The following is a 70,866-nucleotide window of genomic DNA, read 5'->3' as shown; positions in this document are numbered from 1 at the left end:
TTTCTCCCCAGGTAGGTAGATGTCCAGCTGCAGGCTTAAGAGTGTACTTGGCATACAGAAAGAAAGGCTGCAGGAATCAATACCCATTACCTCCCTCACCCAGAGGTGGGTAAAGGAGAGGAGCAAGCTAGATGATTTTCATTAGGCAATGGAGGGGCTGGGGAAAGGACTCAATGACCTCTCAAGGTCTTTTATAACCTGATTTTTTAACAGTTTTATGAACCTATTTCATCAAGACATGGCTGTGGGGAGATTTGGGGAGATTTATGCTAGATTTCCTGTATGAGCCCAGGCAAGATGTCTAACCTCTCCCCACCTTTACAAAGGCAGGGTAATGCACATTGACAGACCCATTCATGTTACTGATACACTCGGATAACTGTGCTGGAGACTGAAGTATCTGGCTGGCCAGCAAGCACTGACAATTTGCAGGAGTAACCCAAGATGACATTAATGTCTTAAACACACCTCATCATTGTCCCTAATCAGCAAGGTCCTTTCCAGCAGCTCCTTGTGCTTTCTCTGCTCGGTGCCAGCACCACCCTTTCACAACCACTTTCAGGGGTGGCTGGCAGTGCAAGTCTCTTTCTCACCTACTTGGTAGGAGGGAAGAAGTCAAATATACAACATAAAAACACATCCTGTGCAGCAGCCTGGTTTAAGCATGTTGTCGCTGGGGTCTGTCTATTTATTCTTTATCAATTCTTTCTACTTGCTCCATCTTTCTTCACATATTTTAAATCTGCATCTAATCCAAGTACTGAATCCATTTATTTTCTTAATACTTTTATTCCCTGAACCGTGTTTTTATGGTGGATAGCCGTCGCTGCAAGCACAGTGCTGAAATGAGGCACTTATTGGCTGCAGCTCCAGGGATTTTAACCGGATATCTGCCTTTGTTTAAATTAAGTAAATCAGGATGTTTCCCAAACACCATAAGGACAGAAGTTCAGACTTCTACTGAAATCAAGTTTTTGACCTCAAGCCAGCAATGTTTCTGTCAAGGACATTCCTGGAAGTATCCATGGAGTCTGAAAATCCCCCTCAGCAGGTCCCTGGGCTCTGCGGCTCACCCTGTGGGAGACACCAGTTCTGCTCCCCTTGGTGGGGTTGCCTACCCCCATCAAGCACAAAGTGACCACTGGAAGATGAACTTGTAGTTACTCAAGATTGAATGAGATACATCCCACACTTCAAATGCATTTTTTGGGGGTACATGTCTGTAGTACTTAGAGCCAAATTCGTCCGTTTCACCCCCAGATGAAAACAAACCTGCAGCCATGATGGGGTACGGCTTGTTGTTATAAACACATCTTCGATATGGGGTTTGACAAAGCCGTGAACTGATGGATACTGAGTTCCCAAGTACCTTTTCCTATGGGAATGTTTTACCTTCACTTTTTACTCAGTGAGGAGTTTCTAAAGTACTGGAAGCTGGACATAACACTTAACTCAAAGTAAAATAGAGATTGGAAGCCCAGAAACTAGGCATATAACTTCTAAAAGGAAGAAAAAATGGCAGATGGACAAATCTTCTAAGCAAATCCATGGCCTTTGGAGACTAGAGAGTCCCAAAAGCTTTTAAATGGATCTGTTCATCCTGGGATGTGCAATCTGATTTCCTTATGAGGAGCAAACCACGGTGGCCCCGCCATAGTCCACAGGCACCCAAATGAACCAGAGAGTTCCAGCACACCCAAAGGAAACAGAGGCTGCTTTGAATATCAGGGGGAGAATGAGAATGAATAATTTCTTTCAGAAATTGACCAAATTATTGGAAATGCTGACAAAAGCTAAATGCAAAATAAACTACATGTGTGCCCAGCACTGGGACACTTTGAACCAGCGGGAGCTTTGCTGTCTTTCAGCCACAGGCCACTGACAAAGAAAATAGAAACTGCTGATGAAATTAATCATTAATTGTCTTAATTAAACAACTGAGAAAAAGCTTTGTCATCAAATGTCCACCTTCCACTTGTTAAGGAAAGCTAACATGTCTGCATCACAGGGCCAGCTTTAGACAGATTGCTTAAAGCGATTCCCATTTGCGACTTTGAGGTGCTCAGCTCAGTTGTTTCGGTGGGAGGGAGCTTCACCCTCAAACCATTACCTGGGCTTTGCTCTTCCAATTGCTCTCCTCAAAGTCATCTGGTCTATTTAAGGCAAGAGGTGCTTCTCCTAATGAACGATGTTAGTAAAACATGACCAGCAGTGCTTACTTTAGTGTACCTACAGAGGTCACTTGGCTTTGAAGACCTTGTTAAATATGCTTTATTTATCTCAGCTAATGTCAGTGTGGTGATTCACCCTGGAACGTCTCACAGTGTTTCTTCATGCCAGCAAAATGAATGTGCATCATTAATGTTTTAAATGAAGGTGCAGAGTGCTTAGTTAAATGTGAAGTTGGGTGAACGCTTTCATACAGGCACTGACGTCATGCAAGGATGTTTTTCTTCACCTCTCCTCCTTGGCATTGCCCAGGACTTCACTTGGAGAAAAACTGTACAAAGATGCAACACAGGCCTTGCGTGGCTCACCAGCAGTACCCTCCATCACTTAGTTTTTACTAGCAGTGCAGTTTTTTAGATGAAAGCAGTACTGACATATAAGTAGAGCTCAAAATCTTGTCCAGATCAGCAAGGAAGGGGGTTAAGTAATTAGCTGTATAAAAAAAAGCAAACCTAATGAGAAGCCAGGTAATGCCTAACTCAATGTGATATTAGAAAGCAAAGGAATCTCAGTGAGGCAATTTACATATCTTGGCAGCAATGTGCAGCTCAGTAGGAATGTCTGGAAGGAAATCACATCTGTAGTCAGCACAGCAGTGTTAACCAAAATTTGAGCCTTGATGATCCACAGCTTAAAGTCACATCATTCAGGCTCCACTTTGGATGTTATTCCCTTATTAACAAATATGTAGAAAACCAGAAAAACCTTCCAAGGGTCCGGACAGACAGACGACTTCAGATGCAAATGCCTTGGGAAGAACGATGTACCTGATTAAATGAATTTATTGCAGAAAGTGCAGAACTTGATCAAAGGCTCCTCTGCAGTGGAGATAACCTACAGACATACCTTGAAGCATCTTTAAACCTGCTAATCACTTCACCAACAGCAGACTAACCCAGCAGCACAGTGGAGTGACTACCCACATACTTATAATGTTCTTTGGGTGGGTTTTGCTACTATTTTGCTCTGCACCTGCTGCTACAGATACCTGGTTTGAATCCACGGTAGAAGTGTCTGCTCGGCATTACGGCCACAACTGTGATGGCAGAGTGAGCCCAAAGACCTCATCAGATCTGAGTGCCCAGCATCACCCAGTAAGGGAAAAATGCACGGCCAGTATGAGCTAAAAATGAAATCAAAGCAACTGCAGAGGCCGTCCTGCCACCAGACAACTGGAAGGAAACCCAGATGGAGACAGCTACATGCCACTCATCAAAGAAAGCTGGAAGGGAACATTTCTGGGACTTAACTCAGAGGACATGCAAAAAGCTGCTCAAGCCAGACAGGGATGACTGAGAAGTTGCCTTAAGCCTCTGATGGTGAGGGAAACATTCAAATTCAGATTCTTCAAAGTCTTGTAAGTGGGTAAGCAGAAGCACTGAAGACAAAAGGAAATAATTCATTTTTCAGCTTGTTTCCACTACCATCCTTCAGTGCCTTCAGAGCTAAAACTAAGTGACTGAAGCTCAGCTGTGTAAACACAAACCAAACCAAAAACCAGTCTGCTATTTGAAAATATCTCCACTAGCTGCTCATTTGCAACTATTTCGATGCTTCAGCCTACGCTGTGAGAATTTAAAACCTGCCGGACACCCAAGGACACGTCTGTGTGGATGGAGCCATGCTGAGCTGGGAGCAAAGGGCTTCCCCAGCAGCTGCAGCTCAGAGGGCCAGGGGGGACAGCACTACTCTGCGTGATGGCCCTTGAGCAAACGTGCTTTCAAGGGCAAATGCTGTATCTTTTCTTTCACTTCTTTAATCTTATCAGTGCTGCCTAAACCTGGTCTAACAGGCCATCCAGGGGACAGCGATTGCCTCAGGGGTGGACATGCAACTGGAGAGCGCCTGCCAAGTATGCAGATGGTTGTTATCTGCAACAGCATTGCTGTGCAACAGGCTGAGCCGGGACTCTCTAGCTATCTCCTCAGGAAGAGCACACCCTAAGAGTATGGTGCGTCCGTCCTCAGCCTTTTGAATTTGGCCTCTGAAGAGGCTGCCTTTGATCAGAGCATCCCCGAAGCCTTGCCAGATTAAACTCCACCAGGCAGATCTTCAGATGCGGTAGATCAGTGCGGCTCTTTTGGGTCGATGGAGTTATGGTGTAACCCCCCTGTGGAGGATCCAGCGCTGTCTTTCATCCAGCTTGAGCATTAGTGATAAATGCAGCCCATTTAAAATGCCTTTGTCCATTGCGCTGGAAGAAAGCTGATTGTGAAATGGGAATTTGCAATGCTAACAAAATCCTGAGGATGGGCAGTGGAGAAAACTAACTGCAAACACAGGAGGCCAAACCCTCTCCTCACTTAGAAAATTCACAGCATCCCAAGGAAGTCACAGCGGAGAGGCAGAGACAGCATTTGAATCCATCTCATTGCTTTAGAAGGAAGGTCTGTAGGCACGGGGCACCTGGTGCCACAGGGGTGATCGCTAGCTGCTTTGTCAGCCCCCAACCTGCCAAACGCCCACACTGGCTCCAGCCCAAGGTGAAGGTGTTGTGCTGTGACATTTTGATGCCAGTGCTGTTTTCCCCTCAGCTTCGTGCAATCCTGGCCTTTCCACTAAGCGCTGGTGCCCCCTCGGCACATTGCAGCACCGGAGCATAGCATCGTGTTGGTGGGTGGCAATGAGCCCTCATAAGGAATTTGTTTCTGCTCCCCCTCTCCCTCTGCCCACTCAGCTTCTCTCTGCTTTCTTGCATCTTCTCCCATTTCTGAGAAACCTGCCCCAGGCCCAGTCCCTCCATCCATGATGTTTTTCATCTGGAAGTAAAAATGGGGTTGGTGCCGGCAATTCCTAAACTCAGTGTGAATATGAAGAGGTGAGAAGTGAAATCTAGTTTTCCACCAATTCTGGCCCAGATTGCAAGGATCCCACTTCTTGTATTTTCTGCCTGAGTGAAAAGGCTGTGCAAATATATTTGGTGAAGAGAAGGGTTAGCTTCATTGCTTAGCCACAGAGGCACAGTCCTCGGGTTCTGCCCTTTCAGGTTTTGGCATCCTGGGGAAGCAAAAAATAACATCACAGACCAAGGTGGAAAACACAGAAAATGGCAAGCACCCAAAAAGTAACAACAGGTGATTTTGGCAAGACAAGACATCACTTTTTTAGAGTTCACCAACTTCTTCTGCAGACCTCAGCATGGACCTCCTATCCCTCTTACCCCAGGTCTTCTCTCATAACAGCCCTCAGGACACCCTCGTGCTCCCCGTAATACCCTCCAGCATTTTTTTCACCCACACAACACCGTGTCTTCTGACTTGGATTTACCAACGGTGACTCATGATGCCAGAGCACAGCCAGCTCCCATAATACAGGGGCTTTATAGAAATAGAGATAGGTCTGCAGGCATGACGCTGGTACAGCCTTTGATTCCTTTTCATGTGGGTCATTGCAAAGGCAACGTGAGTAGGAGACATTTCAAACACAGGCTGTGAAAAAGATCTCCATCTTTGTACATTTGTTACATCCATGTAACAGAATAAAAGGCACTGGAATAAGGACAAGTGATTATTGCACACACCACCCAAGGGAGCAGTAGTATTTTTTAGTCTCCCTCCATCAGGCACCTTTGACAGGGCAACAGTTAAAGCCCAAACCTTTCTCTTTTTTTGCCCTAATAACTGTCACCCTGAAAATTTCACCGACCCTGTTCAGTTAAATTCACAGATCTTTTAAAGTTTTCCAACATCACCAAGTGAAAAAATAAACACTCGCAATGTTAAAAGCGCTGCAAGAGGCTGTTTGATTTGGGGAATTTTCCTCATTCGCTCTCTGGCCCAACCATATGGTTAGCATTTCGACGTCCACCTGCAGCTGGAGGTGGGATTGTCCTGGCTGTGCTCAGCGGGCACCAGCTGAGGTTGCAAACAATGGGGCAGCCATGTCTCAACACTTCCACCTGCAAAATACATGGCAAAATGAAAGGCCCTCCTCAATTTGGCATTGTCGGAAAGGAAAGCCAGAGAACTGAAAAAAAAGAAGATGAAAGGGGAAGGAATCCAATGGCAAGCAATTATGTTCTCTTTTAGACCCCCGCTGGCCTGAGGTCATGGATGATCTACACCTTGGCTTCCAACTGACTGAGCTGTTGATGACATGGAGAAGCTGTTTCCTTCAAGTAATTCAGGTAGTTATTTTCTGTGGTCACCCACACAGCTTCCCAGGGCAGGGTAGGCTTAGGACAGCATCCACGCAGCTTTCCTCCTGGATGCCCTGAGCAGGTACACCCAGCTCCATTATGATAAGCCACAGCATCTTATTTTAAATTGTGTTTATTACCAGTTTGACACATTACACTAATATTTAATTTCAAATTGTTCCATGAAACCTTTCACTGATACACTGATACACACTGAAACAATATTAATTTCACGTTCGGCCTTAACAGGACCAATATTCACCAGGTTTCTGAAATCTGCCCAAGCATATTTACCTAAGAAAAACATATTTTTTCAAGGCTGCAGTGAGGTAGGAACAAATATGATATATTTCACACATTGTAAGAGAACCAGAATTTAAAGTTAGAATATGACTCCATTTCCTAACACAAAACTCACATATTCCCTGATCCTTTCTCTGAACACAATATTCCTCTCACAAAGTAATCCACCACCAGCCATTGGTCTGACTTCAAACCTTTTGGTAATGCTTACAGTTTCCTGAAAAGTCAACATTTATTTTCAACCGGTTGAGTCAGGCTACAGGTAATTTATTGGCTGAAATCAAAATATGAAATCAGGTATTTTGAAAGCTAATGTATAAATCTGGATGAAATCCATAGTGACACGATGTGTTCTTAGATAGTAGTAATACTTCTCACCAACAATTGTCATCTTTTGCTGTGCTTATCCCTCAATTACATTGTTATGTCATATACTCCTGCATAGTCAAAACCTGTGTTTTAATTTTAGAGCTGTCTCACAGAGTGCCATGAAAGAAATGTATGAAGTAGAAGTAGCATACTTTAGTCATCTAGCATGTCTCTCCATCGACCTTATCTTTAAAGAAAACTATAATTGGATAATCTTTACTTAATGTAAACTTCAGAAAGCTGGAAGCCATTTCAAGATTGCTCAGATTAACTGCGGCTACCTGTGAGAACACGCTTCGACATTTCTACGAATTCAGGGTGGATAAAATCAAGCATCTCCAGTATTTATGGAACTATTTTGGCAAAGAAGGGACTGGAAATTTGTCACACAGCCTTCAAGAAAAAATGGTAACTTCTCTGTAGTGTCCTTGTCTTCCTTATTACCCTGCGAGCTGCTCAATTTGCTGGAAGCACAGAACCATTCTCATTCTGGTGGTTTGCAGACAGGGCGCTCCCAGGTTAACTCCAGCACTCTCAGCTGCAGGGAGGAAGATATTTTCAAAGTTCAGATTGTTTGATTTGGGTAAACATTTTACATTTGCAGATATCCCTTGTAGCCTGGCTGCACGACTGCCCCCAGAGAAATCAAGCTGACGGTGGATTATCCCCCTCGCACTGCATAGTCAGATACAAACTATTGCAAATATTTTCATATTTCTATGGTTTGAGGCATCAACAGCCACAGAGAAAATATGCCCTTTTCAACCAAGTTCTTACTTGTGTTCTCAATTGAAAGAGGAGCTAATATATTCCTGGCAATACGCAGCCCTTTTGTTTTACCATGGCATATTATTAATACTATGCCTGAATTTCGGAAAACAACACAAATTTGCTGTCCCAGTCGAGTGACTTGGATGAACCACAGTGGATACTGCAGCTGCCCACTCGTTGTTTCTCAAGTGCCCAGCTTCATACACTTTTCCTTCTTCCTCCCAAAAAAACAAGGCTTGCACTCCAGTGCACGGCTGGAGACATTTGTATGATCTGCAGTGTTTGCATCCTGCCTCCCATGAGCCCATCAAGAGCAATTAAGAAGCAATTAAGAAGCCATTTCTCTGTAAACTACATTAAGCCTTTTGGCAATTATTGCTATTTTCCTGATTCATTTGAACTCTTTTCTCCACTCTTTGCATCAAGTTTGGCAACTAATGATTAAGAGGAGTAACTTGATTTATCCATTAATGTTCCCAGCTAATGTCGTAGTCACTGTCCACATAGGGATATCACTAAAACAATTGAAAATACCTAAATAATATTTAGATTCATCCTTGGAGCAAACCTTTGTCCTCCCTCACCACCAGACCCACAGATTCCAGACGCTATAGAGGCCGAAGTAGACAGTCTGTATAAATATATGGCCAAAAAAAATCATATTTAGTTACAGAAGAATAAATATATAGCAGTTTTCAGTCGTTTTCACTGTAGTCTGTGGGTCTCTGGGGTACTCTGACTTCTTCTGAATGGTCTACAAAACTTAACAAGAAAAATGAGCCTATTGTCAATAGTCTTCAATTTAAGTATACAAGGGTCTGAACCTCTGCTGGAAAAAATGTGGATGTCTGCAAATGAAAAAGATGGAAAACCACTGACTGAAAACCACTGGTTATTCTGGCTGCTTTTTTTTTTTTTTTTTTTTTCCTTTTAAGGAAGACTAGGGTTATGCTGTAAAAATGCCTTCAGAAGTACCTATGTGCCTTTCGGTAGAAATTGAGATCTTTCAGATTTAAAGCTGTTGCAGTGATGTGAAACAGCGGCGGGTGCTGACCCTGACCTCAGGCACGGTGGTGGTTTGGAGAAATGAAGCCTTCAGTGATGACAGCTCAGAATCGGAGGGAACAAAGGTGAAATCTGCCTCTGCTGTTCCCAGTTCTTCCCCTCACTCATGGCCAGATCCTGCAGTGCTCAGCTTGGCAGGGACACAGCTCTCCACCACGGGTCTCCCTTCAGCTGCTGCCCATGGACTCAGAGGGATGCTGCTTCTCTTGCCAGCCCCACAGTGAAACCTTGAAGCCCACCTCCACCCAGAGAGCCACACCTGCTAAAATGGGGTGAAAACTCTCTCTTTTTGGCTGCTGAACACTCGGGACCCCTCCATTATCTGCATAGACAAGCACCATGAGAAGTAGGTCAAGTTCAAAACCCCGTATTTTGGAAGCATCTGTCTCTCTCTATTGGCCACAGGGACAGACCAGGTCCATCACATTTCTAACTCAGGTGCTTTGCTACTTGAATTTATGTGGGTTTTTCAACTTATGCAGACAAGGGTGGCAAACTGTTGCAAAGGCAGGAGATGCTCAAGGAGGGTGGGAAGTTTCCGGAGTCATGCAGTTAATGGCAAATCTGGGAGTAAACCGTGGGTCTTCTCTGTAAAAAAGTAAAAAACAAAACCCACACACCTTTGACCAGCTGGTCAATCGTTTACAAGGTTCTTGAGATGAGCGGTACCTGGCATCCAGTGTTTCTAAACGCTCATAAATGATTCATCTGATCTATTGACCTAAAACAAAATCAGTGAGAAAAGCATGGCAAACCATGCCGGCCTTGCAGGGCTGATCTCTACAATACATCTGTCCCCTAGCACTTCCCTGGTCACATTTTAAATGACTCAGGGATTACTTTCAGAACAGATAGAGCTCAGATGTGTCAGCAATACACATGAAAAATGGGGCAAAATCCAACTAGTAAGGGGGCCTGGCCACCAAATTCTCGATGAATGAAAGATGAGCAATTTTGTACGACGAAAGCGTAATCCAGAAGAGAATTTCTTTCTTGGGAAGAGCTCCCAGCGTTGACCTCACCTCTCTTAAGAAGCCTGCTGGCTATTTTGCAGGGAAGAAAGCCCTCTTATTTATTAAACGCAGCCACTTGCCCATCACCAGCAGCGCTAACAGGACGCCCACCACAGCCTCACGGCTTGGCACACGCCGGCAAGGCTGCTCGCACATTGCAAACCCTGCTATAACTCGAGCAATCAATTACCTCCCCGGGAAAGCCGCTGCTAGAGCATCGCAGTGTTCCTGGAATGTTTGGAAATACTTGTCAAAACACGACTCCGATTTCATTGTTAGTTCTATTAACATTCAAACATTTCCCTTGTTGATTAAAGGCATTGGCTCCACGCAACATCTTAAAGTCAATACTTACCTGCCTCCTATCCAATTTCTTATGTAACTGCCATTTTCTACACCGCAAATGTTTTTCTCCTAATGATGAATGAAACGATTTATGCCACAATTACTATGCAGAGGCCTTTCGGGGCTGACGGAGGCCAAACTTCCCCGACCACTGGTTGCATTCTTCGTCGCATTTGATCTGGACATCCAGCGTGCTGCGCGAGGGGAATCGCATTTCTGTAGCAGCACAGCTATCACTTTGCTCGGATGGAGCTGGATGTGGTTCCACGACTGAAAGCTGCAGACAGGGGGGTGGCATTTGGGAAGGCTGTTCGCTTTCTTGGGCTCTGCAGTGATCGTGCGTGATGTGGGAGTAACACCACTCAACTCCTGCGGGAGTTATCTCTGTTTATAAAGTATCCTGTGCTGCTTTTCCACCCCAAAGCTGATGGCTGTGCATGTAGGATCCAGAATGTGTGTGCATGTTGCTTCTTATATCAAAGGGCAGTGAAAGTTAGGGAGCTGCTCAGTTCTGCAGCACAGCCCATTTATTTTGTACAGCAATACACACCCAGTACACACTATCTCTGCAGTTGAATACACCCAGAGCAGACCTTGCACCGCGCTCCCTGGAAAAACAAAGCCACCACAGGGATTGCAAGGAGATGGATGTACAGGTCACCTCTCGATGTGGCGAGGCAGGAGGCAGGCAGGGCACTGTGTCAGGACTGCTTGCGGAGCACACAGGCAGTATTAACGCAGGGCAAAGAATGCCTGATTTGTCCCTGTACTCCAGCCTCTGCCTGCAGCAGGACAACGTGCCACTGGAGAGAGCTCGCCTGAAAGCTGGGGTGGTAATGCCCTAATATTGCCCCACAGGCGTCGTTCTGTGGGTGGCAGAGGAATAAAGAGGTTGTGGCTTCATTTCAAATGCTCCCCAAAAGAAGGGTGTCCTGCTAGCCTGTAAGTGCATTGCTCCAGCCCCACACTTGCTTGAAACGTCCTGTGCGGTGACGGCACGAGCAGATCTGGCAGGCAGAAGTGATTGTTGCCTCCTCCTCTCCAGGCTCCAGAGCTTTGGCATTATTCACTCCAAGGACTGGGAAAACCCAGCCTGCACTGGCGGCGAATGGCACCTCGGAGAGATGTTTGTCAAGGGGACCCCGCAGCAGCCCCACGCTGCACGCGCAGCGGTTCTGCTGAGTCAGCAGTATTTCAAGATCGGCATGAAATCTGTGCTTCTCACACCCTCCACAGGCTCTCTCCAGTTTTTTTCCCTCTCCGCTTCCTCCAATCGCTCGCTCACCAGGCTGCCAAATGATCTTACCTCCGCCAGCACCTCCCCGCACGCAGCTCCTGCAGAAGAGGCATGGTGCGTCTCTCCGGATCACTCGTTCCTTTTTCACTTCAAATTGCTCGGCCCCTGCGGGGACCATCTATTTCTCATCTCTGCATGCTGCTCCGTGGGACACAACTTGTACGGGGTGAGGTTGTGCTGCAGCCACCTTGTAGGGGGACTGTGTGCAGGTGCAGAGAAAGCCTTCATGGGGTGGCTTAACCCCGTGCTGCGTTTTCCCTGACAATCGTTTGGACCCTTAATCTTAGCAACAAGGACAGTCAGCTGGAAATTCAATAAACCCGCTCAGAAACGCAGTCCTTTGGGCTGGCTAGCTAATAAAAACCGGTTTAGCCATTCCAATGCACCTTACTGATATAAATGGATAGTGACGTGAGCTCTGGAAACATATCCTCCGCTGCTGCTCTTAACCCTTTGGTGCTAAGGGGTGGGCAATTTGGGCTTCTACCCACGCACACTTTAACCAATATTTCAATCCAGTCTCATGTAACCTCATAGCAGTCCATCAGGCTGAAGGAGCAGCTTGTTAAAGAGCTGCTAAAGCAGGGCTGCAGCTCTCGGTCTGGCTCACGGGTCCTAGCTTTGATAAGAAATATTTGGTGATGTTTATTCTGTGTACCTAACCCAATATGATTCAGACTCGTGTGACCACATTTTGCTGTAATTCTGGTCAGTCTTGCTCAGCATATTAAAACTTGTAGTAAAGCTCAACCTCCTTCATTGCTCTGCTCTCAGTATTAATGCAGGAACTGTTTCCTGCAGCATGCCCTCAGCACGCTCATGCCATCCCAACCCACATCATCCCGTGCTCTCATCCAGCAATGTCACCAAAGGTGACTCACGAGGAGCCCTGGCGCCAAGGGCTTTTGGACAGGCATCTCGCAGCCTGTCCCGTCCCCTTCTTCTGGACAGAAAGGCAGAAGGAACTGCTCAAAGCACTCACACCTGCTGTCAATTTTGCTGACAGCAGCCTGCATTTAACTTGTTTTGAGACCATCAACAGGTCACACTTTCAGGGAGATTAGCAGCCTCCTTCTGGGCAGGGCTCTGGAAAGGCACAAAGAGGGGTTTTAGCCATGCCAGTGCCCCCAGAGCCTGCAAAGCTCCCAAAGCCCCTTCCCAAGAGAGCCACCTTGGTGGGATCTGGGCAGGCGGAGACGATGGTGATCAGCTCAGACACTGAGAGCATCGCTGATCACATCGTATTTCAGTTGCTCGCTTGGAAGAGAGCAGCCGCTCGCCATCCCTGAGCTGCTGAAAGGGGGTTGATTTTCATCACTGACAGCTCTGGATATTAAGAGGCTAAACAAATATAAAGTTCTGGGCAGGGAAAGCTTATAAAGGGTAAAAGGAGAACAAACATCAGCAGCGAGAGTACCCCAGCATGCAGGGGAGTGCACGCTCCTAGCTTGAGGTGGAAGAAAAACGCTGGGGCTAAATATATGGCTTATAGTGTAGTAGTCCTAAAAAAATGCAATTGTGTTGTGCAGGATTTACTAGTACATGGGATTTTTTATAGTAAGAAAGTGGCTGAGATGCAGTCCAGAGCCGTCGTTTCCAGTGCACAGCACTGCAGCCCGGGCTCTGCTGCGGTGGCCACACAGTGACAAAGCAACACCAGGAAATCTGCGCTTAATCGGGTCTGCGCGTGCTGCCCCGGAGGTTACCCAACGGGAAACCTAAAAATATCCCAGTCTGGGGAAAACTGTGAACCTTGAAGTCCTTCGTGCAGGACTATCCCAATCCCTCTTTGATTTCCTGTTGTAAAGGGCTTCCAAATGTTATAAGCCTTTAGTTTTCCTCCAAATGAAAAACAGTTCAAAACCATTAAAGGACTTGATCTGAGATGTGGACCTTCATCTCTCCACAACATTAAGACTTGCCTGGTTGGGATCGGCCGTTTCCATCCTATTACCCTGCTCTAGGGCTATCATGAATGCCTTTGGCTTCACCTGACACAGCGGCACAGTCATGGCATATAAAAACCGCCCTGAATTATCACATTTCGGCTTTAGCTGTGGGCTTAGGAAGCTCCTGATCCTCTTTGCAGCTCCGCTCTTGGAGCTCATAACAGTCACAATAACGGGTGTCGCTCTTACCCTGCCGACTTCACACGAGATCAGAATTTGGCCCTGCTTTTCCGAAAAGTCATCTTCAAAACAACGATGGCAACGACCCCGCGCGCGGTGCTGTCCCCGCTATAATTACGCCGCTGCTGCTGTTTTTATTTTTATCGATTTTCTGGCACCTCCAGCGCAGCAGTTGCGAGAGCAAACATCATGCAGCTTGACATGCTGCCAAGGCATCTCCGTGACGGTGTAACCACCGCGCTTTCCTTTCTCCGTCTGCTTTTCCCTCCATTGTTTTCATTTGAACCGCTGGTGTCACCGGCGAGGGTCTCCGCTGACATGTAGGGATTTCCTCGCGGCGGCCCCGTCTCAATGCTTCCCCACACAATGCGGCAGTATTGAGATGTCAGAGTCTCCCTGGCCCTGATAAAGGTGTCAGGACGGATCCCAGTCTCGGCAACAACAGCGCCAACCCCAAAGCTCTCCACAGCGCTGGGAGCGAAACCTCCCCACTCCCCTGGATTTCAGCACAAAGCCGGGACCCAAAAAACCTCAGCTCAGCTCTAACGCGAGCTCTCGGTCTTTTTGGGCCCCTGATGCCAAGCGTTTTCAGCTCCGATAATATTTGCATCTATTTTTGGTGAACGAGCTGCTACGTCAAGGGGATTAAAGCAGAGCTGTGACTTCTCGGCGCGAAGCAGCTCGGGTGGCTCGCTGGCAGTGACTGGTGTGTGTCGCTGTGGCTGGGGGTGTCTGAGATGACCGCAGCACCCAAAATCACGGCTGCTCAGATACAACCGACATTTAACCAGGTTTTACTGGAGTAGCTGGTCGGGCTAGAGACAGCAGGCAGGCAGAGCCCAAGGAGGATGCGATTACTCCCATCCATACGAAACCAGCGATGCTGGGTGTTTGGAGGGAGTCCCTGGGAGCGCTGGCAGCACACCGGGGGTATCGCCATGGGGCACAGCACGGCAGCCCTGCGGGCACGGTGCCTTTTCCCAGCACCCATCCCGGGGTTAAACCAAAGCCCTGTCCCACCCGGGCCCCCCTTACCACCACCACCCAGTTCACCCAAACTGCAGCAGCTCCCAAAACACACTCTTGCTGCTCCAAAAGAAAAAGCCCAAATAATAAAAATTTTAAAAATAAAAAATAAAAAGCGTGCCACGACATAGCACCAGGTCCCACACTCACCCCATGCCCTCCCCACGTTAACAACCCCCCCTTCCCTAAGAGACCACCTCCCCCAGCCTCACATCCCAGGGTGGTGGGGGCCGGGGAGTGGAGGGTGGGGGGGAGAGCATCTTTTTGGGGCCGGGCTCCCCTCTTTTCGGGGCAGGGCTCCCTTTTGGGGCAGGGCTCCTTTCTGGGGCAGGGCTCCCTTCTGGGGCAGGGCTCCCTTTTAGGGCCGGGCCCCCCCGCCTTTTTGGGGCCGGGCTCGGAGGGAGGGGAGCGCGGGCGGCGGGCGCGGCCCCCCGCGGCTGCGGGGCGGAGCGGGGGCGGCCGGGGGCGGGCGGCGGGGCCCGGCGGGCGGGGACAGCGCGGCCGCCCCGCTCCGCGCCCGAGCAGCAGCGGGCAGACGCCGGAGCGCCGCGGCGGAGGAGGGAGGGAGGGAGGGCGGCCGGCACCGCGGCCGGGACCCGGAGGACGAGGAGGAGAAGGAGGAGGAGGAGGAGGAGGAGGAGGCAGCAGCAGCGGCGGCTCCATGCGCGGTGCGCGGCCGGCCGCGGGGCTTGCGCAGGTAGGCGCCGCTCCGTGCTGCGCGCCGCGCTCAGCGCCCTGCCCGCCGCCGCTGCGGGAGCGGTGCTTCGCGATTTTCTGACTCTTTGTCTTAGGGTCCCGCATTTTGTCACTGTTTGTCTTTCTTATCGCTTATTTTGGCGTTATTTCTTTTACTGTTTATTTTATCCTTACTTTGGTGTTCTTACATATTTCATTATTTATTTTCTTGATCTTAGCTCATCACTCTCATTTTATTATTCTTATTTCATTATTCTTATTTTCTTGCCTAGTTCATTATTCTTGTTTATTTACTCTTGTATACTTTATATACTCTTAGTTACTCTCACTCTTGTATACTTTATATAGTCTTACATACTTTATATGCTTTTACATACTTTATATACTCTTACTTATTTCATCATCCTTATTTATTTCATTACTTATTTCATTAGCTTTATTTATTCCATTATTATTTATTTCATTACTTATTTCATCATTTTTACTTATTTCATTACTCTCATTTCAGTATCCTGCTTTATTTCATTACTCTTATTTCATCATTCTCATTTATTTCGTTACCCTTACTATCCCATTACTCTCGTCTCATTACTTTTACTTTCCCCATTCCTCCTATTTATTCCATTCCTACTTATTTCACCATTTCACCTCTTCCCCCCTCCCTTTCTCCCCTAGGGGGGTGGGATGTCGGGGTGTGTGTGCCCGGAGGGGGTTGTGCGTTGGGGTGTGCGTGCATTGGGGCGTGTGTGCCCGGGGGCTGGGGTGCCGGGGTGTGTATATCGGGGTGTTTGTGCCATGGGGGGGGGGGGTTCCGTGCCCCCCCCTGAGCTCCCCCCCTGCCTGTCCCCGCAGCGCGGCGGCGGAGCGGAGCGCTGAGCGGCGCCCAGCATGCGGCCGGGGGATGTCTGAGGCGGGAGGCGGCCGAGGGGAGGCAGCGGCGGCCCCGCTCCCCCGGCGCCGTGCCGGAGGCATGGGGGCGGCCTGGGGCTCCGTCTGGTGCCTCTGCCTGGCGGCGGCCGTCGGAGGGCTGCCTTCGGCTCGGCGGAGAGGCGGAGGAGCGGCGGAGAGGAGCGACGGGCAGCCGGCAGGTAAGGGCTTCACCTCCCTTGGGCAGGGGGTCGGTGGGCAGAGGTTGGGGGGGGGGGGGGGGGGGGCTGAGGGAGGCGAGGAGGTGGTGCAGGGGGTGGCTGTCCCCCCCCCCCTCAAGTGGCCTGAAAGGGGGGAAAAAAAAGTCACCGAGTCTTAAAAAATTTGTATATATCACCCCCGGTTTGAAACGCCGCCTCTCGCTGATACGCCTCAGCTGCTACCTGAGTCGCTGTTTATTTTTGGAAGCTGTTTAATGGACGGGAGCCCCCTCGCAGCCCCCCGTCTTCCAGCTTGCATGTACCCGGCAGAAAAGTTTCCATTGTTCACGAAAGGGTTTGAAGCCTGGTTGCCAAAAAAGTGACAGGGGAATAAATGGGCTTCGTGGAGGCTGGGGGTGGGGGCATTACTTTCATACCCCTTTTGGTTAAAGCTATAAATCACACCGGGGGTTGGTTTTGTTTTCAAGAAAGTCCTAATAAAACACCAGATTCTTAGTGTAACTCGTTTGGCTCATTTTTCACAGCCAAAAGAACTGATTTACAGGGCAAACATCTCCGCCACCGTGTCAGGGCGGCTGAGGTGGGTGCAGGCAGCAAACAGCCCCGTGCCGCTCGCATGGGACCCAGGTGTCACAGCCTGCTGCGGGTCTCAGCATTGGGGCTGTACCAGGGGACCAGGGGGACAACATCCCATTTGGGACAGCGGGGAGCTCGGCCATGCTTTGGGATTTCCCGCGGAAATCCTCATGATGAGGCTCGCTCGCTGCGGAGTCGCTGTCAAAGCCCCCCCAGGAGCCAGGATCGGGCCCCCGAGCGGAGGGCTCCAGGGTCCCCTTGCCACCCGGCGATGTCCCCAAGGCTGTCCCATGAACCTGAAGCACTGGGGGCTTGCCACGGGCAAAGGGGGCTGCGAGGGCGGGCGCCGCGATGCCACGTGCGCGGGGAAGCAGCGGCTGAGCATCGCCCAGCGCCTCGGCCGGGCAGCGGCACCCGACCCGGGATGGGAGAGAGGTTGTGCAAAAGCAACTGTAAGGGATATAAACCTTCCGCGCCAAGCAAAAACACGTTTTGCTTTTCAGCCTTTGAACGGCATGGTAAAAAAGCAAATTCTTTCTCCTGGTCAAATGGGCCATGGGGTATTGGCTCATTACTGAGGGTTGTTGTTCGCTGGGCTTTGCATTTACAGTCTAAGGCCTTATTTTCCATAAAGGGGCTTGGAAGGATTTTTCCCCAGTGATCTAATTCTCCACACGGGGCTGTGAAGGCTATAACAGCTACTGCTTTGTGCCTATACTCAGCTACATAAAACACACATTGAAGGGAGGCATTCTCGAGGTATGTGTATGTTTGCTAATATGAATACTCGCTATTAGCGGAGGTGGAGGGGGTGCAGGTTTTAACATCTCCGCAGGGAGGTGTTCGGCTGTTGGCAGGAAGGAGGCAGATGGCGGGGCTGTTGCTGAATAGAAGCTAAACTAAAAACACCAGGGGCCTCATCTGGGCCGAGTTTCTCTTCTCTCCCTTTCTCGGGGCTGCTGCAGGAAGAACAATGTCAATTTTTTTCCACCCCCCCCTTCTTTTTTTATGAATGAAAGTAGAGAGGCGAGGCAGGATTGAATGTGTATGTCATTCAGGGGCTATGACAGAGATGATTAGGGAGGTCAGTGAACTCCTTTGCAGCCTTGAGCATGCGGTCACTCTATTCAGCAGCCACAGAATAGACATCAATATAAAAAAGCCCGTCCAATTTGCATTAGTATTCAGATAAAGATATTACTCCGTACGATTTGTGAATGTCAAGTAACGCTGGCTGTTTTCTTAGAGAGCAGACCGACTGAAACGGCAGCGTTTCGCTTTTAAAAGCTTCTGATAACTGGCCTGTCTCCTGTAGGTGGTTTGTAAGTGTCTGTCTGCCTACAATATACGTGAAAAAAGGGGAATTTTGGGGCTCCTTAGCATTCGGGAGTTAGCAGCCAGAGCTGTGTACGCGCATTGAAAGAGTTGTACAGAGAGCCAAAAGGGCGGAAAAGGTGCCAATACGGGATTTAGCCGAGCTGGGGCACGTACAGATTCATGTCACTTCTCTGCTTGGACATGGCAGGAGATGCTCTGGGTTTGGACGATTTGCTTTATGCAGCTGATGGCCGCCGTGCTCTGGTGGCCCGCCAGCTTGTGCCCGGTGGTGGGTGCGAGGTGCACGCTGCATACGGCCTGGCTTTGTGTACCTAAATGTTCCAAAGGTCACCCTGAAATTGCCCTCGTGCTGAAGCGAGTGCCACACGGCACTGGAGCAGGGCTCAGGGTTCACGTGGTCCCTTCAGGGAAGTGTTTTAAAACCCTCCAAAAAGAGCCCCTTGTAAATTGGTGGTGCTTCCGACTTCGTGTCTGAGAACTGAAACCCTTTAGATTCAGTGGGCAGCTGTGAGATAAAAAGTTGTTCTCTAATAATAGCAGCTAAAAAAGGTAATTAAGCCTTTGAAGTTGAGACTAGCATGTTTTATTGAGTAATAAAATAAGAGAACACGAGTGAAGGATGATGAAATATGGCTTTTTTTGGTTGTCTATCCCTTACCTAGCAAAAAAAGTCTGTTCCAGGGCAGAGGCTGACTCACCAACGTGCTCACCAGTGGCTGTGTAACCCCACATCTTCTACACGTGTTGGCAAGGGTCACTCCAATTAAATCCGAGGTGTTTTTTTTCTTTTAATTAAGACTTCATTAACAACCATGGGGTAGGGAATGTGATGAAAGTAAATCTGTAGATTGTGTTAGCGAAGTGTTGATCTGCTAATTAAATCATGCAATTAAACTAAGCCACTCTGACCAGCACGTTAACTTTTATGACTCTCTCCAACAAATCTTCGATGCTGTTGGGGAAAGCGTACCTCTCCAGCAGCCCTCTCCAGCGTGGGTTTTGAAGTTTTGGTGCAGCATCCCCGCTGCACCAGGACTGTTCCCATCCAGAGGGACCCAGTCCTGCAGCCTGGACAAAGTGAAATTTCACGTGAAATTTTGGGGAGGGCTTTTTCCGCCTCTGTAAGGCCGGGAAACAATTTTTCCCCCTTCCTGTATGACTATACACAGTCAGTAAAAGTGAACTTTGATACCCGACTGTGTGCTCAGAGAGCTGTCCTCTCGGCACGCTCACTGCGTGCATCTGCTCTTTCAGTCAGAGACCGAAAAAGGCGGGGGGTGACGGTGGTTTCCGACCAGTTAACAAAATTTCCAGTTCACAGCAGCGTTAGACCAACACGTTTCTGACAGTGCCCTGTCAGACAGAGCCGTGGCAGGGCTGTAGCTGAAGCTTGGTGTCTGTGCCTGCCGGGACGTTTTGCTGGCAGTCATTGGAGGGAGCAGGATGCGGTGCTGGAGCTTGGGCACGAGCCCCGAGGCTTCAGAAGAGGTGAAGAAGTGGTTGTGTTGTCCCCAAGAGTTTAGCTTTTGGCAGTCTTTAGTGTACATGGATACTGATCAGGAATGCTACAAGTTCAGATATTTCTATTAGGAAGGCAGGTGAAATTCCCTTCCTAGTTGAGCGACTTTCTCCCAGCTGGGCTGAACCTGATGCACAGGCATCGATTAAACCTACGTTAATTTTATTCTGTTTCCTCATTTGAAAGGACTTACCTCTTTTTTCTAGTGTGCTGCATGTGTGTAACTTTCCCCATGCCCCGGGAGTCAGTTTGTCTGGCTCTGCATACCTTTTTCTTCTTTTTTCAGAAAAGAAAAGCAGCTTGAAACAGCCTGCTGACTCAGCACCCTCCAAGCCGTTCAGCAGCATGGTTTGGTGGACGGGCTTCAGCGTTTGCTGTTTCATCCCTCTGAACACTGTTTGGTTTATAAACTTCATTCCCCTCCACGTACCAGGCCGAGTGCCAGGGGACGGTGGCTCATTACAAATTCTCCATATACCCCCTTTTTTTTTTTTTTCAGCAAACGGGGCTGGAGCTGGGCAGAGCCGTGCCTGGTCCCTGCAAGCAGGCAGCCCAGGCTGCTGGAGGAGTAAATCCCATAGCACCCCCTGGGCAAAATGCAGGCTAAAGCTGCGTCTGAAGACACATTCGATGCTGAAAGCACCTTAAATTACCTTGTGACACCCAGGCTTTTTTACCTAGGCCTCCTACGTAGCTTATCATAGCTAAACATAGTTCGCTGTCTGCCCCTCTTTGGGCTGTTTATCTGGTGACCTCGTAAAAAAATGTGCTTTTTCCCTGAATTGGAGCTGACAGCCCCAGTGCCCCCTTCCCGATAGCTCGCAGCTCAGGTTGCCAAGTGCCATAGATATGATTTAAAGCTCTGGATGTGTGAAGAAGGGCTTTTATTCCTGCGGCGAATGCGGTATTCCTGATGTTGCTTCCCCCTAAAGTATCAGCTCCTTGGCTTGAATGACCAGGAAGTTTCTGTAATATCAAAAGCAAACAAGAACTGTGAGATACGAGCCGAGTAAAACCTTTGGTAAACTTAGTAGTTAAAATGTGAAAGGTAATCAGAAGTAAACCTGCCCTATCATTCTGATAGGCTATCTGGGGGGGGTTGCAGCATTCAGGTGGATAGGGACAAGCCCAGCAGTTAAATTGCTTTCTTTCCTTGTTTTTGTTTTTTTTTGCTGTGACACTCAGGTTACACAACTTAGCAAAGCTTTTATTTTTGAAGAATTGCAGCGCAGCAAAGCGAGAAAGCACTTCTCCAGTAACCACTTCAGTTTCAGATGTATTCATCTAAAAAAGGTGTGGTATTCGTAGCAGAGGGGGAGCTAGCTTCAGTGAGCTGGCCTTGCTTCCTCAAAGCCCAGAGAGGAGGGGAAGATAAAGACTCGGTTCAATAAAAAGGTTATATTAAAACTTGGAAGTGCGCTGTAGTCTCTTTATCGCCCAGAACCGTATGCAAAACAATTACCATGTGCTTACACGTCGAGCATCTGTGGGATTTTGGGGCCGTGCCATCTCCGTAGGTTGCGAGGGGTTAAAAGTGTTAATGACTCAGAAGTGAGAAGGCTTCCAAGTTTTCGGGTGAGGGAAGGACGCAGTCTGGGGCTGCGATCTGCAGCTGGAAAACCGCGCAGGCTGCCCTGCGTGCCGGAGGCAGCGCGCCCCGGGAGCACTGCGGCACCAGCACCAGCGATGGTCGTCCCACGAGCTGCTTCACTGCCTTAAAACGTCAGGCTGATCCACGGCAACATGCTGACTTGTGTGTTTTTTGGAGGGAGATGAGTGTTTTCCCAGGGGAAAGCAAAATAGACATGTATCCAGGCTTTTCTTTTGAGGGCAGGGAGGTACGGGAGATGTTCCTGGGTCCAGATGATGTGACCATCCCTCGTCAACCTCCTGCTCTCCCTGTAAAACAACTGAAAGCTCCCGAGAATTGGGATTTTTCACTTTATCTGGATGCTTGGCAGAGTTTGTAAAGGCCCTTCAGGGGTGACTTTGGCTCCCGGTTCAGAGGGTTGCTGCTTTGTTTCGGGGGTTTCACCGTTGCCTGCTGCTTGTAGTCCTGTAAAAATAATAATGAGGTCCTGATCCTGCGCCTATTGAATCCTAAGCAAAAAAGCCCCCATTGATTTCCAAGGGGGCAGGCTGGAGCCCTTAACAGACCGTGGTGGGAGCGACTGTTTAGCATAAGCGGGGATTGTTCGCAAAGTTTTCTAATGACCCAAACATTTTAACAAGCAGAGGAAACTTTAGGGAGGTGGGCAGGTGCCTGCCTCTGCTGCTCCAGGGCCATCCCCGGACCTCCCGTCCCCCTGGGAACAAGCTGTCCGGGGACCTTTGTTTTCCATCTCACTTTTGGTCAGTGGCTGCCTTTGCACTGAGTGATTGCAGGTTTTTATGCCCCCCACCCGGCCTGGATGCAAATTGGTGACATCTCAGTGACCAACGCTGCCCGGACCCCTCTGCACGGTGCTCTGGGGTGTCCCCGTGGTGTCCCCACGGGGCTGCTTCCACCAGAGCAGGAGCTGGCGTGATGTGGGTTACAGCAGCAGCACTCAGCGAGGAACCTCTGTGGTACAGCAGAGAAACCCTGGAGGAGCTTCCCCAGCACTTCGCAGGCATGGAAAAATGTTTTTCTCACAGAACTGCGCTGTATTTTTTTTCCTATTGTCTGCTTTCATGTGCAAGACTCAAATGCAAGAAATTCCCTCCCAGCAAAATATTTCAGCAGCTTATTAGGAGACTGTAGGTCTTGAAGTAAACAGTGATTTGATTTTTTTTTCCCTCCTAAATTTTTTAACTTCTCTCTATAGATCCCCAGGGCAAGCATTTTATTTGTGGCCGATAGCAGGGTCTGTGCAAGATTAGCACGCTGGTTCCCCGAAATGTGCTGGGGGTATCGGAGCTAAAAATGGGGGGGGGGGGGGGGGGGGCAACATTTGCAGTGGGAAGATTAGGGAGTTTGGAGTGTGCGCTGACAACTAGCATGTGCAACCGAAGATAAATCCTCCATAAGCCAATCTTTAATTAAAAGAATGGTCGGAATTAAACATAGCATTATCTCTGCTGATCTGTATCACGTGGAGCCCGTACGAATAAAGCATTTTTGGGGAGGGAGAAGAGAAAAACACCAGATTTTAATCTTCTTTTGGTAGCCGATATGTCTGCCTTTTGAAAGGGCATATTTCTCCCTGTCTTGGAGTACCCAGGCTTGTTGACAGTAAACAACTGTCACTTGGCAGTTTATGAAAGAGGAGGAATGTTTAAGAAAACATGTCCAGTTTAAATAGTTATGTTAATAGCTGGGGATTCGTGCAGAAGTAGGGGGGCCAGTAAATGGAGGTGCATAAATTAGCTGGTATTTCCTGCGCAAGGCACGGACTGCGAACGAATGCAGTTGGAACAGGGGGGAACAGTCGCAAAATAAAATAAAAAATACATTCATTTTACAGCCGGCGTGTTACGCACGCTCCCGCAGCTTTGCATGAAAGAGTTTTTTTGTTGTTTTTTTTTTTCCAGGGAAAACTCAGAGAGTCTCTTTCTTGCAGCGTGCGGTCGTTGGGTGCCTGGTGAGTGGGCAGTCCAGAGCTCCCCCTGCCCATTGCGCCCCTCGTCCTTGCCTCTCCTTCCCAGGGCTGGGGGAAGAGAAACCTCGGCCTCCCAGTCCGCGAACTGATAAATTGCAGAAAGGAAGGCAAAAAAAGTAAGAAAGAGCAGATGGTGTCCTCTCTGCATCCTTTCTCGAAATTGCTACAAATCCATCAGCCACCTTCTTCTGCGTTAAGCGCTTGCAAATGTAGTGAGTGATGGCTGAGCGTGAAGCATTCCTTCCCCGTGAGCCCAAAGGCATCAGTGTCAAAAGTGTAATGAGTGAGTGCCTGGTGTCAAGCACTCAAGAACTGTAATTAAGCATAAAAATAAGTTTCAGGCTTTCCAGGCTACTGATTTCCCTGCCTAGGGAGGCAGGGAAAAAATGCTATTGGGGCGTGCTGATGTCTGCTTTGGAGATCCCTGGTAAAACCATGTTCTTGTCCTCACACAGCTGCATCCCCAGCTCCCAGCCCAGCTGAAATACCGTATAAATACAGTAAATACCATAGAATTTAAGTGTAGATACTACGTTACAGATACTAGATCTTTCATTCTGCCTTGGGTATCTCAGAGAGAGGCGCCTTGACTGTGGCACCTTCTCTTGCCATCGTTTCTGCTACCCCTTGTTAGAGGAGATCGAGTGGCTCCAGCAAATGGGAGCCCCCAGAGTGTGGGGTCGCACTTCAGTTTTGGCCAGTGGTTCTATTAGTATTGCTGTTATTTAGACACAGAGGCAAAGGAAACCCAAATCTGAAGCATCCTGCCCCAGAAATGCTTTGGGATCTGCCCCTGGTTTAACCACCTGCATGCAGCCCAGAAAAAAAAAAAAAAAAAAAAAGGAAAACCAGTCCTTGCATGCGTTTGTTGAGTTGTACAGGGACTCCAACTTCTGTGATATTTAGTGGAGAAATGAGATTCCTGCCTCATTGCTGGCAGCAATGGATTTGAGAAGGCAGTGGGCATCTTCATCGGGGTGTCTTCATGGAGGGAGGGGAACAACACAGGCAGGGGGGCAGAGCCGGGTTCCCCTGTGCCCTTCTCTCTCTCAGTGCAGGAAAAAGGGACAGCTTTGTCCCCGCTGCTCTGATTTCCGTGGTGGGTCGCAGCCCTGCAAACTGGGCTGCCCGCCTGATTCTGGCTATCGTAACCCCACACACAACGCAAATGCTTCCTGCCAGGAGCCCTCTGGATAAGGTAATCGTGTTGGTGGAATGTGTTAGTCCTGGCAAAAGGCGCCTGAAGCCTTCTCAGGTGCTTTCAAAATATGCGTAAATGTTTGAAGTGGAAGTTTTCGTCCCCTCCGCCCCCCTGCTCCCAGCGCATAGCAAATGAGGCACGGACAAGCGGTGCAGTCTTGCAGGGATGGCAACCACTGCTGCTTGAGCCTGGCTGGTTTTGGGGTGAGGAGGAGCTGTAGGAGCAGCACGCGGTGTCTCGGGGCTGGGAGGAAGAGGAAATGATGCTGGATTAGATGCCAGTCCTCCAACAGGGAGCAAAGAGACCAGAGCCCAGTTTTGGGTCACTTGTGGGTCTGAACTGCTCAGTGGTCCCACTGCTGTGGGCAGCTCTCACTCTTCTTATGGATACATGCATCTACGTTGAGAAATAGGTTTAAATATGTGGTGAGGGTCTGACTTCATGTCTTTGCTCGTGCTGCCAGGTGGTGGTTCGTCCACCCATCCCACCCAAGGGAGCCCCACTGGAGCTTGCCATTGGTGCCTGACTTACAGACAAATCCAGCCCATGTGTGGCCACTGGCCTCAGATTTATGTCCCACTGTTTCTGTCTGCAGAAGAGAAATGGCTCTTTGCTTCCTCCTTCCTCTTGCCCGTTGCAATGACCAACCCCGCTGTCGCAATGGCATCTGTCTCACAGGGATGTGTGGGAGCTCGTTTGCAGAGCGAAGAGGTTTTAGACGTGTTTTTTGTGGGGGAAGGAAGGGAAAAGCTGAGAAGGTCAGACCACAGAGGATGGGGCAGGTGCCTGAGAGAGCCTGTGGAAGGTCCCAGGCTCCTGCAGGCAGGACCAGCAGTGTCCTGCTGCAGGAGGCTCTGCAGAGAGTGCCTTTCCTTATGGATGCATTAAAATAGCTGCGCGTGGAGCTGTCTAACCTGCTGCTGGCATTTCTGGAGCCTGCCGTGGTTCAGTTCCTAGAGGATGATTATTTGGGAGCATTAAAGCAGTTTGTAGGGAGTGGGAACTGAGACACGCATGACTTCCTTGAACTCTCTCTTAATTTATTACGTGCAGTCAGAAACCCGCTGTAATAGATACGGTTGCACGAGACCATTAAAAGGTCCGTGCTGCTGAACCCGATGCCCTGCTGTTGCTGCTGGAAATGATAAAACGCCGCGTTCGGGTAGGATGGTATGCGGCACTCTGTGTGTGTGCGCCTAGGCATGTATGCCGGTAAGTCCTGCTAATTTAGGGATTGTTTTCCAAGTCTGTTTTCTATAACTCCGTAGACTTAATACAAATAAAGAGCTGACCAAGTTTCCTGTGAGAAGCCCAGAACAAACGCTAGCATGGGATTTGAATGCAGAAAGGTGAAAACACAAAATGTATACAGAAACAGCAAGTCAAACAAGCTGAAAAAATACTGTAAGGTTGATTTAACAGAGCAGTGAACTCCAAGCTGTCTAATCCCTTCAGCAGCCTTCTTTAAAGAAGAGAAATAAAAGAATTTTCGACAACCCTTTTTCTTTTACCATCTCTCAAAACTCTTTCTCGTAACACTGAAGGGTAAGCGTTGAGTTTAGCAGAAGGGCAAAGTGTTGCAGCTTTAGTGAGATGTGCTTTCTAAATAATAAAATCTTGGTTTGTCATTCGCGACTTTAGATTACAACGGCTCAGCCTTCACGAAAAGGAGATTAGACTTCTGCAATTTGGGTACCTGGCACCTCCATCTCGCTTGAGGCATTGAAATAACAGGCTTGGTTTTGAAAGATGCTGAGCCAGGCCAGGCTCCGCATTTAAAGCACTTAAGCACTCTTAAAATCTGGCTATTCATTTTGGTGCCTAGATATGGATTTCTGGGCTTAATCACTGACCTTTGCATTTCAAATGTTTGGCCTTTGTTTTCTTTGCTAAGTATGCAGACAGAGTGGCCCCCAAATTATTTTTTTCCCTTTTACACAGCTGAAAACAACTATCAGAGAAGCCTTGAAGTTCTGTGTCTTATTACTGAGAAATAGGGATCTTTGAAAAATGCCATTTTATGTAACTCAAGGGAAGCTTGCAAAGAGGGGAATATTTACTTATTTTCATTCATGTAAACATGATCAGTAATATATCTAAAACCCACAATCAGTTGGAAAATAAAAAGAAACTACCCTAAACCTTTGCCCTCTCTTAATCCGTGTGTACCAGAGTTTTTTTTTTTTTTTCAGTTGTGCTTTTTTCCCCCCTGAAATAGAGGCAATTGATAGGCTCATAAACAAATACCAAACATTAAGCCCTAATCTCCATATAGAGGGGCCTGACCCTTTTTATGGAGAGAGAGGGTAGAGGGAGGAAACAGGGCCAGGAGTTTGAGGTTTAATGCTTATTAAAGTTTTAGTGGGTGGGAAAATGCAATCAATAAATTTTGTTTAATGCCTTGAAACTGGTGTTGGTTTTCACTAGCTACGCTGGAGAGTAGTTTTCATTTTGAAACTAGGACACTCGTAGTTGGAATGACAATTAATGTGGAGTGAATATGGTCCCAGTTGGAAGCCGGGTTTTGAATAGCATGAAAACTCCCCCCACCTCCCATCGCTGGCTCCAGAGTATGGTCGCTTCCGTTTTTAATTAGTGGGCCAGGCAAAATTTAGCTCATTGTGCCTTTCTGCTCTTTTGGCCCAGTGGCTAGCTTGGATTTCTCCATCTTGCTGTCATGAGGCTGTTCTTTTTATTTTTCGTCAGTTTTGGCGCAGGGAGGAAGGGGGGCTTCAGGATACTTAGGATTAAAGTCATTGTTCTGGGGTATTTACAGCCAGCTGCCTGCATTAAATGAAGATTAGAGGAGCGCACATGAGAAGTGCATGGGAAATGCAGACGCACTGGGATTTGGTGGCTGCATAGCTGTGAACCAAAGGGGAAAGGTTGGGGCCTTATGGCAAATTTTTTCTAGCGCCATGTGATCTCAAAACCGGCTTCAGGAAAGCATCACAAGCACCCGCCTGGACCAGCCTGGGAATTGTATTCCCACTATTCCGGGTCTCCATCCCGTAGAAACTTCCTCTGAGGTGAACCTCAACTGGTGACTACGTATTGTTTAAAAAAAAGTCTGCAAAGGCACTGAAAAGGTGCTGAATGTTCTGCTAGCATTCACCAGATAGCTGAAAGCCCATCCTGAGGTCAAGAACTTTCAACGTGATGAATTTTTGAAGGATTTTAGGTTGGAAATGAGAGCGTAGAGGAGGAACCAGCCGAGCAGCCTGGTCCGGGAAGGCCAGCGTGGTGTGCTGGTGCCTGAAGAGCTTGGGTTTGCTCAGGACCTCCACTCTGTGGTGGGTTGTGTGTACTTTGGCGTGGTTCTGGGACCCAGTCCTACTTGAGTGGAGGCTGGGGACGAGCTTTACTCAGGCCTTTGGGAAGCTGGGAAGCTCCAGTCTAGGCCTCAGTTTCCATAACTGCCTCCACTGGCTTCAGCCAGTTGTTGGTAGTCATTTACTCACTACAGCGATAATTTTTTAAAATTTCCTTGGGCATGAGGAGCAGAAATATAAAACCTCAACCATTTTGTGACAGGATCAGCCTATTGAGACCAAGCCAGGACACCACTGCTACCCTGTGCAGCCAGTGATTTTGACCTCACTTCTCCCATACCAGCTTGTCACTCTACGGATCTGAAAACTGGGGCTGAGTTGGCCACCACTCCTGAGGCAACGGGAAGCATACACCAAATGGACAACCCATGGTTGTGCTTCCCCTCGGATCAGCCCAACGGGTGTCCCATCACTCTGCCTTGTGTAGGAAGTGGTCCAGGTTGACCATGTTTGGCCACCACGACTGGGTGAGGTGGGCTGGGTATAACTGAGTGTGGGCTCAGTTACTGGCCTTCTTTGGAGTAAAGCAGGACCAACATGAAGCCTTTGGCATCCAGGAGAACAGGAACCATCTGTGTGGGCATCCTTGAGGTGCTTCAGCACAAGCCAGGAGCTCCTCCCATGGGATGCATGGAACAGCACAGCCTGGGGACATGAGCATCCCCACTCCCTGTGTTCAGAAACCACTGATGTTGAAGTGGAGGACATTTCATTAGTTTTTTTTTTCTTTACTCCAGAAAAAAATAAAAAAGTGCAAAACTGTGAGACAGGTATGGGTGGTAGTTGCTTCTTGTTCTTCTTACTTTTCTTAATTAGAGGAACAAATGAAAATCTGGCCAAACTTTAAGGAAAATACCCATCAGTGTCTGTTCCTTTAAGCCAGCAAACTCCCAGCTGAAGGCTGTCCTTGGGACAGGCACTCTGCTCTCAGCAGCAACCAAAGCTTTGTGTTCCTGGGGTTTTGCATTCCCGTTTTTCCTGGGTGTAGCCAGGAGACCCCTTTGATTTGTTCTCCTTTTTTTTTTTTTTTTACTCCTTAGGGCTTTCCAAGTGCCACAGGGAAATCCTCCCAGCCAAAGTGTTTTTGTAACTATTTTAGCTTTGTGACAATTTATTTCTTCTTCTAACTCTGAGCATCTGAATTGGGTGACTTGAGAAAACAGTCCATTAAAAGGAGGATACTGTAGAGTCCTGATGAATCCTGTTTTCTACTTGGCCGGTGGAACAGAAAGCTAATTGCCAGTAGTAAATCCATTCAAAGGAGGGCTGGAGGGAGGGAGAAAAGCTAATATTCCTTCTTGAATGCCATTTAATCTCTGAAACCTTTCATGCAGATGTAAATTAGGATTTGCACAACAGAGTCAACAGTTGCTCAGTAGATAAGGCAGATTTGCAACATCTGCTTTTCCATTTGAGAAGCCCTTCCAAAGTCGCTGTTGGGGATAGCCAAGCTAAACACTAGAGGGTTTTTTTCCCATAATCTCTTGTTTATGAAAAAAATGCATATGACTTGAGAATTAAACCTGGTTATCATTCTGGAGATTCTCTAGGAAGAAAGTTTGCTTTCCTCCTAATACACAAATCTAAAAAGAAAATAAAAATTGAAAAAAAAAATCTCTTGGTGGTAATAGAGCATAGCATACTTGTTAAGGCTGTCTGGTAGCAGTTGCACAGGCACTACAGTGGTAATACTGTATAAATAGTTTACCTTTCTTTATTATTAGGAAAGCTATTTTAGGCTTTTCCAGAAGAACCCCCCTCACACCCCGAAGCAAGAACAGCAGGTGAAAGATAAAGCAACCCCTTCAAATGGCTGAAGCAAACTGTCTTCAGACGTCGTTTCCTAAAGGCAAATTTCTAAATCACAGGTTAGGCTTCTACAGAAGTGACCGAGTCGTTTCACTTACAGAAGTGAACAGGCTTTGGGGTTTTGCTGAGGTGTGAGCCCTCAGGAGCCACGTTGACCAGGGGAGATAACCTGGCTGTGCCTCACTGCTGGAAATGATGTTGTTTTGGCCAAGCATCCCTTGGGGATGTGCTCGCTCATGCCCCTTCTGCCCAGGCTGGTGGGGCTGTGGCAGGGCAGGGATGCTCCACTGATGCCGTCACACATGCTGCAGAAAAAGGGGAAGCTTTACCTTGCATAAAATGCTGCCAAAAAATAATAATATATGTATATAATAGATATATAATGCGGTGCTGTAAGGGTGACCAGAGAAGGGCTCACTTTCCTGCCACTCCACCAATCTTTTCTGCCCTAACAAAGCAGGGATGGGGTGAGCAGGCAGCCCCACCATCTTATCGTGCCCCTGCTCCTTGCTGCCCCCCATGGCCTTGCCGGGAGGGTGGGTCTTGTGGGGCTGCTTGGTGCCAGGTTTGGAGCTTTTTGTGTGAGTTTCAATGTTCCCTGGGGCCTGTCTGCCTTTTTGGGGAGGGGGCAGCACGTCCTGGTTTGGGAACTTTGTAGGATGCTGGCACGGGGGTTGGCACGCTGGCTGCTAGTCACTGCTTGCCAGCCCTCCTGGCTGCCCTTATAAACGATGTCACATCCCAAATGAACAATGCGCAGCCAGAAAAGAGAGGTTTATTCCTGTTTTCATCCATGGGGCTTGCTTTTCCCGGGACAGAAGCCCCTGAGGGGAGGACATACATATATTGGGGGACACAGCGTAGCTAGCAAGCTGTAGCCCTCTTCAGAGGGATCAGGCTGATGAAGCTTCATACTGGGACTTACTGGGCTGCAGCTGGAGGAAACTGGGCTCAACACAGCTGGCTTCTTGCCGTGGTGCAGACTGGCCAGCCCGCATGGAAGGAAAGGGAAAAACATGGTGTAGGTTTTGGGAAAAAGAAAAAATAAAGGATTCTTTGCTCAGATTTTACTGTGGGACAGTTGAAAGCAGAAAGTGCTTTTATTCCTCTCATATGCATTTTTCCATCAGACTGTTGGTGGGATATAATAATACCATGGCCCCCAGTAACAGCACGGGACAGTTATGTAGTGACCAGGACTGACCCCACAAGGAGGAGACAGCACTGATCTGAGCCTGGGGATAACCTGTCTCATTCATCCCAGCAGTGCAGGGCCTGGAGAAGTTTCCATGTCCCTACGGCAGTGAGCCACAGGCTCGGTGGCTGCAATCAGTTTTCCCTGGGAACAGGACACCAGCCTCTGCAGGAGAAAGCTCGGTGTGGTTGTTACCCTGTGATCCTATAATATATCCTGTCACGGTGGATTTAGCGCGATAAAATACATAGAACGAGAAAACAGTTTTGAATTAACCTACAGAGGGAAACGAGTGGAGTGCTGCTATCTTTCTGCTTGTTAACATAGCAAATACAGCTTGAACAGAGGAAAATGCTCTCCACTTACCCATGAGCCGCCGGAGCCGCTTGGTTGATGTCACCGCTGAGCTGTGAAACGATCACAGAAAAACCGCCCTGGGGTTTTCAGAGCTCTGGATCGGGGTGAGGTCATGGTACTGAAGGTGGTGAGCTTCAAGTCTGTCCAAGGTCACAGGGCTCCCCCACCCCACTGAGCATCCTGCAGGTACCATCGTCCTTCACTGCCCGAAGAAGCTGTGGTGCTTTGTCACAGCACCTGGAAATAGTCCCCGATACCAGGGGGGGCACCAGCCAGGGTGCAGGTTGGCTTCAAGTTTTTGGGGAACCGTATGCAGCCCAGGAGTATCCCCCCTCCACCTCCTCAGACACAGACACAGACACAGACACAGATTTCTAGGTTGGAAGAGACCTCAAGATCATCGAGTCCAACCTCCGACCTAACACTAAGTACTCCACTAAACTCATCCTCATCCTTTGATGTCTGAGAAGTAAATCCCAGTATATCCTCCTGCAGCTCTTGAGAGGTACCTGCGTTCAAACCAAAATAAAACGCTTCCAGGCTCAGCCCGAAACAAGTATTGATGTCTAAGAGGAGCAGACATCTGATGGAAATACTGACACGCTTAAGTACGCGGAGCTCTGAACCACACAGAAAGTGAATTATCGCCGGGATGAGCCAAGCAGATACAGAGATGAAGTATCTTATAAGTGAATCCATACAAAAACATTTTAGTGTAGCTGGGCCAGCTGCTTCTCGTTGTGGAAGATGCTTCCCAGCAAGTCACTGCCTTTTTGCTCCGCTGAAAGGTCCAAAAATTGCCTCTTCCTCTGCAGCCTGCGTGCTATGGGCAGCAGCAGTAATGCTGCAAGTGCAGATCTTCCTCGGAAGTGTCTCTTGGTAACTCTCGACTCATTACTGCTTCGGCTAAACTAATAAATGGTTGAATTTGAATCATACCTTGGGAGCCCACAGCCTGAATTGCCTCCTCCTCACTACGAACCCGTTAAAGCTGCAAACTCATTAATCCCAGCACTGCTAGCAAGAGGCAGAGCAGCCTCCCTTAGCCCTCACAGCAGCTGATCCCCAGTCCTTCCTACCTGTGGAAGCCCGTGCTTACAGCTCTCTGCTGCGGGGTTTGAAAAGATGCTCTTATGGTTTAATCCCAATAGGAGTTTGATTTGTGAGGGGGGCTTGGGGGAACCTTCATAACCTGACTTGCAGTAGAAACACTTTAGGTTCAAAGCGGGTAACTGTTTGCCAGCAGTGAGGATGATTTTCATAGGACGCAGGACTGATACTCAGGTGATGGGTGTTGTAAGCCCACCTGAAGTCTGAAAGCTTCTTCCCAGCAGCGCTGCTTTGCAGCAGGACGTTTTGTGAGTGCCTACGTCAGGTGCGTGTCCAGATACAAGAAGCAACTGTGTCGGGAGAGCTCGGTACTTGTTCCCCCTGCTGGCTTCTTTATCAGCTAGCAGTGGGAGATCCAGGGTGAAGAAGGGGGCCAAACCCTCCCCAGGTCCCCAGGAGGACTCAGCCTCTCTGCGTTAAACCCTGTACCAAGATGGGGTTGGAGATGTAGACTTCTGCCCACCAGCCTGATGGCCAGTTGAGGAATAATAACAGTAAAACATCATTGTCCAAGGTCCCAGATAGGCAAAGGGCTCAGGCACTTCAGCGCACGTTGGAGTACTTTGCAGAGGTCCTCAGTTTAGGTCCTGTTTATTGTTTAGCCATGGGTATATAAATTGAAACTTGAAAAGCTGTTCAAAGAATTGAGATTAAAACCATCAGTAACGTTCTCCTTTTAAGTTGCCGCTCCTTCAAATTTCCAGATATTACATACAGTTGATGGGAATAAAGTCAGTAGGACTGAAGTGTGTATTTAACGGGCATCAGATATCTGCTGGAGACCAGCTGGGGAGATTGAGGGCAGAGATGTCAAAATGAAGGTGTCAGGAACAAGAGGTGAGGCTCCTTTCCACAGGAAGCTACCTTGTCACTTTGTCATTAACACGGGCTCATTATGGTTTTAAGAAAAGAATGACTTCCTTTTAAATGGCTAAACAGTACAGTTTGGTTTGGGCTTGTTTCTGTTTGATAGGTTTACGATACAAAAGCCGAAATATACAAGTCTTGATCATTGGGCAAACAGCTCAGGTAAAACTGTGTGTTTTGTATGGAGGAATGGTGCAACTGCGTGGGGTTTGTTTTCCAGTAGATTAAATTAGCAACAACTTCCATCCGAGTCAACAAATGAAGATCAGTAGCCAGCCATGCAAGTGCAAAGCTGTATACGGGGCTTTTTTATCGGAAGCCAAAGTTGGTACCATTGAAAAAGCCCAAAGAAGGGAGGCAAAACCCTGAAATGAACATTTAAAACAGAAAATTCCTGTTTACCTGGTGCTGCACGTTTCTTTTTCTCAACCATATTTCTCCAAGGATCTCCCAGCTGGGAAGAGACTGCGGGCAAACAGCATCATAGCAGGGGTGATGGAGATGCTGGTGCTCCTTCGTCTTTCTCTTTTTATTAAAAGTGTATATTTCCAAGGGAAAATCTTTTCATTAAAAATAATATATATTAAAAAGAAACCCTTAACTGCATGAAGACCACAGCATTCTGGCCAAAACCAAAAATATTTGAGTTGGAATTGCTGCCAGGGTGTTAGGGAAAGGTGCCTTGTGACCCCAGTGTGTGTGGGCTTTGCCTACTGCGGGATGATACCTCCCATGAAATACCACATTTGCAGCCCCCTAGAATTCATTGATCTTACCATGTAAGACTACCAACTGAAGCATTTTTGTATTTTTAACATTCCACAAGTATGAAAACTTGCATGACAAGAGGAGAAAAGTAATACATTTTTCTTTTATAAGCTGTTCCAATTCTTCCACTTAATAGCAAAGAGCAACTTGAAGACAGTGCCCCATAATCAGGTGTTCTGAGCTGCTGAAATGTTGGTTTGACAGTTAAACTCTAATTATGCATGTGCTTGAGCTGCAAAGTTAGGATTTCTATCCATATCTGATTACTATCAGAGGTAAAGTTGGACCACCTGTGGGCTGCTTGAATTTGGATCATGGGAGTAGGTCCAGACTGGTCTGTTTTGCATTACTTCTTACTTGTTAATTGGGTAATCTTAGCACCAGAGAGTCTTCTCTGTGGATTAGGATCCTGTGCAATACATAGTGTACAAAACCAAGAAGATGTGTGTGTGGTGGAGCACATCTCAGAGCTGGTAGAAGCCAGAAAGAAACAGATGGAGCATTGCAAAGTGAAAATGTTGGTTAGCATAGACAAAGCAGGAAACCAGTGCTCATGCTGTTCATATAGGGGGTTGAGGGCAGCTGGGGAGGGATGAGTCTTCTTTTTCAAACTGGTGTAAAAGAGGAAGAAATTATTATATGTCTAAAGTGAGTTCATATGTCACTGCAAAATGAGACCCATCAGACCCAGGAATCACACTTTCAACATGTCTTGTGTTCCTTCTTGGGAAGACTTCTGAGTCTGAACCTTTCCTTTTGTCGTTACTCTACAAAACTCCCCAGCCCACAGCAGGATTCCCTGTCATCACTAGTGTAACAGGCTGCTGCAGCTGGTAGGTAGGCTGATCTGAAGGATTTCACCTTTCATGTTCAGTCTTTGGTTCTGCACACCTTCATTGCACAGAGCAGAGAGCTAGTGGGTGGGAACATTATTTTAGCTATTCCAGCTTGTCTGCTGTCCACCCTTCTCCCTTGTTTCCTTCAGCCCCCAGAGGCTGCCTTTGGGCCACCCAGAGTCACTTGAGAAATTGGGTTAATCCCTATTCCTGCTCCTTGCTGAGTCCTACAGCACTTGTGGATAGTCTCATAGCAATAGAGAAGTCAAGATCCGGAGACCAAACTATTCTTCTCACACGCTTATTTCTGCCAGATCACCACCCACATGCAACGTTGTATGTTGCAATGACCCTGCAAAGAGATCTGTGCTGTATTTTGTGATGCACCTGGTGGGGTGTTCATGTTCTGGTCCCTGCAGCATTGAAGCAATCTGTACAGATCAGCCAGAGACCTGACTGCGTTGTGCAGAGCTGTGTTTCTGCATTACTGCCTGCTTGGGAGGGGTGCACAAGTTTCAACTCTGTCAAGAAGGAGCTCTGGGTACATAGAAGCATCTGTAGGGCAAATAGAAGATAAATTTTGTTTTGACATGCTCTTTTGTTTTCTGATACCCGCTCTTACTCATTTCCATGTCTTCTTCCGTTTGCAGAATACTTGAGGAGTGAGACCGCCTTTCTGGAAGAGTTGGTGTTTGGAAGCGGAGATACCATTGAACTTTCCTGCAACACCCAAGGCTCTTCTGTGTCAGTTTTCTGGTTTAAAGATGGTATTGGGATTGCACCTACCAACAGAACTCATATTGGACAAAAACTGTTGAAGATAATCAATGTGTCTTATGATGACTCGGGGCTCTACAGTTGCAAGCCAAGGCATTCCAACGAGGTCCTGGGAAACTTTACAGTCAGAGTTACAGGTACGTGCAGAAATACAGCTGTTTCACCTTTTTTTTTTTTTTTTTTTGTATTTTTGCCCCTTCACACGTTCAGCGCAGCTGGTGCTGTGCAGTGTTTTGCCATACTTGGTAGGTCTTTACCTCCCCAGCAATTCCTGGCAGTAATTAGTCTAGCAAAACAAAAAAACAATCAAAGAATGCTTGCGCGTCTGTACCAAGTGGTAAAACTTGATGTTAAGATAGAGACTTGGAAATGGTGCTGGTCAGATTAAACCTCAGATTCTTCTTAACACTCAAATAGATGCAATGCTACATGTGCCTTTGAAGTCTTTAGTGAGTGAACTGTGGCTCAGGGAAGTTCAGTGACTTTTTCTACCTTATGTGGCAAATCAGTGGCAAAATTGGATGTCAAAGCTGGAGGTTCCTGAACACTGTATCCCTATTTTAGCTGATAAATGTTGCTTCCCTCCACCTCAGTTATTGCAAGTGACTAGTTCGTTTCAGAAGTAGCTTATCTGCAAACTGCATATCTAGAATATGTGCTTCATCAGAGGTACTTACTGCAAACCATATATTGCGAGCAAGTGATGCGTTAGCACAGCACATGCTGTCATTTGCTTGGCCATATTTTCCATGATGGGGACAGTAGGACAGAACAGCTATAAGCTGTCCAAGCTTGGATCACTCAACAGAGGGTGCCAGAAAAAAATGTGGTTCCCAGATAGCTAGCAAATAACATTAAGACCATCTTCATGATTTCACATTGCTGCACTGGTAGAAGGATATCTGTCACTGAGAGCTGATAAAAAGCCTCCTAATCACACAGACTAAAGGCCTGAATTTTCAGAAGAATTAACCCCTTGTGGATCTAAGGTTTTGAAAACTTTTCTTCCCGTGTGCTGTTGGAACCTTCTCAAGTATTCCCAACACAGTAGGTCATTGCCTCCAAAAGCTGAGTTCCCTCAAAAAGCAAGGGGCTCCATTTGAAAACCAAACACAGAGATGTCTGTGATAGCAAATCACACCCACTCCATAAAGGTCTTTCTCTTGCCAGAAATAGGATTTTGTGTAAGTGAGAGAATCAAACCATCGTGAGAATAAAAGCTCGTTTCAGCAAGCCTTCACCAACATCTGCTTTTCATTGAACGTTACTGGAGATTGCTGTGAATGCTTCAAGGTCATATCAATTAAATGGTTAAAGAAGTATTTGGCCCTTGAAAGGCTTTCTTTAACTAGGTAGGATTATTGGGACTATCCAAGGAACTGCAGGTTGTTAGAAATGTTACTCTCTTTTTTTAAGTGACATTAAAATGCTTTTGAGTTCAAGGGGCAGCAGGGAGGCAGAAGAGGGCAGCTGGTTACACATTCAAATGAAACAGCTGCCAGCCCCAAAAGTTTGTAAAGTGAGAAATTGTTTTAATAGTGGAAGGGCTGATAATCCTCTGCTTTTAGAAAGTTTAAGCCCCTGTGTTTTTCCTCTTCTCTAATAATAGCTAATAACAGCTTAAGAACAAGCGAGTAACCTGAACCTGCTTTCTGACAGCATTACGAGTCTTTGATTCTATTAGCCCACTGTCATTACCACCAAAGTGCTGGTAATGTGGGAGTCTCCATTTTAGTTGTCAGCAGCACTTGTTTCAAACTTTGAAGCCCTGCTCGGTGTGGCAATAGTGGCGCCTCTCATACGCTCAGATATTTCTTCATAATTGTTATTGATTGCTCAGTGTTCCGCTGCGGAGAGGAGATTGTTATCTGAGATCTGTGGTTTGCGTTCCCACTTCTTAAAGGTAACACCAGCGATTAGCTCAGATGTCTCGTTGGGTGTTTATGTGGATATCTGATGTACGGGGCTGGAGTTGTTCTCTTTGTTAAACTGGGTTAAATCCATACTAATGAACTGGAATTGCTCTGATCTGTACCCGTAAGTGAGCAAAGGAGGCTGGCTTGACAAGATGTAATACTCAAAGCAGCTGATAGACACCTAAGTCCCTTTTTGAGAGCTGCTTCCAGATCCTATCAGGATTTTCCAGTTTGGGACCATGAGTTCTGAGTTCGCAGCAAACCAGCTCTTCTGCTGCAACTTTGTGTGCCCAGTGAGATGGCTGATGCTGAAGGTGGAGCAAGGAGGTGCTGGAGCTGGCATTTCAGGGCTTTTCCAGGTGGGCATGCTGTGTGATCATGCTGGCAGGACACACTTCTGTCCCTGCAGACCCTTCTTGGGGGTGTTCAGGTGGCAGGTACAAACCAAGGTGGTTATGGACTGATTGCACAGAGCTGGTGGCAGCATTAGGAAGCATCAGGTACCTGAGAAGGGAGAAGCTGCTACTCTAAACTGAAAACCAGTCTGATTAGTAACAGACTTTGATTTATTTAAAATGCCTCCAATGACAGACATGGGCTTGATTGCTTTATTAGTTCACAAGAAGAAATGTACTGCCCTCTTAAAGCACGAGCACTTGATGTGAATCACAACTGAAGACTGCATGCCCAAACTGATCTCCAGGCCTGTTGGCAGAAGCTCTGCTTCTGCAGCCATTTCATGCACGCCCTTTGGATTTAGTGGCCAAGCAGCACCCCTGGGATGAGCAGCATGGGCTGCAGGCTGGTATCAGCAAAAAGAACTTTCAAAGTGCCCAAGACCAAGTTCCTCAAGCTGAGTGACTAAAACTGTTAAGCCCTTCCTGCTCATAAAGGAAGCCCTTTCAGAATAGCATCTAACCGTTTTTGCTGATGCCAGTAGGTGTTGTCTTATGGAAAGGATTACAGGTTCAGTGAATGATTAACAAATAGCTGACACATTTTTGGTCATCTTTTGAAGGTGTTTTTTTAGTAATCTGAATAGGAGCATAGCTCTGAGCATGGGATAGTCTTAAAACCCAAGCTGCAGAGCTCTCATATGAAACACAAGCAAAAAACTCTCCCTTGATCTTGTGCAAACATTTTGAATTGGTTTAAAAATTGATTCTGATGCCCTGGTCACGATTGGTTCATTTGAAACCAGAAATAAACTGCAATCACGTGTTAATATAGAGGTAACCGAATCTCAGAGTGCAGGGCTGAGAATGTACTCGCTCATCTGTCGATGCTGGTGGGTATTTGGCAAGGTTTCTGCCTTCACCAGGACTTGAGTAAACCTGCTGGTTCTGCTGAAACACCTAAAGAGCCACTTGACTTTCAGCAAGCCCCGTGGCATTTCCCTGGATCTGCTGCCAGCAGGACCTTAGCCGTGGATCTGCAGTTAGATACGTGCTTCACGTCTGCCCTGAGTCCGTGCCAAAGAGAGGGTGCAAAGCACGATGCGCGACTGCAAGCTGGTGCAGGGAGCTGGTTCCTGGGTTACTTGCTGCTATGTGCAGTGAGTATCTTTGGAAGTTCCTTCCAGATTCTGCAGAGAAGTGATGTTTGTTATTACCTTTCCTGTCCCTTTTGGTTTTTACCTCCGAGCTTTTTGTCGCTGGGCCGGTTAGAGAATGGCAGAAAACTCAAGTGCATCTTGGTAGGAAGGAGTCTTGGTCTGAATCAGTGTTTTGCTTTTCTGGCCACATGTCGTACACTCATAAAGTTTCCTGTTTTCTTGTGCTTCGTGCCAAGTGCTTTTACCTCTGTCTCAGAATATAAAGGCTGCTGCATTGTTAGCATTTTGCCTTTATTTTAAAAAGAAATTCCTGGAGATTATATAAAGTCAGAGACGCTAAATCTTCCACACACTGAATTGTACTAAATTGCGTAAAACTAAATCAAACACTAAGCTGCTATTTTATCATGGGATTTACATTTACAGTAGTTGTTCAGGGGCATGGAGGGGGATGGAGGCTTCATTGTGGACAGCTTGGAGAAGGTGAGATGTTAGACCACATCAAGAGAATGGGTACAGGAAGCTTTAGAGAGATACTGATGGAAAATTCCCACCTGTTAACCTGTATTCAGTTACAGCCTTGAGGTGCCTCTGTAGAAGGAATATAACTGAAGGCAGCTGGGTCAAGGAGTAGCCAGCAAAATATCTATCTGGAGAGAGGTTTGATTACAGGGGGAAGTTTTAAAAGCCTTGGTCTGAGCAGTTTAGCAAGGAATTAACACAGGGAGATATAGCAGGGATATGCTGAGCTAAAAGAACAGTACAGAGAAAGTGAATTAGAAATGCTGACCTGTCGTTTTGAGACTTGGTGAAATAAAAAGTCTTCAGAGTGAACGCTGGGAAAAAAAAAGCGGGGAGAGCTTGTTCTGCAAAAATAAATCTCCCCTTTTGGAATTGCTTTTGTATTTAGGAGGAGAGAGCACTTTGCACATGGAACAGTAGTTGGCACTGGAGCCCTGCTCTCCAGTGGCAGAGCACTGGCAAATTCATGCCCCCCTCTCCTAGTTTGGAAAGCTCCTGGCTGGTCATCCCAGGCTGGTGGAGGTACAGGGGAGGGAGACACATCACTCAGATGTCCTCCCTCACTAGAGGACTGGCACCAGCAGCCTCATCCAATGCAGTATCCCCATGTGCCATCTTTTTTCTGCTTCATTTCTTTCCTCTTCTCCTCCTAGATTCGCCTTCATCAGGTGATGATGAAGATGACGATGATGAGTCAGAAGATACAGGTAATTTGTTTTTATGAGATACAGAGATCTTTCCTTTAAAAGAGATGTGGCTGCCATGTGGAGTAGCTCACCTGGATATATGCCTAGACTGATGGCAGCTCTTTGTCACGTTGAAATTGGTGTCCTTAGGACAGGGGTGCAAACTCTTTGCACCAGGCAGCAGAAATTTAGAAATAGATGCCAGAGTGGTAGAGCTGCTCCAGTATCTTACTGATATTTGATTTTTTCAGATGCTTGATTCTGTGAGTTTGACTTGACGAACTCTAGCTATAAATTCTCCTTGCAGGTAGAATCCATCCAAGCCCTTTCTGTCATTGCTTTTTTCACTGTGCTGAAGTTACACCTTGCAGTTACACATCGCAAACCTTAGCCTGCTTTATTTTTAGCAGGTTTAATTCTGGTCCTTACAAGCATCTTGGCTGGAGGCAGAGGCAGCTCGGAGAAATAAAATTCATGCTAGCCAAGCACCAAATTTACTGCTGCCGTAAGCAGGAGCAACCCCTTTGGCTTTCCTGGCTTTTTCTTTAACTCGCATGGGGAAGGGAGCCCCAGAACAGAGCCTCAGTGCTTTTTACACTGAGTCTCTTTCAATTCCAGTGCTTGTTTCTTTAAGTGCAATATCATTAATCAGGATCGTTACATGCTTCATAGGCGTTAGTGTTGTGTTTTATTATGCTCTTTATATTTCTGCAAAGCGAGCTGCCTGTGCATATGTGTTTTTAATAAATAAATGTCTTGCATTTGAACTCCAAATCAGCTATGTACGTTGGCAGAAGTTCAACATGACTGGAAAATTTCTTCTGCCCATAGCGTTGGAGGACTCTTTAAAACAGGTCTCCCACTGTAATAAATTTGTGCCGCTGTGTCGTGCAGTATGTGGACAGTAATTGTGAGGTGTAGTGCCAGGCAACCCATCGGCAGCCGTTAGTGGTTTTCTGATAGCTTCTAATTACGGGCTGGATCCCGCACGTTGAAGAGCACCTTTGCAGAGGTGCTCAGCGCTCCCGATGCCTGTTGAAGCCTGCTGGAGACATGGGAAGGGTCAGTTTTGGTCAGGGTTTGCTCTTGCTACAGAGCAACTTCTGATGAGCACAATTAATCGCTCTGTGCTTTTTTTAATGTGGTTTGTAGTGAACTTCATCTCTTAGCAACAGGTATCACAAAACACGGGCTGTTTTATGGTACAGAAAGACACGTTTTTCTTCACGGAGAGGGAAAACACACGTTTTGCCACATGTATTTATAGCCTGTATTCTGGGTCTTCTTGACTTCAAGGCTGTCTCTTTTTTTAGACCCGAAGGTAACCACTGGCTTTGCTTAAAGGTCTTGCTATAAAAAGTTGGATTCTCTTTTGCTTTAAAAACAGTTGATTAGCTTAAAGTGCCAGAGCGATGAAGCCTCGTGGTGTGCGGTGACATGAATGTACTTTATGTTGCTTTGTTTAATGTCGGACCCCCCAAGTTAACATTGGCAGATCTTCTGTTGAGTGTGGGGAGCTGTGTATTAACCCCAGCGGCACCACCACTGGGACATCTCACTGGGGACAAGGGCTGCTCAACCATCCCGAGCAGGATGTGTGGGTATAGCTGGTGCCATGTCCTGTGGACTGCTCAAATGCCAGTGTCCTCCATTTCTTGTGGCAAAAAGTACCCTAATGAGGTGTGCGAGCCATTGCCTGCCCATCAGACATGCCCACAGTCAGGAGTTAGAGCACTGAGAGCAATAAACATGCCTCTCACGCAAAAGCAAAATACAACTAAGAGTTGTTCTTATGCAGAGGGAGATAATGTGTCCAGGACTGTCTTACTGCGTATTGCCACGTTTTGCACATCACTGAGTAATAATTTCTCCAGGCCCCTTGTGATGCTATGTGAATTTTCTGGCTTGCTTGTGTTGTTCAAGAGTTTTTAAGCCTCATATTTACAGAGAGGGAGCTGGATAGACAACAGTAGTAGTGGTATGAGTTTGAAGCCAATCTCATTAATTTTGGAGATTTCACCCAAGATTGTTGAAACCCAAGCTGGAAATATCAAAGCTGGGGGATGAGAAGAAGTTTCACCTAGCAGAAACGAAGTATTTGGCCCAGAAGCCCTTGGAGAGCGTGGAGACAGCATCCCTTAGAGATGGGTGGCCAAAGAGAAGAAAGAGGAACCTCAGCAGCTTCAAATCATCATCCCATTTGTTGCAGCCTTGTCACGAACTGCGATCCGCCTTTGCAAAAAGAGGCTTTCCAGTACCTCTGTTCTCTACAGCTGTTTTTCCTGGCCCCGGAACAAAAACCAAACTCCCTTTTCACACAGTGCTCTTCTGCCCCAGTGCTCCCTACTCCTCTGTATCTGTTTGTTTGGAGCCCCTGCTGCGTAGCCCCAGCACCTTCAAAGAGCCCCTATAATCTCCAATTAAATCTGGCTATGTACTCGGAGGTGTCAGCTGGGGAAATTACACAATTAGAGTCGATTCTGTCTGCTGCAGAATTTTGTGGCAGCTCCTAATTGCTAAATGAGCGCTCGGCTGTATTAATTATTCCAAGTATCGCTCTCAGTTTTTTAATTGGTCATTCCAGGCGGATGGGTGGCCGGTGTCTTTGACAAACAAAACGGACAGTCAGGCTTAGTGCTTGATGATGGGAAAGGGCCAGCAACAGTGTTTGCGGATCCCTTTTTTCACACCTGCACATGCAGAATCATTGCTTTTAATTAATTTAGAGAGAGTGGCTCTGAATTTTTTTTTTTTTTTGCTGTCTTTCATCCTTCCTCACTCCCAAAACTCTCTGGAGCTTTGCAAGCTTTGTGTGAACAGAAGAGTTGAGCAAAAAATTTCACTCCATTTAAAAAGTGGTAATGAAGGGACTCAGAGGGCACAGTAAACCAAAAGCGCTGATGTTTTTGTTCGCCACTCCTGAGCGTGAGAACAAAGTCACCATTTTGAATGCACGGACACATTTTTTCCAGTTCCAGTTCGCTGTGCGTGATGCCCTGGTTGTTGGATGCTTGGCATGTTAGCCCAGGGTGCCAAGCCCCGAGTCGCATGGGAGAGCACCCAAACGGAGGGGATGCACTCAGGGAAGCAGCTCTTTCTAACAGCAGGACGGAGGAGCGCATCCTGCTTTTGCTCCATATGGAGGATATCCCCAGATACTCAGGAAAACAAGCAGCAGGTTATAGAGCTGCCCTTCTCTGCAGCGACACATGGGGACTTTTCTGGCAGTGCCTGGCCTCTCCCTGAGCCCTCTCCTCAGTCCCAGGAAAAGTATGTGAAGTCTTCAAGAAGTCCGGGTGTGTGAGACATGCAGGTCTTGGCTGTTTTTCTAAGATATTGGAAAGTGAATGGCTGCTCCTGTTTAGCCCATGTTATCATGAAGTATTTGAGGCCCACCCCAGATGTGCAGTTTGTTCACAGCAAGCTTTGCTGCACCTGGAATTTTGCAGGAGCACAGTTGCGTGGACTCCTTTTGCTTTCGTTTCTGCCAGCTGCACACCTCTCTGGTGTGAGCCCAGCAAGAAAAGATCCTTAAACAGTTTTGTTTTTTAAAAGATGCCTAGGTGTACATGCCACGGGTGAGCACCACATTCCTCTGATACATGGAGCTGACTGACAGGAGTCACAGCACGTTGTGCAAGGCATTTTGAGGGCAGATGCAAGGCCTTAATATTGATTTTTGCCCCCTGGAAAGGCTGTGACACTACTGAGGCACCTGTGTCCAGCCATCCAGCTGCAGAGGTGTGAAAGCATGAGATGCAGCAGCAACGCACCCAGACGCCAAAGGGAAACCAGGCCACGTGGAGTGCGTTAGCAGGTGCTAAAATGGTGCATGCTTTAGCTGAGCCATATGAGCCTGCCTGCAAAGTCTCTGGAGCTGAAATGCCATGAATTGAAGAGCCCTTGAGCCCTTTGAGCTGCGGAGGTGGGTTGCACGGCAGTGAGCTTTGCCACCAAACATCTATGGGATTCATCCCAGCAGAAGCAGCCCCCTCTGTGACCCCTCCCCAAGGGCTGTCAAAAAAAATCTCCTCTTTGTGCGGGTGGATCCAAGGCAATATTTTGCTCTGTGTTTGCTGTAATTGTCCTTGTAATACTTGCAGGGCAGGGGGGAATCCGCTGGAAGGGCTGGGTGTTGGTGCTTGCCAACCTCCTCTCGGCTCTTCTCTAAATCCAGGCTTACATTACGACAAATGAGGGAAATCCCGGTTCTGCAGAAGCAAACAGGCGAATGCCCGCTTGTTTCCCACCTGCCTGGGATGTGTCATTAAAATTGAATATTGAATTTCCAGCTGGGAAGAGAGAAGGCCACTCCTAATTGGAGGCAGACGATGTAAAACTCTCCATCGGGCCTGCTTCGTTGTGCTAGGCCTGCCTGGTTGTGCTTATCAAATGCCTTCAAAACCCATAATCCTCACGCTACCCTGGGAATACAGAGTGCTGTGACGTGTTTCTATCTGAGCAATGTTTGTGTTGCACTTTTGTGTCTGGTCTGTGGTTTTTAAAGCAAGGTGGGGTCACCACTGCCCTACCTGGAGCAGGTAGGAACCAGACATGTCAGGGCCGACTACGCTGGTGAACGCTGGAGAGAGGGAACAGCTCGGGTGCAGCTCCGAGAGGCTTGAAAGGAGAGGGAAAACCTTGTACACCCTTGTAATGAAGAGGAAGGGGCTACAGAGGCATCACTGAGGTGGAGCTGTGATCCTGAGTGGTGTTTCTGAGCCCCTCATCCCTGGAAGTGCTCAAGGCCCGGCTGGATGGGGCTTTGGGCAACCTGGTCTGGTGGAAGGTGTCCCTGCCCATGGCAGAGAGTTGGAACTGGATGCACTTTAGGGTCCCTTCCAACCCAAACCATTCTGTGATTCTGTGATCTTCACCACTGCAGGAGAGGCTGGCAGCGATGCTCTCCCAGCAGCTTTGGTGGCTGCCATGTTTTCCAAGACAGGTCTTTCAGGACCAGCACCTTCGGTTTGTCTTGGCCAGAAGCACGCAGGGCTCTTCAGCCAGTGGGTTTGGGTACTCTGTGTTGGTGGGTGCTTCCTTCCCATGCACTGGCTACACTCCTTGGCCTCCTCTTTGCTATTTTCCTAAGCACACACCGTGTGCCCCCATCTCCCTTCGGCCTCGGTGCAGGGCATGGAGCTGGTAGGGCAAGCAGCCTGAGTGCAGCTCTGCAGTGTTTCCTTAAGCAGAAATGAAAGCTTGGGAGGCTTGTTTTTAGAACTTTCTCTTTCTTTCTTTCCAGAATAATAAGTTTGCTGCCGCTGCTGCCTTAATTTGGAGTTAATATGTAATGTTTGTAATGATGCCAAGAAACATTGCTGTACTTAAGGCAGATTATAAAAAGTATCTCATGCTAACACTGGTATTTTAAAACTTATCCCTGTTCAAAGGTAACATGAATCTTTAAAACTAAAATCACTTGAACTTTAAGAACATAAACATGATAAACCAGTTTGGCACTGTCTTTTTTTCCTTTCCTTCCCTTAAGGAGGCTGCACTATGTTTGTGCTCACTGAGGAGCAAAATTTTCCAAAGCACTCAGCTAATACTTTTTCTCTGCTCCCTTACTGGCCCATCAGCATTTTTTTACAGTTCCAACATCTTTCTGCTGTTCATGCTTCTTGACTACTATTGTCCCAAAGGTACATCTGTATCTTTTTACACACTGAGGCCAAACCCTCACCCTGATCTGGGATAGCTCTCCCCGCTGATTTAAGAGCAGCTACTCTAGACTTACACCGGCATTACCAAGACAAGAACCTGGTCATGAACTTTTCATCACAAACCTAAAATGCAAACACCCTGTCTACGTCTATAAGAGTCGTTTAGCTGGAAAGCATTTCTGTGTCATTTATCTTAACTGCAGCAGGTAGCAATTTAACTGTCACTCTGCACATGCCAAAGCCTCCTCAAATGCATCTGCTCACCAGCTGATATCCTCTGCAGCAGAAACGGGCCTGTTCAGCTTGTTCTTTTTCTCAGGTGTCCCCTTCTGGACCCGGCCAGATAAGATGGAGAAGAAGCTGCTGGCAGTTCCCGCCGCCAACACCGTTCGCTTCCGATGTCCGGCGGGTGGCAACCCAACTCCCTCCATCTACTGGCTGAAGAACGGCAAAGAGTTCAAGGGAGAGCATAGGATTGGGGGCATCAAGGTAAGGCCTCGGTTTGGATCTGTGGCTTTGTCAAGTTTTCTACTGACTGGAGGAAATTGTATTTCACTGTAATTAACGTTGGTACATGTAAGAGCATGGTCCCAGCTTCACAGGAATGGGGATGTTTCTGGCAGTCCAAGCAATTGCTCGACACCAAAGTGTTAGATAGGGCTGCTGTCCATTGGGATTCAGGGCTTAATTCCCTCTGAGTTTGTCTATATTGGCCATTCAGGGCTTAGGTAGAAAAGAGGCTGAGTTTATGGGTGCGTTGTGGACAGCAACGAGAAAGTAATAATACTCCTAACTTCTGGAGATCAGCCCAGTGCATTCAGATGTGCATGACAAAGCCATAGCTACTCCCAGCTTTCAAGGAAAAATGACTCTGTGTTGTTTGAAGGTGTGGGAAGGTCCTCACCAAAGAGCTGGACTGCTGTGTTGGTGGTCATTAACATTCTTGTGGTATAAATCATTGACCCTTGGTCAAGTGTTGGATTACCCTGTTTTGAGAGTAATAGCATCTGCTCCTTGGCTTCTTCCTTCTCCCTCTTCCCTTTCTACCATAAGGTGTTCTGAAAAATGTTCTTGCTCAAGTGTGTTCTGGAAAATGTTCTTGCTCAAGTGGACACCAAAAGTGCACTCAAATGACCAAATTATCTAGAAGTTTTTGTGCTACTGTACATGACAAATGAGAGGACTTTAACAAGAAAATCTGCTGCTCTGATTTTGTTGTTGTTGTTATTCCTTTGTCCCCTTGAGGTCACGATCAAACATATCTGGGGAGCATAAAGCTGGCAGTAGCTGGTTAGAACAATACCAGAGCAGCAGGAAGGACTCCTGCCTGAGCAGGCATTTTCAGCCTGCACTCTGCCAGCCCTGGCGTCTCCCTGGGCTGCTGGTGAGGAAAGAAGGTGGTTTTTCAAAAGACACCTTCATCAGTACCTTAAATAGCTCTGTGCTGATGCCTACCACATCTGTAATGCTGTGAAAGGGGGCTAGGCATGCGGAGCGTGCAGGGCTCCAGAAACCAGAAAAGGATTTGAAAAAGTCTTCCCTCCCCGCTGCTTTTGGGCTGTTGCTTTCCTGTTAGCTCAGTCCTGTTCCTGAAAGAGCCTATTATGGTTGTTTCAGAGAAGCCTTTGAAGGTCCCTCCTCAGCCCTGTCCCCGTTCCAGCCTGGATGAGGCTGAGGACACACTTGCTTTTAGATCTGAAAATTTAAGGAGAGAAAAGACTCCTGTCTGTAAACAGTCTTACAGCAGATAACAGTTACAAAGCACAAGCATCTTTTACTAATTGCACGCTGTAAGGATCATCATGAAATGTTTTCAGGCTTGCGTGCGCTGTTTGAACTGCTTTTTACAAGACTATGTGACATCAGCTGCACTAAATTATGCTTGCAGAATAAAATCTAAAGCTGAAAGCAATTCCCCTACCCACTTCCCGGTGGTTTTAATCTATCCTTGAGTTTAAATTGACACATTTCATCCTCTGCAACACAGTAGTGAGTCTTTGGCATCGCTGTGCTTTGTTTCTCTAGGGGCACCTTCCAGCAACAAGCCAATGCTTAAAGTGCTGTTGAAGGCAACGTCAGGCCAATTACAGCAAGATTGGTTTAAACTCTCTGTCTGTCTAGGTATAGTTCTTTGTCCCTTTCCTGATATAAAGACATCTTTCTCTCTCTGTAATTTTCCTTCTCTTATTTGCTCGCTTTTGCTCTTGAGCCACGGTTAGATGTAAGTAGTCTAATGTAAATCTCATCCAGTATAAATAATACTGATAGATATCAACCAAGATTTGAACCAGAAAAAGAAATCGAAAACCTCTTCACTATTTCATGTATTTAAGATTTAAATTCCCTGTTACAACTTAGCTTCATAACAGGATTAGGCAGCTTGAAAAGAATGGGCAAGATCCAGATCTGGCAGAGTTTGGTTGGCTTGCTTCATCTCAAGGTCTGGTCTTAACCCAGAAATCTTTGAGCTGGGAATTTTCTCATTTGTTCTCAGTGTGCGGAAGAGTTTAAACATTGATTGTGAAAGGACTGTGGTCAGCAGATGAAAGCTGACCACTGTTCCACTTCTGCCTCTCGCAAATGGCATTTAGATCCTATGTGATTGTCAGAGCCCTTTGTAAAGTCTGCAAGAGAGAAGGGCAGGGTAAAGAGAAGGCCCAGGCTAAACTGATCTTCTTACAGTTCATCCTTAACTGGTAGAGAGAAGAAATTCATATGACTTATCATATGAAATTTCCCAAAGAGCATTAATGGTTAAATCCGTGTTGGAATCCCTAATATCGTAAGCCTGTGTGTGTTAAATGACCCTAGAAGGGAAGATCGAGGGGGAGGAGAGATAGGGGATTATCCCTTCCCCAGACCATTGCACATACCAGTCTGGCAAACACCGACTGAGTTTCCAAGTGTGTCTGCAAATGTTTGTTTCACAAGAAGCCAAGAATGACAACACCAAATAAACCAGAGGGACTTCCAGTATCTCACCGACTTGATTAATGTCTGCACTAAGTCACTTCTTGTTTCTAGTGTTTGATCAAGTACAGCAATTATCCATACTTGGGAACATCCCTTTTTATTATCCTTTAAGTTTAGACCCAGTCTCAACCTAAAAAAAAAAAGCCCTGTTGCTTCTAGAAAAGTTCCCAAACAAGTTTTCCCCAAGTTTATGCCTGCAGTTCCACAGTATCATGTCTTTGTTCAGGGTCCAAAGTCCCTGTCACAAACCCAATGATGAGACATTCCTTGAAAGTAAATACAAGACATGCTAAGTAAAATACCTAATTTGGACCTGATTTTATAATACAGTTCAGACTAGGAAGTTGATCGGGTGTCTGGAGTCCCATTTCCTTGGAGTAGCTCCTTGGAGTTCCACAGGCAAATACTTTGCAATGCTGAAGAGTGGATTAAAAGAAGTCTTTAAACAAAACTACGAGACAAGCCAGTATGGAAATGAGCCACTGAGCAGCCACAAATTTGCATTCAAACTTCCTTGACAGTCTGGTATGTTCAGATGTGAACCCAGGGTTCAGGCCCTCAGCTCTCTCCGCTCCTGTTACCCTGTAATTGCAGCGCTGTTGAAGAGCTGCACCAAGTGGGTTGTTGCGTTACAAAAGGTGAAATGTTGGCTCTGCACTGAGCTCCATCTGTGCCCTGGGTGGGCAACGAGCACAGTCAGACCTGACCAGACATCGGCAGCAACCGAGACCACTTTGCAGGCTGTTTAAAACAGCCACGGCCTCCTGAAATGAAAGGAAATCACAACGTCTGAAAAGTGGAGTGCTCAGCACTGCTATCCCAGGGATGTACAAAGTAGGGGGCTTTGTCAAATGGCTTTTGCTTGCTTGGGTTGAAACTAAGCAAGTTGTTTAAGCTGTCTGGTCCTATGGCTTCAAACCTTCTCTTTCCAAAATTCTGGCTTTAATTGCGACTTGGCCCTTTAAAGGAAAACATGTGGATGCAATTTATGTGTAGCAAAAGAGGTTAAATGACTTCATATTGGAGTTCACCTGCTGCAGCAAGAAACCTCCAGGAGCAATTACACCCTTGTTTTTTCCATCAGCCCTTGACATTCTGTAGCACAGCATTATTGTAATCTCCTGCTTCTGTGTCCTTGGAGTCACCTTCACCATGTTTAATAAAGTGAAATGTGCTGCTCTGGGCAGCAGAAGGCATCAAACGAATATCCAGAGATTTGCAGAGCTTTTATATGCTATGCATCCTGAAGTCATCTTTGTTTGTGTTGGTTGCTTTCTGTATTAATTCAAGATTTACTTCCCATATCCGTTATTTCCTTTGCACTCATTAGAAACAAACGTTCCAGGGGGAGCGCAGGGCAGCGGGTCAGGCTGGAGACACGGGTAGTGCTTTCCCTTTTGCTACTGCACAACCAATAGCTCTGGATATAAGCCCCATCCAGAAAAGTAAGTAGCATGAGGCTTAGGGCAGAAAGAGAAGGGCTGACCAAGCATCCTAGGACCAGACTTGAGGTTGGGCATGTTTTCTCAACTGTTCTTGACAGAAAATTTAGGGGGCCAACTCAGTTGTAGATAACCATTTCTGTTCAGACAGATGCCATGCCATGTTGCTCCCATAGCATAGTTGCTCAAAATACCTTATAGATGGGGTAAGAAGTATAATCTGTATTGTTTCTAGTTATCTTTACATGTTATATGTAGCAGTTGGTAAAGATCTGCAGACGAGAGTGCAATGTTTTGGGCTGACAGTCTGTGGACCAGAGTGGTCTCACAAAGGGGACAAGTGGATTGGAGCTACCTTAGCTGATGTCTTCTAAACTCATTATTCTAATGAGAGGCACCATAATCAGTGCAACTGTCAGTTGATTTCATACGTGGAAGCATCTACAGGTCCCCATTACATACAATCTCAGTGTGGCACTGTTTATGCACTGGTCTTAATTCCTCTTCACATTAAGCCTTTAATGACCCTTGAAATGGGTGCTTGTGATGTTCAGGCCAGCTCTGGGGTCTGTTCATGGTGGCCAAGTGTGTAGAAGGTCCCTGACTGTTCACTGATTTGAAGGCTCTGGTGATGACAGTGCTTGACCGTGGGCTTGATGGTTTGATTTCTTCTTCTAGTTGCGACACCAGCAGTGGAGCCTGGTGATGGAGAGTGTTGTGCCGTCAGATCGAGGAAACTACACTTGCGTTGTGGAGAACAAATACGGCAATATTAGGCACACGTACCAGCTTGATGTATTAGGTGAGATTTCCCTGTTTTCCCTCAACAACTGATCTGTGGTGATGTTGAACAGGCGCATGATGGGATACAGGAAGCAGGAGCATGGTTTCTTTCGCAAATGGCTGAATCATGCATCCTCTGAAGCCAACAGGAAGCCTCCTTTTGACCAGCACTTCAGCCTCGGATCTGCGATCAATAAATTACCTAGCTGGTCTAGAGAGGAGCCAGAGAAGGAATGGCATGAGTGGGGCTGAGATCCTCTGCTCTCGGGTGGTTCTCCTTCCTTTGGCTTGTTTGGCCATGACACCTGGAAGGCATGGCAATCCCAGTTTGCACCCTTTCTGCTGAAAAACAAAGGAGATTCCCCATCTGAAACAACTCCTGCCAGGTCACTGTGAGCTGCCACCACTGAGCGGTGTTGTCCCCTCCCATCGAGAGCGCTGAAGGTTGCAGAGAGGAGACCTTGCTGGAAGAAGGACGGGTAAATTAAGATTTCCTTCTCCTCTGTGTTTCAGAACGGTCACCCCACCGACCGATCCTGCAAGCAGGGCTCCCTGCCAACCAGACTGTGGTGGTTGGGAGCAATGTGGAGTTTCACTGCAAGGTCTACAGCGATGCCCAGCCTCACATTCAGTGGCTGAAACACGTGGAAGTCAACGGCAGCAAATACGGCCCCGATGGGACACCCTATGTCACGGTGCTGAAGGTTGGTACTCGCTCCTTCTTTTCACCCTCAGGGCAGTCTTTCCTCTGCCTTGGTCTCAGTGTTACAGGGACAGCAGCTACATTGTGGGGATGCTTCTCAAAGAAGCCCACTGTCTTGTGGCAAAAGAGTTCAGCACTGAATAGAGGTGCTCGCATTTCCATGTTCATTAAATAAGCCCTAGACTAGTCGTGCAACGCAAACCAGAAACTCCCGACAGAATATACTAAATGCCACAGCTCCTGGAAGGGTGATTATTATTTAAATCAGATTTTTGGGAGCTCCAGGTTTCATTTTATGTAATTGTTTCACGTCTATAAGAAAAAACAGTGAGAGTAAGCCCCTGTTGGGATTGTTCTTTCCTTTAAAGCCTGTGCAGTGGAATATTCTACTTTTGGAGGGGGTACAGCAAAAATGTCCTGAAGTCAATGTTCCAGACTCTTCTGCTTGCCAGAGATAACACAACTACTGTAGTGGCACAGATAAGCAAAGTAGTTGTAAGGGCTGAGGCAACTGTGAGAAATGCAGCATAATAAAAGAGAAGCTGTCAGATTGAATTTGACCTAAACTTGTAAAAATAACTCTCTTTTACAGCTTCAAAAGAGGTATTTTCAGGGCTCACTAAAATAAAAGGCTCCCAACTAAAACACATTCTTTCCTTTTCCAAGTAAACATACTGCAGCGCACATGTGCTAAATAATGCTCAACGACCAGCACCTGAGAGCCAAGACAGTCTTGTTGTTCCAGCCACTAAAATTTGTGAGCTATTATCCATTGCTATTATCCATGCTCAGGAAAGTTTATTTTTTATTGAGCAAAAGCTCACTTAGTAAAACTCCACTTTGTTAAAATGCTTTCTAGAAAGGAATCTTCCAGCTTACAGACAGAGCAAAGCCAGCAGGTCTGGTTTCTTCTGATACAGTACAGATATAAAAGTAAGGAACAGAGAGTGAAAAACAAATTGAACTTTTAAGCCCCCCCTCCCTTTTTTTTTAATAATTAAAGGCATCCTGTGTTTGTATTGTATTTATTAAAATATGTAGTGCCAAATCTAGTTTTTCTGTCTCTCAAACCAGATTTTGTCCCTGCAGTTTTGAGCAGAGGTTGTCCTCTGCATGGACATTCCCCGTGCACTGTACGCACCCTTTTATCTCTTTGTATGAAATTAAAAAAAAAACACAAACTTATCAGACAGCATCTACAAAACTGTAACTCAGCCAGATACATGATAATAAAAGCCAGAGACCCTGGAAATAATTACATAGATTGAAATAACAGATTGGTTGGAAGAAATGGCTGGAGACAGTTCTTCAGGATTGGCAGCAGGCGCTTCTCGCAAGTTGATAAAACTTTTATTTTCTGTCTGTGCCTCCAAATATGTTTGAATTATGCATATTTGAATTTCCCCCTGGTTTCACAGCCCAGTACCACGCTCTGAATAGCTGGCTGTGTCACATGCCATCTCGTATAGTCTCCGAGCTCCGTGTGTGGTCCCCATGGGATAAAGTGCTACCTTTGGGAAGTTTGCAGAGCCGCTACGAACAGGGCTTGTGTCACAAGCACAAGCTCCCATTTTGCTGTGGCAAAGAACATATAAATAGTCCGTATAAATAGTGTTTTAAAATTACGTTTGAGCAGCACCGGGGTGGCTAGGTAATTAGAATTGCCAAATACCTTCTCTTCTGTGGACGGCAAAGGCTCCGCATTCCTCGAAGGGGAGCACAGGCAGGCGTTTGAAAGCAGAAGTTTTGTTTGGTTTTATTTTTGCTGAATAGGACCAGCACACGTCTATTTACTACTTCTGGTTAATCAGGAATGCTTTGAATTGTATTAATGCCTGCATCAGCACTGGGGCACGGAGCATTTCCATTTTGGGATGCATCTTTTGTGCACCAGTACTGGGCCTCCGCAGAGCTGTATCAGGCCGAGCTTTGCAGGGATTTTTTTTTTTTTTGGTGTACGTGCTAGTTTGCTTTTTCAAAAATAATGATGATCCCGTTGTCATCTCGGGGCCAGTCCTTTGGCTGTATGGACTCGTTGCCCTTGTGCCGTGCAGTGCTGTTGCTTTGACCCAGGATCCTGGCCATGCTGCCAGAGCAGGGTCCTGGTAGCAGCCCTTCTGACCTCTGCTGCTTTAGAAGGGGCTCCCCACTGCCTCATAGTATGGTGCCTGCAGGGAGATAAGGCTTTTTTATCAGCCTGTCCTTCCCTCCTGCCTTCAGGAGATTTTGTGGCGCCTAGGAGCTGCTGTGGGGCAGTTTGTATATGGGGAGCATCCCAGTCTCCATCAGAGCAAGGGAGAAGGAGAGGTGCCCAGCATGTGAAATTCCCCCTCACATCTAAATCATGGGGACAAAACCCACCCCAGGCCAGATGGATAAACTGAATGCTGTACTTTCAACCTATTTTTTAAGCAGCCTGACAAAACCAAGCCATCACCTGCGTCAGCTCCTGAAAGCCAGGCTCATTTGTGATCAAAGGAAAGCCCTTGTTCTTTGCAGAAGAGCACTAAATGCATTCCAGTTTTGGAGGGGGGCTGGCAGCACGGTGCCCGAGCTTTGTCAAAGGCTAAATTGTACGTTCGGCATTGAAACATGCCCGGTTTAATTATAAACAAGGCAGCAGCAGCAGGCAGGCACATTTCCCCACTGGTCAGGACAGACAGACCTTGCAGCGTGTGAGCCTCAGAGATGAGATCAGGTCAAAGCCAGCGGGGTTTGCCATCAGACGTGGACACCAGGGCTCCTTGCTGATGTCACCTCTGGGTTTGGCTTCCAATAACCTATGAGATCTGGCAGCCCTGCTGATTTTCATGGGCTGAGAGTCACATTGGCAAGATCAGGCTCTGAAATCAAAAGCACTGAGATGGAGCTGGAGGACATAAGAACAAAACTGAGAAATGCAATTGGTTTATTTTCATTTCCAGGACTGAAGCTGATATTTTTATGGACCTTCCCCAGGCTACTTCTGAGGCCACCCAAAACAGTTGTGCTTTTTTTTGGTGTGTGCGTTTTCAACCAAAATAAAAACAACTGTTTAGGAACAAACTGATATGCAGTTGTGGCAGCTTGGAAGAAGAGAAATAAACCCCTGCTTAACAGCCTGAAGTTTGTTTGATTTACATATGCCACTTTATTTAGTAAAGAAGAGGCTCCTATAAGCAGTGGAAAAAATTACAGCTAATTTCTGAAAGGCAAAGTCAGCAGCTAGTTTCAGACCACCACTGCTTATATTTTGTTTCCAAATTCTATTTTGGGATCTGATAATTGAAACAGTATTTGCTGAGCCCGGTTGCAAACACAAATCTCTGCTTAAGCCCTTTCTCTGGTGCTCCTGTCTGCAGAGTTATTAGGGAACTGTAGGGCCATTGACTGCTGTCAGATGGAGAAGTGGGAAATGGTTCTAAGAAAAAAATGGCATGTGTGCCTCCAGCAGCAGGAACACTAGTGAAGGGGTGGGAGGTCACCTACGTGTGGTTTGGGGACTTCTTCGCCCAAGTCCTGGGTAGGTCTATCACCACAGGGTGAGCTGGGGGTGTTGCTACAGCTGGAAAGAAAATAGGCATGAACAGTCAATCCTAGCTGATATAGGTTCGATGGAGGTATTGTTTGGTTTACTGAAGTTCAGGTTTCTGTCTATTCCTGCAGTCTTGGATCAGTAAAAACGCTGAAGCCGATGCTAACCTAAATCTGTTCAATGTGACAGAACAAGATGAAGGAGAATATCTGTGTAGAGCCAACAATTTCGTAGGCATAGCCGAAAAACCATTTTGGCTCCACATTCGCAAACCAAAACCAGGTAAACCACAGACTCTGTCCCAAGGCCCTGGCAACTGCAAGAATGAGCTATAACATTTTAAGAAGCTAGTGATTAAAATTACTATTCATTTTGTATTACACCCTGTCAACTGATGCTGAATGGCTTTATCTTATTTTCTTGCTAATTTTTTTTACAAGAATGTAACGCCTATACAGCAATTGCCATGGAAAAATTCCCACAATAAAACGACTGTCAAATTTTGCTATCAACTCTTCATGCTTTTATTCCTTTCCCTTCCTTACAATTGAGTGCTGATAACAGAATTGCATGCTAATGACCTGTGATGTTTGGTACTATGGAAAACCAAGATTTTTGCCCCTAAAACTGACACAATCATTACGGACTGACTTCTGTCCGTTTGAGGAGTAATTGGGAAATAAATATCAATGTTGACTCATACGAGCAAGCACATTAAGCAGAGAGCAGTGCAGAGTTGTGAGCTCTCTGGTGTGACTCCAGCTGTTGCACCCCTGGAGGGTTTGGCACCTTCTTGGGATCAGCCAGAGTCACACTGCAGTATCAAAGGCTGTATGATAAATATATGGCTTAGAAATGGCCATTCTGAAAATAATTCTTAAAAAAAAATTGACAATTCAATATTCTTCAATGAACTCAATATTTGTACGTTCATCTGATCAGCACTTGAGTCTTTCCCCACTACCTCTCACCTCCTTTCTCATTTCTTTCCTTTTTTCCTCTTTCCTTTTTCTTTCTCTCTCTTCCCCCCTGTACTCACCCTACTAACTGAAGGTCAGTCATATTGTGGGGGCAATTTTTCGTTTGGATGCTTTTGCTTGCATGCTTCTTTAGTGGGACAGAGTAAGAACCTGGTGAAGGGAACTTTTTTGCTTTTGACTACAGGTTGCAGAGGGGAATGAATGAATAAATGTGGAAGATGGGCCGTTGGAAAAAAAAAAAAGAAAAAAGAAAAAACACTTTAATCTGCTTTTGAAATTTGCCTGTGGTGTCCTCACACTTGCTGGGAATGTGGCTTATTCTCTGTTTTCCCTCTTTCTATATGTGTGTGTTTTTTTTCCCCGTAGACGGCAGGTGTTAACACAACGGATAAGGAGCTAGAGATTCTGTACTTGCGAAATGTTACTTTTGAGGATGCTGGGGAATATACTTGTCTCGCAGGGAATTCTATTGGTTTCTCACATCACTCTGCTTGGCTGACGGTGCTACCAGGTATTTCCTTCTGTGCTGGCCTCTCCTTCCTTCTCCAGGGTGCTTTGATGTTTGCTGTAGAAATGCCAGGTTCCTGCTGACACGTTACCCAGGGAGGGCTCCCCTCTGGGATTTGCCATGCCGGTGACAAACCGGTGCAGCAGAAGACCCCTGTTGCATACTCACAGCTGGCAAATTTTGCATTTCATCTCGGGATTTAAATTACTATTGCAGCAATGATACAAATTGCCCAGTATCTTTCTAGATGTCAATAACTCAGAGGTGCTCACAGCCTCTGCATTAGGAGACTGTCTCTAGGTGCCAAAATCAGTCGCTTTGTCTCCTTATGCTGCAAGTGTACCCAGTGGGAGAAGGAAACTCCCCATCAGACAATCCAGGACACCTACACTGGCCATGTACAGTGGATCATCTCATGGAGAAACCTTTCTGTCCAACCTCATATCTCAACCAAAAATCAGATGCACAAGTAGTTGGTGTGAGTACCCCCGTCCCTGCCTGTAGCATTATTTCCACTTCACGGATGAACAGGCGGAGAGAGCGATCTCGGACGGGAGGTCGACCGGAGTCATCTGTGGACAGAGCCCAGGAGTGCTGGCTCCCAGGGGCATTGAATGCTGCTTGCTCCAGCTGAAACCGATGAAAGCTGCCACGGGTTTCAAACCCGAGGCCAGAGTGACCTCAATTTTGTGGTCCTTTCATGTGCAAAGCTCTCGCTGACAATGAAGCCAGCGCAGAATATGCAGCAGGAGGGGTCTGCCCTCCAAAAGAAAGGGCCGAGGCTGTGCTGTGCCTTCACCTGCAAAATCTGCCTCCAGCTATGGAGGCAGCATGAGCACAGCCCAGGAAAGCACCAGTAGTGTTTTACAGTAAAGCTAAGTGGGTGCTGTGCCTTGCAGAGGGTGCAGGAACAGACCTGGAGTATGTTCAGTAGGCCCTTGTAAGCATCCCATACCCACAGCTTTTGCTCACCGAGTCATAGACCACATTTGTTTCTATCCCACAAATGTCTTGGGATATGTTTAGGAACCAGGAACTTTGGCATTTCTAAGCTTGACTTTATCTGTGTGGGTGATTTGCTCGTAAACACTTCTCCTGGGGCTCAAGAGGGTTTCCTCCACGCCTGACCCCGCTGCCGGTGGGATCTGCTGGTCTTTTCTCTGTTTATTTGCCAGCTCTAAAATAGCTGATCCTATCCTGTTTCTGCTTCTGCCATCCACTGGATGACAAATCACTTCCTTTGGTTAGAGCACTAATATCCCTGTTATTTAAGAATCTCCTGATCCTGTCTCATTCAACCGTTACGCTGTTTTTATAATGTGTGAACTCACACCTCCGATTTAAGCAAAGAACAAACGGGAAAAAAGAAAAACACCTGAAGTGGAACTTTATATTGAAGTCCCATGCAGCAAAGTACAGCTGTCTGTGCAGCAGCAGGCTCCAAAGCACTGCCCAAAGGGAGGGAGGTGCAGGATCCAACCCTGCTGGGGAACCTGACTTTGTGAACCTGTCCTCGTGGAGCAGAGGGCGACGTGCTGTGAGCTGTGGCACCAACCTAGTGCCTGATCCCGAAAGATCTGGTAACCCTTCCCTGCAGGAAGAGATCACCGCCTGGCAGGATCAGGCCCTGCACAGCTGGCACATGGGCCCACATGCTCTGGTGCGAACCCTGTGCTCACCCATGACCGTTTCTCCATGTGCACCCTGGAAACAGCCACTGAAGACCTGATTTGTAGCCTGCTGCTGCCAGCAGAAAGGCTCCTGCTGCCTGCCGAAGCCGCTGATGGACATGGGATGTTAGCAAGCTGCCCACGCTGGCGTGACTTCACTGTAAAGTTTCCTACTGCTGACTGTTCCTCTGATGCTGGTCTGCCTTTGGGGGACAGAAAAACGGTCCCACCATGGCTCCTTCCTCTGGTCCAAGTGCCTGTCCTGAAGGGAACAAGGGGAGAATTGCAACCGAGCCTTGCTGGTCCCAAAAACGCCTTGCTCTCAGGTGGCCACTGCTGATGGGCTCATGCCACTGTCCTCCTGGCTCAGCCACCTCTCCAGGCCAGACCTTCCGGCCTCCTCCCAAAACAACAAAGTTTTCACAAAATAATTATGTAGCTTTCTATCGTGAGACATTTTCCTGTTGTGGTACCTTACCCCTGGGTGCCCTTTGAGCCCCTTTGTCCGTCAGGGCAGGCACTGGTCCGGTGGAGATCTTCACTGGAGCTCTGGGCGCACCCAGTTACATGGTTTGGATGTGCAGAGAGAGCATGACATGGTTCAGAGGAACAGCACAGACACGTGGAGATGCCTTCAGTCTAGAGCAGTGGTTTTCAACCTGTGGCTGAAGGCCCTCCAGCATCACATCAAAGGGCAGTAAAATCACCCCCCCACAAAAAGCAAACCAAGCAAATACTGTAGCTACAGCCACAGGTGGAAAACCACTGGCCTAGGAGGGTCCCCTCGCTGAAGTCAGTCAGAAAATCGGTGTGGATGAGCAGGTCCTCCCCAAATTCTTTGTGCTGCGTGTGTGTGGTTGCGTGCAGGCAGCTGCTGGCCCCATCCTGACTGCTGTCTCTTGTCACCCTGCAGCAGAGGAGCTAATGGAAATGGACGATTCAGGCTCGGTGTATGCTGGCATTCTCAGTTACGGCACTGGCTTAGTTCTCTTCATCCTGGTGCTGGTCATTGTGATTATCTGCAGGATGAAGATGCCAAACAAAAAGGCCATGAACACCACCACTGTGCAGAAAGTCTCCAAATTTCCACTTAAGAGACAGGTAACAGAAAGTAGATACAAGATTCCTATTCCCCCCTATGGTCATTCCTTTTTTTTTTTTTTTCCTTGAAATTTCCTTTCTAGGTAAGAAACTCTACCAGAAAGATGTTGCCCAAGAGGGACATAACTTGGCTGCAGTCTAGAAGTCTAACGCCCTTTTATTCATTTGTTTCTGTTCCAGTGGAGCAGTAGCTGGTGGCGTCTGCCTTGGGTTCAAGCTCCCAGTGCTTGGCTGCCACAGAAAGCAGGTCTTGCAGGGGAGCAGTATAATCCTGGCTCCCTGGCAGAGGGGTAATTTGGGGAGCAAGAGCACATTAAATGTGCCTGTTCTGTCCGTTCTCATGGAGATGAAAGAGGGTCATCTTTCTCCATGCACTTTCTGCCATTGCAGCGGGGCAAAAGGCACCACATAAAGCTACATGGTGAAGTATGTGGATTTCACAGCTCGTGGTGGGCAGTTACAGTGCCAGGATAGAACCACAGCCTGTACGTGCACGTGTACACCTGTGTAGAAGCATACAGAGCAAATGAAGGGCTTATATCACCGCTGCCAGGACTCTTCCCTGCTGGAGAGCACTGGCTGACCCATCCCTCCTTCCCACCAGCGAAGACGGTGACCACGTGTGCCAAGATCAGCTCATTTCTGCAAGGGTGGGACAGATGAGAGATGGGGGGTGGGAGGGATTTCCTGTTTCAAAATTACCAGTGAGATGTCAGAGATAGCTCAAAACTCCTCAGTGACCCACCTAGGGCATGTTCCCACCCGCTTGCCCGCTGGGACTACAGTTGGCAATAACACTTCATTTGCTCTACCCAAGCAGGTGTCGTTGGAGTCCAACTCTTCCATGAATTCCAACACACCCCTGGTCCGGATCACGCGTCTCTCCTCCAGCGACGGGCCGATGCTGGCCAACGTCTCCGAGCTGGAACTGCCTCCAGATCCCAAGTGGGAATTGGCACGCTCTCGGTCAGTCAAACCCACGGGCCGGGTCCCCACATTTCCCAGGAGTGTCACCATCCTGATACCCACTAACACGCCTGTTATTCCTCCCTCCAGCCTGACCTTGGGGAAGCCGCTCGGTGAGGGGTGTTTTGGCCAGGTGGTGATGGCAGAAGCAATTGGGATTGATAAGGACAAGCCAAACAAGGCCATCACAGTGGCTGTCAAGATGTTGAAAGGTATGGGGAGCCCACGGAGGGCGGAGCAGCATGTTGCGCTGGGGTTTCCTCTCTTTCCTTCTCTTTTAAGTCTTTTGTACAAACAGATCCAATAGAAGAAAGCAAAAGGGGCCTTCCTTCCGCTTCACCCACATAGCCTGGGGGCGAGGGCTGTCTCCTTGGAGAGGATGTAAAGGTGTAAGTCCCGTCAGGAAAAGGCAATGGGAATTAACCCGGTTCTCTGCCAAGGGGTAATATGATCACTGAGAAGAAGGGGAAGCACCTTTACTTCTAGCCGGCTCCGTGAAGCAGTCTGCTCTTTACTCCCCCCATAACCAACGCTGGCTATTTTAGCAAACATTTTTCAACAAGCTCAGGTGGAGCTTGCAGAAATTAATCTGCCAAACTCCTTCTGACCCCTCACTTAAAAAAATCAATCCAAAACTGCTGAGAGGTGGAAGGGAGGCCAAAATGGGGGATGCACTGGGCACCTCCGTAAGAGTCCCTGTTTCCCATCCTGCCCCCATGCAGTCTTTTGGTAATCACAAGCGAAATCCCCCTGTGGAGTTCGGGTGGAACAGGCAGGGCAGTTGCCCTGTCAGTGAGCAGCCCAGATCTGAGGTTACACGGGGTGACATTTTTTTAAACAAAACTATTTCTTATCAGAAAAGGATTCTTTAGATTTCCTTCAGTCCATTCTGAAGTTATTTTTGGAAGCAGGAACATTCCCATCTCTCCAAACCAAAGCATTCGTATGGGTAGCTTTTCCCTCATTTTTCTACTGTTGTAGAAAAATTACAGGTTTCCGTGCAAAAATTACATTCCTTCTCCTATCCTATATCCCAGATCTGATCTTCCCCCATCCTTAACCCTTTTCCCTGGAAGACAAGGGAGAGAAACAATCAGTACAGAAAAATGGTGCCAAGTACCCAAACTGACTTTTTTTCTTTAATGTTCATCAGGGTGAAACAGAAGATGAAAGGTATTACTGATTTTCATAGCAATATTTCTCTCCATTTATTCCATTTTTATTTTTCAACAAATACTCTCTTTTTTGGATAATAGTTTTTGTTTTTATTTTGATTCTTCTTCCCAAAGTAGAAGAAAAACAAATACTGACAGTTTTTGCATACTTTTTCCCCATTAAAACCCTGCATGGCTGTGCAGCAATATTTTACAAAACACTTATTTTCATCCTGACGTTTTCTTTCTCTCCCTCTCTTGTTTTCACCAGATGATGCCACAGACAAGGACCTTTCAGACCTGGTCTCTGAGATGGAAATGATGAAGATGATTGGGAAGCACAAAAACATCATCAACCTCCTCGGTGCCTGCACACAGGACGGTACGAGCTCACAGGGTGACGGGAGGCTCAGGGTGCTGTGTTTCACACTCCTGCATCCACAGCATTGCTCTTAGTGCTCAGCATGGCTTTCTGGAGCTAATCTCACCCCAGATAGGACCTGCCCGCTGTATTTGGTCAGTGCCGAGGGATTTTTCCTCCCTCCTCTGCCTCACTCACACATTGACTGTGTGAGACCTGGCTAGGCCCTGCTGACGGCCATATAGCTGGCATCAGCAACAGACTCCTGTCTGTGTCTGATGTGGTTTGGCTTGGATTGCACCTTTCCCTGAGGTCCTCCTGTACGTCTTTCTTCTTTTCTCATCGATATAAAATGATGTCCTGGAGAGAGGCAAGGTTTGTGACTAGCCCCTCTATTAACTGACTGTCTAAAATGTCTCAAAATATAAGATTTCAGGGGTCAGCTTGCACATGCTTCCTCTTTTTCTTCTGGATGCTGATGGCGTTCTTGCTTGCAGGACCACTCTACGTGCTGGTGGAATATGCATCGAAGGGGAACTTGCGGGAATACCTCAGGGCACGTCGCCCACCTGGCATGGACTATTCCTTCGACACCTGCAAGCTGCCTGAGGAGCAGCTGACATTTAAAGACCTGGTTTCCTGCGCCTACCAGGTGGCTCGGGGCATGGAGTACTTGGCATCTCAGAAAGTGAGTTTGAGAAGTCTCATTTGGTAAAAATGCTGGTCAGCCCTGTGTGTTCAGAGACGTGTGTGTGTATAGGCAAATTCAGGCAAATTTACCTATACAGGCTTCTCCCTTTAAAGACCAGATTTTTCAGTAAAAAGGATCTTGGTATTTTTGCAGAAGGCTGAAGCTGTAGAAGCCTGTTCCCTGTGTGCAGGTTGCATTCGTGAGCTGTGGAGCTGAACAGCCCTGGCTGTCCCCTGCAGGCCTGTTAGCATCTCCAAAGGGCATGCAGAAACACAGGCAGCCCAGACCCTGGTGCGTGTCCTCAGCAGTTCAACCTCTACCGCTTGTAGAAGTAATTGGTTTTCAGATGTGTGATCCTGGGGCTCTCTCTGCAGTGGTCAGGGTGGGCATCACACAAAGTTGTGAGCTTCCACCCTGGGAGGCATTACCTTAGATGACAGAGTCAGGAGCTCCCCGCACCCCTGTCTTTCCTCGATCTCTCTTTTGGGATTGCTGAAGATGGAGGCGCTTAAAAGGAAGCTGAGATCCCACTTGCAGTGCACGTGTTTGCAGTTGTCACCAGCACGTGTAGGCTCGTTTGGAGCAGAGCTGGCAGTGGATTTGGCATGGCTATGCCCAGGATGCTCCCTGGGGAGTACTTTGTTGGCGTTGAGCCGGCTGCTGTGTTTGCTTACATCACACCCTGGGGATTAGTCCTGATTTACCCTGACACCAGCAAGTGGACGATCAGGCCTTTGAGTTTGCTAAGCTGTGCACCAGCTGGTGTGACCTCTTTCTGGGCGTAGGGAACACAAAGGCAAGAACAAGTTCAGCTCCAGATTTCAGGTGTGTTGGCCCCGTGAGTGCAGTTCAGAGTGGATGCTTCGTGGTGGCTTTCAACTCCCTCTCTGCACAGTGCAGGCTAATACAGCTTGTTTGTCTGATAACAGCTATGATGTGTTTTGGGTGTATTGATGAGTCTTTATTTGAAGATTTTTTTACTCTAAACATCAACCTGCACTCATCTTTGTGGAGGAAGGGGGATAGAAAGAGCTTCATGTCCCAGTAGGCACCCACAGAATAGGGAAGTTTGATTTCTCACCCATCCATGCATCCCCTTTGGAGAAGGAAAAGCTGCACGGCCGTGCCAGCGCCGGGGCTGCCAATGAGGTGTTGCTAAGAAGTGGCTCCCACTGAGCATGCATGATGCAGCGATGACACAGAGAGCGAGGAATTAAGCAGTGCTCACAGCTTTATGAGCTTGGGAGTCAATGAAACAGCAGCTCGTAAACCACACGTTGCTGTTAGTTCCAGACGCAAGCAGCTAAGCCCTTATTTATTGACTTGCTCACCTTTCACAGTGCATTCATCGCGACTTGGCAGCCAGGAACGTGTTAGTCACTGAAGACAATGTGATGAAAATAGCTGATTTTGGCCTTGCTAGAGACGTTCACAACATCGACTATTACAAGAAAACCACCAATGTAAGTACAGAACTGCCAAGAACTTGTAGTTTTCCTTCTGGCAAGGAACTGCTGTCCCTGCAGCAAGTGGCCCTCACTCCACATCTCCCTTTTTAGAGGGGCTTAGGAGGAAGAGATCTGCCATTGGCCTCACCTGTGAGGGACCACAGACAGGCTGATCCCAGGAGTCCGTCCACCATCCATTTTCTTCCTGACAGATGGTGCTGGTGCTAGCAGCTGGTTGAGAGGTCTCGGCTCTGCCAAGAAGGCTCTAGACTAAGAAACCAAGGTTTTTACCAAAGGAGCCTTTCCAAGCCTGTTGCACTACTGTTCATAAAGGTCCCAAGGAGCCAACCTCAGGCCCCACCAGAGCCCTTGAGTGAAGAATATCACTTTTTGTGTTCCTGGAGCTACCTGGCTTTCATGCACTTCTCTCTCTTTTTTACAACTGAACTCCATGGATCTGCTACCAAGGGTGAGAAGAGGGTCCCAGCCAAGGGCTGAGTCCCAAAACAGTTCAGATTTCTGCCATGCTGCAGAACACAAAGCACGTCCCAGTGCTCTGCAGCAAAAGAGCAAAAGCCACAACTACAACGTGGTGCAGAGGACAGCAGTGGAAGAGCTGAGTGTATTGTGGAGCTCAGCAGGTTTGCAGCTGCAAGGGGTTTCAGTGCTCAGGCAGTCCTACAAAGCCCACAATGATCCCATGCAATATCAAAAGAATATACTTTTAAAAAATTATTGGGAATTTTAATTACAGCTCAGATGGATTTCCCATTTGAGCTGTGTTGGACAGTTGACAACCTAATCCCATTTGTGCATGTTTATGACCCTGCTGTAGAATAGCCCCCTGGAAACCTGGGTTCAGGCCTCCTTCAGACTTCAGTGGGATTAGAATTTGATTCTCAGAGGATCTGGCCCTTGATTTCACTCTAGGCAATTTCCCCTCTGGTTCAGCCTAAGCAGAATTTGGTCTAAGCATCAAACTGCTTCTTCCAACCAAAGAGATTGAAACTGTTGTCCTATGCTCTCTGCCTCTGAGCTAGCTGTATTTATGAGCAATAGAAGCTGTTCCCACACGAAGATTTAGATGCTCTGATATGTTAAACCTGCCTTGGCAGAGAAATACAGTTCACAGAGAGCATTTACTGCAAAGATTGTTAGCAAAGATCCAGGGATCAAATGCTGTAATCTGTTTATATGTGTCCACTACTGCTTTGCCCAGTGACCGGGAAGGCAGATGTGGTTGTTAATGAAAATGTTTCAAACTGGATTAGAAAAGAAGATTCAGATGGTGCCGTTGTGGCTGGGGGAATATGCTGATGGGATGTTCCCATTGTCTTCCTAATTACAGGGTCGGCTGCCTGTGAAATGGATGGCTCCAGAAGCATTGTTTGACCGGGTCTATACTCACCAGAGCGATGTGTAAGCATTACCCACACTTTTTAAAAAATAAAACAAAATAACAGTAAAATAAACCCAAAAATATATGTACTGCTAAACTCAAGCAGTTCTTGCTCTGTGCTGGGGCGCCTGGGGATGAAAACACAAATGATTCAATTTCAAGCTGCAGCTTTGCACACGTGGTTTTGTTTTTCTGTTATCTAGTTGCTTTTAACTAAGGATAAATCTCCAGTAGGCTGCTGAAAAATTACTGGGAGGCAGGCAGGTATTTCTTGTGCAGTTTATAGATGAGGAGATTCATCCTGCAGTCAAAAAAAAACATGAAAAGAAAAACCATTAAAAAGTTACCCTTGACTTCTTCCAGACTTTGACCCAGACAGTTACACTTGAGTTGAGTACGTGGGATGAGCTTGAAATATTCTGCCCAGCATTAGTAGAGGTGATCAGAGAATAGTCAACAGATATATTCTCAGATTAATTTGGCTGCTTCATTTATTTACCTTTATTTTTCTTAATCCCGTTTTGTCAGTTTTAGTGTCTCTGCACTGTAAGCAAACAGCAGAGCCTATGCTAAATGTAAATCTATCAGGCTGCTACCTTAAACATCTCTCTTTCTTTTTCCTGACTTGAACAGAAAGTAGAGCAGTCTGGGAAGCAGTTTCAGATCACATCTAAACTTTGCAAGGACTGAAGTAGCTCAATATGCACACCGGCTTTTTTATTTCAATATTTGGATGATAATAGCTTTTTACAGTAATTTAGCAGACAGGCTGCCGGCTCCCCAAGGCTCACTGCTTGCAGTTGGACAAATGAATCATTTCTATTTCTGTAAATTTCACATACTTTGGCTTTATTGATCTTAAATCATAGTTTCCATGCTTAGGTAATGCTGCATTGGGCATGACAGATAAATCAAAGCTAGAGAACAGGAGAGAGAGCATGCATGAAAGAGAAACAGAGACAGATAATCCCTGTTTTTAAGAAGAAAACGAAGAAGGCAAAAGATATTTTTGAAAAGAGGACTTTTAACCAGAGCACAGCTGCAGGACTGGAGTGTGTAACATTAGTGCTTTGCTGATTTTTGTTGGGGTATTTTTCTCCCAGCTTGGCCAGTGAAATGAGTGTTGTAACAAGCAAGTTTTGGTATCAGCTTGCACAATTAGTGGTCTGTGGTTCCAAGCCTGCAATTCAGTGAAGCTGTGCATGAATAATTTGATTTGTTCCATTCAGTGGAGCTGGTGGAAGACCTAACAAAGAGCTGGGGGTAATAGATGGGCTGTCACCTATCTGATTAAATGCTCATTTCAATTTCAGACTTGGTGCCTGGGATTTCTTTGCTATTGAGTTGGATCAGCAGAGATCTCCAAGTAACTAGTAAAAATGGCCTAGGCAATTAGTCATGCTATTGATGACTTTGTTAGCTATGCATGGCTGCACAGAAATAAAGCAGAGCAGGGGGGAGGGGATATGGGGGGTGGAAAAAAAAACTCATTGAATTTTAAAGATCTTTCTTTGGTTTCCAGCTGGTCCTTTGGAGTGCTACTATGGGAGATCTTCACTTTGGGAGGGTCTCCATACCCAGGAATTCCTGTCGAGGAACTCTTCAAACTCTTGAAAGAAGGCCATCGGATGGATAAACCTGCCAACTGCACCCATGACCTGTGAGTGGAAGGAGGGTGAACCAGCAGCTTTCCCCTCACCTCTCCCCACTCCCCATTCCTTCTGTGACCACAACAACAAATGGCCTGCTTCAGGCTGCTGGGGCATCACATACCTGCCTCATTCGATGGGTGGCAATTTGGGGCACAGCTCTGGTGTCTTGTCTTTAGCACAGGTCCTTGTCCTGCTTTGAGAGCACGTATAGGCTTGAGGTGATCAGTAATGAGGGCTTGGCTCCACAAAACCCTCCTCCTCCCCTCCCCAAGACGACACCACAGCCTCACACCCTCCTCACCTCATGCCTGAGGGACGCTGTCCTAGGAGCTGGGGCCGCAGCCTGCTTTGCGTCCCAGAAAATGACACAATTACGCTCAGTTCCTCCTCGTTACTTCAGCTCCAGTGACTCCTCAAGTCAATGTGAGCAGAGGAGGCTTCTCCTACCCATGCTCAGCAGGGACCTGCCGCCATCCCCTCAACGCTGGGCTTCATCCCTGCTGCTTCCTGACATGGCGGCTGGGGCTGAGCCGTGCTGCTCTCCTCTGCCGTAGCTTTTCTCTCAGGCAGACGGGGTTTTGGGGGCGAGCTTTACCACAGGTGACAATCTCTCTTTCCCTGTCATGCCCCACAGGTACATGATCATGCGGGAGTGCTGGCACGCTGTCCCCTCGCAGCGACCCACCTTCAAGCAGCTGGTGGAAGACCTCGACAGGGTCCTCACCGTGACGTCCACCGACGTGAGTGTGGTGTTGGTGGGGGCACGCGGGGAGGGGTGGCTTGTCCCCAAGGGTGCTGACGGGTCTGTCACCCCCTCAGGAGTACCTGGACCTCTCAGTGCCCTTTGAGCAGTACTCGCCAGCTGGCCAGGACACCCACAGCACCTGCTCCTCGGGGGACGACTCGGTTTTTGCACATGACCTGCTGCCCGATGAGCCCTGCCTGCCCAAGCACCCCCCCTGTAACGGTGTCATCCGGACGTGACGGCCCCCCCGGTCAGACGGATGGACGGACGGACGGACAGACAGGCAGCGCGCCCACCCCAGCGCGAGCGTGGGGCGCCGAGAACAAACCCGTAGTGAAGGATGTTTCCGTGAAACTGCTTGGCGACGCTGGAGGATTTGTGTTGTTGAGCTGTTCAGGGTAAAAAAGAAAAAAAAAAAAGAAAAAGAAAAATCTTTATTTTTTATTTTCCCATTTGCTGTATAAAAAGTCAAGAAGCACTGTTTGGCCTGAAGGAACTAATCTCTTGCCAAGATGATCTATCTTGTATGATTTTTTTTTTGGTATTTTTTATTTTATTTTTTCCTAAGTAGAATGTTAAACCTGGGGGTGCTGACCTCCAGCCTCCACGGTCGTGTGCCGAGTGCCAGAGTAGCCGATCTGTGCCTGCAATACGAAGAAGAGAAAAAAAAATCTTCCTTTTTTTATAAAAAAAAAAGCTAACGGAAAAAAAAAAGTGTAAAGAATGTAGAAATTCTTTGCTTATGCAATCTGTACATGAACCTTTTTGGTGGAGCTGAAAAGCCACGTTGCCTGCAGGGATTCATATATTTATAAAAATATCTATATTTTTGTTGTCGTCGTTTTTATAGCTTCATGATCTTATTACCCAGCTACCATAGAAGGAATCTTTTTTGGAAGAAGAAGAAGAAAAAAGAGTAAAATGCAAATCGTCATGGAGAAAGGAAAAGAAAAAAAAAAAGAAACAGTCAAGTGATCCTAATTGGAGGAGAGCATCACCCTGCCGCTAGCCAGGTCCCACGGGGACTGAGCACCCATGCTGCTTCTCAAGCCCTGTCCCAACCTGCGGGAGCAGCCATTTTGGGGGAACCTTGCTTTCTGGAGATGGGGGTGTGCATACTTTTGCTTGCAAAGGGCGAGTTGGAGGGGAGCAGCTCCTCCGGCCCTTGGCGCCAGTGGTTTGGCTCCATCTACGTGCAGTGACTTGGAGAAAGAAGTTACGGGTACCTGTAGGCAAGAGCCTTTAACTTATATCAAAAAGGTTTATTCCAGAGAATCTGTGTATATATCTATAAATATATCCTGTATATATATAAATAAATATATGGGAAAAAAAGAATGTATAATACTAATGCAACATAAAGCAGTACTGAGAGAGAGTCTCAAAATATGAGCATTGCAATCTAGGATATACTGATCTGGGTGAAAGAGAAGATTTTTTTGTTTGTTTTGTATCTTCACAGTTTTGTTTTAAAAATTGTACCTTAACATGTATATTTGTAAAGTTATTTATAGACATTAACATATCTGTTCATCGGTTTAAATAGCGTAGCGTTACTGTAAACTTTAAATTTCACTGAGTTTAAGGGTGTTTTTTTTAACTTATTAAAAATGGAGAAAAAATATATTAATCAAGTTTTTCTTTTGTGTTTATGGGAAATATTGAAAGAATGTATAGATGTACAGTCCTTTAACAAATTACATTTAATGTTATAAATATATATATATGTATTTGTTTAAAAAATATTAGTTTATCCTGGATTGCAGTGAGCGAAGGTAAGTTTATTTTTCAATACATCACCAGTGGTTAAAACCAAACAAATAGCAGCAGAGAGATGATTTTTACATATTTCAGAAAAATAGGGCCAAGAATTCTTCCATCAGTTTAACCACTGTGCATTAAGGGGGGTGTGGGTGTTTATTTTTCTATTTTCGAATGAAGGTATTCTTTGTGGTCGAGTTAATAACAAGTACGCAGCAAAGCGAAATGTTGACTTTGGATGATGCGCATTATTTTTTTTCCCCCCTTTGCCAGTACCGTTGTATTTTAGGCTTAAGAAATACCCATGTGGGCAAAATACCAAGAGAAGTGACACTGTTTGCAGGGGAGATGCAATGACTGCATATTTCTTTTGCATCTAACACTGAAAAATGCCGGTGATGCCTAATTTTCTGTGTTCAGAGTGCTGTGCTATTTTGTTCCTGTACGTCAGATAGCAGTTTAAAAGCACACAACTGAACTAGAGAATCTTACTGTGGCTCAAGCTGACAAGGGGGGAGGTTTGGGTTGGCTTTTTTGTTGTTTGTTTGTTTGTTTTTGTCCAGAAGACTATCTGCTACCATGAAGAGTCAAGGATAATTGCATCCTGAATTTTCTTTACATTTTTCTCTGGTGCATATTACATATCAATGTTTCAGAATACCAGGATGGCAGCATCTCATTTTAAGTTGTTTTTTTTTTTTTTTCCTTCTTAGAGCCACAAAATCCTTATCCTAAAATAAATAATTTATAGTTTGAGGTTACTTCAATGGAAGTTTGAGAAGGTAGATTTCTATAGATTTTTGTTTTGTTGTGTTGGAATAAAAAAAAGAATTTTTTGGTATTTTCTTACAAATGTCTGCTAATTGTGTACATTCCAAGTACTCAAAGCGTTGAGTTTCATGTACTGAAAAAAGAAAATGTACAAAACTGTGCAT

At 46.9% G+C, this 70,866-nt stretch overlaps 1 protein-coding gene across 2 annotated transcripts; it reads left to right on the top strand.

Moving 5' to 3' along the window:
• The first annotated feature begins 16,282 nt into the window (after nucleotides 1-16,282).
• Nucleotides 16,283-68,710, top strand: FGFR3 (fibroblast growth factor receptor 3). 2 transcript variants are annotated; one of them, XM_035547250.1, is made up of 17 exons: nucleotides 16,283-16,469; nucleotides 35,609-35,872; nucleotides 40,382-40,435; nucleotides 46,400-46,569; nucleotides 51,174-51,297; nucleotides 51,792-51,982; nucleotides 56,842-56,986; nucleotides 59,567-59,754; nucleotides 60,572-60,720; nucleotides 60,811-60,932; nucleotides 62,146-62,256; nucleotides 62,733-62,923; nucleotides 64,267-64,389; nucleotides 65,723-65,793; nucleotides 67,296-67,433; nucleotides 68,060-68,165; nucleotides 68,245-68,710. In XM_035547250.1, the coding sequence occupies exons 1-17, from the start codon at nucleotides 16,283-16,285 to the stop codon at nucleotides 68,407-68,409; spliced, it is 2,499 nt and encodes an 832-aa protein (XP_035403143.1). In that variant the 3' UTR covers nucleotides 68,410-68,710. The 2 variants fall into 2 exon arrangements, with proteins under 2 accessions (XP_035403143.1, XP_050566312.1); XM_050710355.1 differs by lacking the exon at nucleotides 16,283-16,469 and having other exon boundaries at nucleotides 35,768-35,872; nucleotides 60,575-60,720.
• Nucleotides 68,711-70,866: the final 2,156 nt, after the last annotated feature.

Source organism: Cygnus atratus, chromosome 4 (assembly GCF_013377495.2).
Source record: "Cygnus atratus isolate AKBS03 ecotype Queensland, Australia chromosome 4, CAtr_DNAZoo_HiC_assembly, whole genome shotgun sequence".
NCBI classification, from domain to species: domain Eukaryota; kingdom Metazoa; phylum Chordata; class Aves; order Anseriformes; family Anatidae; genus Cygnus; species Cygnus atratus.
The sequence above is the reverse complement of the archived record's forward strand: the minus strand, read 5'-3'. Positions and strand labels throughout refer to the sequence as shown.

Coding starts and splice junctions, on each gene's coding strand:
- FGFR3 (XM_035547250.1), top strand. CDS start 16,283: ATGTCTGAGGCGGGAGGCGGCCGAGGGGAGGCAGCGGCGGCCCCGCTC. Junction 51,298..51,791: donor GTACCAGCTTGATGTATTAG/GTGAGATTTCCC, acceptor TCTGTGTTTCAG/AACGGTCACCCCACCGACCG. Junction 60,721..60,810: donor TGGGAATTGGCACGCTCTCG/GTCAGTCAAACC, acceptor TCCTCCCTCCAG/CCTGACCTTGGGGAAGCCGC.